Source organism: Lepidochelys kempii, chromosome 2 (assembly GCF_965140285.1).
Source record: "Lepidochelys kempii isolate rLepKem1 chromosome 2, rLepKem1.hap1, whole genome shotgun sequence".
NCBI lineage: Eukaryota > Metazoa > Chordata > Testudines > Cheloniidae > Lepidochelys > Lepidochelys kempii.
Genome location: NC_136381.1, coordinates 1,491,089 through 1,555,515, shown reverse-complemented (window position 1 = coordinate 1,555,515; position 64,427 = coordinate 1,491,089). Strand labels below are relative to the sequence as shown.

At 52.3% G+C, this 64,427-nt stretch overlaps 6 protein-coding genes across 6 annotated transcripts; 3 read left to right on the top strand and 3 right to left on the bottom strand.

The window, feature by feature from the left end:
- Positions 1 to 5,748: 5,748 nt before the first annotated feature.
- LOC144930187 (metallothionein-like) lies at positions 5,749 to 7,477 on the bottom strand. Its single transcript, XM_078851383.1, has 3 exons — positions 7,142 to 7,477; positions 6,769 to 6,834; positions 5,749 to 5,991 (listed from the first exon to the last, which is right to left on the bottom strand). Exons 1-3 carry the CDS (start codon positions 7,170 to 7,172, stop codon positions 5,897 to 5,899), a joined length of 192 nt encoding a protein of 63 aa, XP_078707509.1. The 5' UTR covers positions 7,173 to 7,477; the 3' UTR covers positions 5,749 to 5,896.
- Positions 7,478 to 20,349: 12,872 nt separating this feature from the next.
- Positions 20,350 to 24,614, bottom strand: LOC140906239 (uncharacterized). The gene is made up of 2 exons (XM_073329813.2): positions 21,964 to 24,614; positions 20,350 to 21,375 (listed from the first exon to the last, which is right to left on the bottom strand). Exons 1-2 carry the CDS (start codon positions 22,544 to 22,546, stop codon positions 20,924 to 20,926), a joined length of 1,035 nt encoding a protein of 344 aa, XP_073185914.1. The 5' UTR covers positions 22,547 to 24,614; the 3' UTR covers positions 20,350 to 20,923.
- Positions 24,615 to 24,713: 99 nt separating this feature from the next.
- On the bottom strand, positions 24,714 to 26,439 carry LOC144930186 (metallothionein-like). The gene is made up of 3 exons (XM_078851382.1): positions 26,106 to 26,439; positions 25,734 to 25,799; positions 24,714 to 24,956 (listed from the first exon to the last, which is right to left on the bottom strand). The coding sequence occupies exons 1-3, from the start codon at positions 26,134 to 26,136 to the stop codon at positions 24,862 to 24,864; spliced, it is 192 nt and encodes a 63-aa protein (XP_078707508.1). The 5' UTR covers positions 26,137 to 26,439; the 3' UTR covers positions 24,714 to 24,861.
- A 1,298-nt stretch (positions 26,440 to 27,737) lies between these two features.
- Positions 27,738 to 29,465, top strand: LOC140907955 (metallothionein). The gene is made up of 3 exons (XM_078851381.1): positions 27,738 to 28,070; positions 28,377 to 28,442; positions 29,219 to 29,465. Exons 1-3 carry the CDS (start codon positions 28,040 to 28,042, stop codon positions 29,311 to 29,313), a joined length of 192 nt encoding a protein of 63 aa, XP_078707507.1. The 5' UTR covers positions 27,738 to 28,039; the 3' UTR covers positions 29,314 to 29,465.
- A 13,770-nt stretch (positions 29,466 to 43,235) lies between these two features.
- Positions 43,236 to 44,961, top strand: LOC144930185 (metallothionein-like). Its single transcript, XM_078851380.1, has 3 exons — positions 43,236 to 43,566; positions 43,873 to 43,938; positions 44,715 to 44,961. The coding sequence occupies exons 1-3, from the start codon at positions 43,536 to 43,538 to the stop codon at positions 44,807 to 44,809; spliced, it is 192 nt and encodes a 63-aa protein (XP_078707506.1). The 5' UTR covers positions 43,236 to 43,535; the 3' UTR covers positions 44,810 to 44,961.
- Positions 44,962 to 58,339: 13,378 nt separating this feature from the next.
- LOC140905825 (metallothionein) lies at positions 58,340 to 60,065 on the top strand. Its single transcript, XM_073329321.2, has 3 exons — positions 58,340 to 58,669; positions 58,976 to 59,041; positions 59,819 to 60,065. The coding sequence occupies exons 1-3, from the start codon at positions 58,639 to 58,641 to the stop codon at positions 59,911 to 59,913; spliced, it is 192 nt and encodes a 63-aa protein (XP_073185422.1). The 5' UTR covers positions 58,340 to 58,638; the 3' UTR covers positions 59,914 to 60,065.
- Positions 60,066 to 64,427: the final 4,362 nt, after the last annotated feature.

Sequence of the window (64,427 nt, the reverse complement as noted above, 5' to 3'; positions counted from 1 at the left end):
ACTGCTTGAGACCTTTTTAAACCCTCCCCTGTTAGGAGGGGAGGGGGGAAAGAAAAGAAAACAAGCAAGCTCGTTCGTTCGTTCGTTCTTTCTGTGGATGAAGGGAAAGCAGTGGATGTATTGTATCTTGACTTCAGCAAAGATTTTGACACGATCTCCCACAGTATTCTTGTCAGCAAGTTAAAGAAGTATGGGCTGGATGAATGCACTATAAGGTGGGTAGAAAGTTGCCTAGATTGTCGGGCTCAATGGGTAGTGATCAATGGCTCCATGTCTAGTTGGCAGCTGGTGTCAAGTGGAGTGCCCCAGGGGTCGGTCCTGGGGCCGGTTTTGTTCAATATCTTCATAAATGATCTGGAGGATGGTGTGGATTGCACTCTCAGCAAATATGCGGATGATACTAAACTGGGAGGAGTGGTAGATACGCTGGAGGGCAGGGATAGGATACAGAGGGACCTAGACAAATTGGAGGATTGGGCCAAAAGAAATCTGATGAGGTTCAATAAGGATAAGTGCAGGGTCCTGCACTTAGGACGGAAGAACCCAATGCACAGCTACAGACTAGGGACCAAATGGCTCCGCAGCAGTTCTGCGGAAAAGGACCTAGGGGTGACAGTGGACGAGAAGCTGGATAGGAGTCAGCAGTGTGCCCTTGTTGCCAAGAAGGCCAATGGCATTTTGGGATGTATAAGTAGGGGCATAGCGAGCAGATCGAGGGATGTGATCGTCCCCCTCTATTCGACATTGGTGAGGCCTCATCTGGAGTACTGTGTCCAGTTTTGGGCCCCACACTACAAGAAGGATGTGGATAAATTGGAGAGAGTCCAGCGAAGGGCAACAAAAATGATTAGGGGACTGGAACAGATGACTTATGAGGAGAGGCTGAGGGAACTGGGGTTGTTTAGTGTGCAGAAGAAAAGAATGAGGGGGGATTTGATAGCTGCTTTCAACTACCTGAGAGGTGGTTCCAGAGAGGATGGTTCTAGACTATTCTCAGTGGTGGAAGAGGACAGGACAAGGAGTAATGGTGTCAAGTTGCAGTGGGGGAGGTTTAGATTGGATATTAAGAAAAACTTTTTCACTAGGAGGGTGGTGAAACACTGGAATGCGTTGCCTAGGGAGGTGGTGGAATCTCCTTTCTTAGAAGTTTTTAAGGTCAGGCTTGACGAAGCCCTGGCTGGGATGATTTAACTGGGAATTGGTCCTGCTTCGAGCAGGGGGTTGGACTAGATGACCTTCTGGGGTCCCTTCCAACCCTGATATTCTATGATTCTATGATCACAGAGCCTTACACCAGTGCCCCGTTCCCATTCTCCCCTTAGCAAAACATGATTCCAATTTCCTCACCCCCATTCCCTGTTCCAATTCCCCCCACACACACACTTCCTGATTGACTGCAGACTATACAGTAAAACTTGAGTTCTGCTTAGCTATACCTTAACCAATAATTTGACTGAAATTTAACTAACCAATCCTAACGTATTGTAACATGATTATTAGCAATTATATCCCACCACCTTAATTAGTTTACACCCAGCAAAATTAATTATACAGCAGACAGAAACAATCACAGAACCAGACAGAGATTATATAGACAAACAATAGCAATGGCCCATCACTCTCACAGATCTTGGCAGACAGGCCAGTCCTTGCTTACAGACAGCCCCGCAATCTGAAGCAAATACTCACCAGCAACCACATACCACACAACAGAACCACTAACCCAGGAACCTATCCTTGCAACAAAGCCTGTTGCCAACTGTGCCCACATATCTATTCAGGGGACACCATCATAGGGCCTAATCACATCAGCCACACTATCAGAGGCTTGTTCACCTGCACATCCACCAATGTGATCTATGCCATCATGTGCCAGCAATGCCCCTCTGCCATGTACATTGGTCAAACTGGACAGTCTCTACGTAAAAGAGTAAATGGACACAAATCAGATGTCAAGAATTATAACATTCATAAACCAGTCGGAGAACACTTCAATCTCTCTGGTCACGCGATTACAGACATGAAGGTCGCTATCTTACAACAAAAAAACTTCAAATCCAGACTCCAGCAAGAAACTGCTGAATTGGAATTCATTTGCAAATTGGATACTATTAATTTAGGCTTAAATAGAGACTGGGAGTGGCTAAGTCATTATGCAAGGTAGCCTATTTCCCCTTGTTTTTTCCTACTACCCCCCCCCCCCGGACATTCTGGTTAAACTTGGATTTATGCTGGAAATGGCCCACCTTGATTATCATACACATTGTAAGGAGAGTAGTCAGTTTGGATGAGCTATTACCAGCAGGAGAGTGAGTTTGTGTGTGGGGGGGGGTTGGGTGAGAACATGGATTTGTGCTGGAAATGCCCCACCTTGATTTTCATACACATTGTAAGGAGATACACTTTGGATAAGCTATTACCACGTATCACTTTGGATAAGCTATTACCAGCAGGAGAGTGAGTTTGTGTGTGTGGTTTTTGGAAAAAGGGGGGGGGGTGAGAAAACCTGGATTTGTGCTGGAAATGGCCCAACTTGATTATCAGACACATTGTAAGGAGAGTGATCACTTTAGATAAGCTATTACCAGCAGGACAGTGGGGTGGGAGGAGGTATTGTTTCCTGGTCTATGTGTATATAATGTCTTCTGCAGTTTCCACAGTATGCATCCGATGAAGTGAGCTGTAGCTCACGAAAGCTTATGCTCAAATAAATTGGTTAGTCTCTAAGGTGCCACAAGTCCTCCTTTTCTAATAGCAAAGGGGAACTATAATGACAAAACAATAGAGAAGTGAGGATTTCACATCCCAGTATTGATAAGTGAGTTCTTGCCAGACAGGATGGTCTCAAACTAAGTTTCCTTTTACATTTTCTAGGCACTTCCCTTTCTCTGGAGGCGATAGGACAGGATTGTATCCCTAACAGCCCAATAGCACCTTATTTCAATGTGAGTAGTTTGCAATGTGAGGAGGTGACCGGTCGCTTCCCAGCTCATGGCTGCCTTTGCTGCTTAGCCAAAGATCTTAGCCTAAGCGCTGGGCCTCAGACTGTCACAGTAGGAGAAGGACCTTACACCGGCAGACAGTGACTTGGATTCTTTCTTTTATACCTCTATGACTAGCCAAGTGATAAGAACACATCTACATTCTTAGAGTATGGGCCTTTACGGACAGGCCTGAATATCTCTATCCTAACATCTTTCCAGTAATGAGGGGCTCTGGCCTGAACACAATATTCCACATACTGTGAGGTCGGGAGCTATCTTCTCCCTGTCCGGTGACACACAGCCCAGTATTGCATTCGTGCCTTCCTGCACTGCCAGCTCATGTCTAGCATACTCACCCGGAGGGAGCACCTGGGAGGCTGGAATCTTGAAAGAGCCCGAGGGCTGATAATGTTAGCTAGAAGCTAGCAGCATGTTAGCCAGAAGCTCGCCTTTGAGAGGAAGGATGGTGCAGTGGTTAAGGGGGCCACTTGGGAGATCTAGGTCTAGTTTTCTGCTCTTCCCACAGATTTCCTTGGGCTTGGTCTGAACTACAGTTAGGTGGACGTAAGGCATCTTGCATCAACCTAACTCTATCCGTGTCTCCACTACAGCGTTGTTCCCGCTGATGTCCGTCGCCCACTACACTGACCTAATAACGCCCCTCCGCGAGAGGCGTAGTGCTTAGGTCGATGTCATTAGGGTGACGCAACGTCTGTGTGGACACTGCCTTACTTACATCGCCTCTTGGCTGTCAGCCCTGCACGGGGCTCTCAGTGGGAGCCCAGCCCAGCCCCCCAGGGCTCACAGCCTGACCCACACATCCCTGGGCCGGGGGCTCCAGTGTCCCACAATGCCCCACACAGCTAAGTTGGTGGAAGTGCTCCTGGGGAGGACATGTACCACTGACAGGGGGACATAGTGTGGACATAAATCTGGCTGTACATGGGCCTAACTTAGGTTGACTTAATTTCTTTACTGTGGACAAGGCCTTAGTCACTTTGTCTCTCTGGGCCCCAAGTTCCCATCTATACAGTGGGGATAATAGCACAGCCCTGCCCTCACAGGGATGTTGTGAAGATAAACAGACTAGCAATGCCAGAGTTGAGTGTTAGACCTCACTTTGCTTGGCCAGCCAGGCTTTGGAATTGCTGAGCAGCAAGAATTAGGAGATGGATTCTGGCCAGGTGCAATGGGAGGATGTATTAAAATCTAACAGTTTAGAAGGGAGCGTGCAAGCAACAATCAACAATGTGGCTTCCCAAGAGACTCCTAGTGCCCCAGAGGGGGCAAGGAGGCCCCGGCCTCCCTCCACATCTGGAATCCAAAATGACATAGGCCTTCTTTGCTGCAGCATCAAGGCTCAAGCTCTATTTATCTTACGTACTTTTATGGCCCCCATTATTGGAGCATCTGAGCACTGCACACTCTTTAGCTGGCCATTTTCTAAAGTGGTAGATTTTTATCCTTCCTCCCAGTGCACACTCCTCACTAGATTTCTTAATTCCCCAGTCCGCCATCCTGAAATCTCATATCCTTGTGCTGCCCTGCTCCCTCCTCCAATTCCTTGCCGTTGCACATGGTCACTCGTTCTCAGCTAGCTCCCCTCTCATTCTCAAAGTCATTTCTCCCATGTCGGTAAAAAACCAGCCCTTGGGAACGGCTTTTCCTCTGGCTACGGTAACTACTTGCTGTGTCATTTTATCTTGTGAGTCCCACTGCTGACAAACGGGTACCCGTGCGACCCCCACGGAGCCTGCAAGCCCCAGACAAGCGACCAGGAAGCCAACAAGCCCTGATATGATGATCTAGGGGCCATTAAGCCCTGTTCCTTCCAGCACAGTTAAAGGTGTACAATCTCTAATGAGCCTCGGGTTTTTAATTAGGGAGACTGTAGCTAAGTCAGCTATTTTCCCTTAACCTTTGTATGTCCCTGTCTACCCTTGTGGCTGGTTGTATTTGTGTTGTTGCCTTCTGGGCAGCTTGCCCACGGGGCCTCATGTGAATCGAGTGCCTACAGGACATGCATACAGAGCTACACCTACAGCAACCTCCTCTGGGACATCCTGGCCTAGGGCAGCGAGCTGGAAGGCTAGCCAGACCAGTTACCCCTGCAGAGCTGGGGAGCTTATCTAGACTGTAAAGCATTGCGGCCTGGTTACAGGAAGACAGCCACGGTCCCAGCCTGGGGGGACAGAGGAAGCTGCTGCAGCTACTACCCATGTTATGTAGACACAAGAGATGTTCTGAGCCAGCCCTGTCACTAGCTGGTTATAAATGCATTTGGAAGTGGCAGTGTAGACAGGCCCCAAGTTGATGCAATATATGGGTTAAGAAATCAGGATGAAGGTATGTTACGGCAGTTTAGACTTCACTCCTCCCCTCCATAAACTCTCTGCATTGGACTCACATCTGAATTTGGCACAATGGATTGAGGGTCAGCAGCTTGCAGCACTAGGCCCTGGGTTCTAGACACAGTGATTCCCGGGCTGCTTCCCCTTGCTACCAAGAGGCAAAAACAACGCTGAGCCACCACTAAAGAAATATTGTGTTTGAAAACTTCTCCTTTTGCCTGAAGCTCTGCTGGCAAAAGCAAAGCCAAGCCAGTGCTGCGGCTTGTGCCTGAAGCTTTAGTCTCCGGGCTCTTGTTGATGCTCCCATGAGATGTGCTGCTAACACCCTGTGCAAGAACTAAACTCGGAAGAGGGGATTAGTCGTGCAAGCGGGAAATCACTGAATGGAATGAACAGGCTGAGTCAATCGGGCATTACATGTCTCCAGTCCTGGCCTTTATTTTCATTCAACCCCAAATCGACATTTCCGTGAAAGGTACAAAACAGTCATTGCGACATTACAAACAAAATTAGTTTTGCCTTTCGTACAGAATCTTTACAGGAGACCAGAAAATCGCCATTTTAGGAACAGCAGCTGCATTTCCTGGATGCTGGAGCTTTGCAGACACAGCTCTTGGCACAATTCTTGCATCCGGCTGGGCAACAGGAGCAACAACCTGAAAAGATAAAAATCAAGACACGATTATTGGAGATGCCAGACAACAAAAAATAAAAACAACCCTCCCCCGTCAGAACTGAAGGAAGTTCAACATGGATGAGACAAGGAGCAAAACCATGCCGTGAACTGTACTTTATAAAATATTACAACATCTCAGTTGTACTGTTAATACATATTCCTCACAGAGGCCACATAAAAGTCAAGACTGGACAGTCCTGAGTCCTTTCCCACCTTAATATAGGTCAGAATCCTTCATCTGACCCAAGGGTTTTCTTAAGAACACTCAGCGTAGGAAAAAGAAACAACTGGCTGGCGTTGGAAAGAACAGAAGAAGTTTTTAGGAATTATTCTTAGGGAAAGGACACCGATTCCACCTTTCAGGCCCACACTTGGAAAGTAAGGATACAGTTTAACAACAGAGGCCCTGCTTCAGCAAAGCACCTGCTTATTGTCCAGCATAGGCTTAAATCCATCCCCAGTCAGCAAAGCACTTGCGGCCTGATCCCAAGATCCCCCCGAAAGGAGAGGCAAGACTCACCTTCCCTTTGAGGGGCTTTGCAGCAGGCCCACAAAGCACAGCCCTAACTCCCCCAGACCACAACTTGAGCAGACGCTTAATGGTTCTGCTACATCGGGGCCAGAAATTCCAGCTTCTGGTCTCCAGTCTCCAGGCTGCTGCAGGGAGCCAGTGACAAACCCTCCTTCGTCGCAGGCTCAGCCAGGCGGGCAACTCGCTTGTGGAGGAAACATTTTGTGGGGGGGGGGGGATACTCACTCTTTTTGCAAGAGGTGCACCTGCAATTTGTGCATTGGCAGGAGTCAGCGCAGGAACACGAGCCACCTGGTGGGCAAAGGGGGGGGGGATGAGCATCACGGCTGGACTAAAACCGAGAGGACGATCAGCGGCGAGGGGAGAACTTTGTCCCCAGCATGGCAAAAGAAGCCAGGGCCATCTGAGCCGGGGAGCTCGGTTTGCAGGCTCCCGCCGCAGAGATTTCACAGGGCCGGAGCCGTCCCGGGCGCAGGGATCGTTCCCCTTCCCCGGCAAGGGGGGGGCTGTTTCCCAGCGAGGGGGGAGCAGCCCCCGAAGGCCCCGCAGCAGCTCGGAGCAGGGTCCGGGCGGCTCCGCCGCGGGAGGAGTCACTCACCGGCAGCGCAAGGGCAGTCCTGGGGATCCATCGCTCTCCGGGTCGCTGCGGTCGCTGCTCAGCCAGGCGGAGGGGAGGAGACGAGGCTTGGAGCGGAGCTGCCCGACGCCTCCCATTTATCCCGGCGGAGGCGGGGAAGCGAGCGCAAAACCCCCGCCCCGCCGCCCTGCACACGGGCCCCGAAGCAGCGAGCAGAGCCGGGGGCTGCGGGCGGCTCCTATCGCCGCCCAGAGCCGCGCTGCGTGACTGCACAAGGCCCGGGGCGCCCCGCACAGCGCCGCGCGCAGAGCCCCCCGGAGCGCATTGCGTGGGGCGAGCCCCGCACACAGCAGGGCGCCGTGTGCAAACGTCCCTCCCCCGTCCCCCCCCCACCCACACACACACTCACTGCGTTGCCTGGTGCTGTCCCCGCACAGACCCGGGCGCGGAGTGCAAACGCCCGAGTCCCGAGTGCAATACACAGCCCCGGGCGCCGAGTGCAGCCCGCTCTCCCCGAGCGCATTGCAGGGCGCTGTCCCCTGCCGGGCCCCGGCGCGGAGCGCAAAAGCCGCCGCAGTGCGGGACACGGTGCGTTTCCCGCACAGACCCACCCCAGGGCGCTGAGAGCAACCCCCGGCCCCCTCCGTCCCGAGTGCGGGACAGGGTGCGTTTCCCGCACAGACCCACCCCAGGGCGCTGAGAGCAACCCCCGGAACCCCCCCGCCCCGAGTGCGGGACACGGTGCGATTCCCGCACAGACCCACCCCAGGGCGCTGAGAGCAACCCCCGGCCCCCTCCGTCCCGAGTGCGGGACACGGTGCGTTTCCTGCACAGACCCACCCCAGGGCGCTGAGAGCAACCCCCGGACCCTCCCCCCGCCCCGAGTGCTGGACACAGTGCGTTTCCTGCACAGACCCACCCCAGGGCGCTGAGAGCAACCCCCGGTCCCCTCCGTCCCGAGTGCGGGACACGGTGCGATTCCCGCACAGACCCACCCCAGGGCGCTGAGAGGAACCCCTCGACCCCCCCCCCGCTCCGAGTGCGGGGCACGGTGCGATTCCCGCACAGACCCCAGAGCGGTGAGTGCAACGCGTATCCTTAATGTGATGGTTATTTTATTTCCCTCATCGGGACCATGGCACTAGAGGGCCTGGGGGGCAGGCTCTGATCAGGGCCAGCTCTAGGGTTCCCACAGGTGCTGGGAATAGGGGTGCTTGGGGGGCTGCCACACCCCCTGGCTTGAAGTGGTTTCAATCCTATACAGGGTTTATAGGGCATTCGATGGCTCTCAGCCCCCCTGATTTCGTGCTGGCCGAAGCTGTGTCTGCGGTAGGAAATGGGCCCCTTTGGGATCCCCTCACCTGGCCTGCCTACGGGCTGTAACACAGCCCAGAATCTCCACAGGACTGTGCTCTGTGGGCCGGTGTCACCCTGGCCCGAGCCCTGCACCCTGCAAGCTGGGGGTGCCAGGAGGAGAATAGCGTGGCCACACACATTTAGGGCCCCTGTACGCCACATGGTGGTAACGATGGGAAAATGCCAGTGGCAGCAGGGATCAGGGGTTTTCACCATCGTGTCGTCTCTCGCTCCAGCAGGGTGACGTGGAGGGTGGTGAAAACACCAGGGTCCCGTTTGCAGTACAACTCCCAGTGGTGCCTCTCTGGCGGTGAATTATGGCTACCAGGCCTGCTCGTGTGCAATCAAGTGCCCTCCCCCTTCACTGTGGCACTATGAGGAAAAGGCCGCAAAACCACAGATGCTTCTTTGGCCACCGACCCAATTGGTTGAAACCCATCAGCCATTAACTCAGAAGCAAATCCACACATTTCCTGTCACGCATTTACCCCAGTTCTCAGAAATTGCAAAAAGAACTATCCAAGGTGCTATCCACTGCTTTCCCTTCATCCACAGAGCCAGTTATCTTGTCATAGAAGGCAATTAGATTAGTCAGGCATGACTTGCCCTTGGTGAATCCATGCTGACTGTTCCTGATCACTTTCCTCTCCTCTAAGTGCTTTAGAATTGATTCCTTGAGGACCTGCTCCATGATTTTTCCGGGGACTGAGGTGAGGCTGACTGGCCTGTAGTTCCCAGGATCCTCCTTCTTCCCTTTTTTAAAGATTGGCACTACATTAGCCTTTTTCCAGTCATCCGGGACTTCCCCCATTCGCTACGAGTTTTCAGAGATAATGGCCAATGGCTCTGCAATCACAGCCGCCAATTCCTTTAGCATTCTTGGATGCAACTCATCCGGCCCCATGGACTTGTGCACGTCCAGCTTTTCTAAATAGTCCCTAACCACCTCTTTCTCCACAGAGGGCTGGCCACCTACTCCCAATGCTGTGTTGCCCAGGCAGCAGTCCGAGAGCTGACCTTGTTCATGAAGACAGAGGCGAAGAAAGCATTGAGTACATTAGCTTTTTCCACATCCTCTGTCACTAGGTTGCCTCCCTCATTCAGTAAGGGGCCCACACTTTCCTTGACTTTCTTCTTGTTGCCAACATACTTGAAGAAACCCTTCTTGTTACTCTTAACATCTCTCGCTAGCTGCAACTCTAGGTGTGATTTAGCCTTCCTGATTTCATTCCTACATGCCCGAGCAATATTTTTATACTCATCCCTGGTCATTTGTCCAGTCTTCCACTTCTTGTAAGCCTCTTTTTTGTGTTTAAGATCAGCAAGGATTTCACTGTTAAGCCAAGCTGGTTGCCTGCCATATTTACTATTCTTTCTACACATCGGGATGGTTTGTCCCTGTAACCAAAGTAAGAATTCTTTAAAATGCAGCCAGCTCTCCTGGACTCCTTTCCCCCTCATGTTATTCTCCCAGGGGATCCTGCCCATCAGTTCCCGGAGGGAGTCAAAATCTGGTTTTCTGAAGTCCAGGGTCTGTATTCTGCTGCTCTCCTTTCTTCCCTGTGTCAGGATCCTGAACTCGACCATCTCATGGTCACTGCCTCCCACCTTCCCATCCGCTTTTGCTTCCCCCACTAATTCTTCCCGGTTTGTGAGCAGCAGGCCAAGAAGAGCTCTGCCCCTAGTTGGTTCCTCCAGCACTTGCACCAGGAAATTGTCCCCTACACTTTCCAAAAACTTCCTGGATTGTCTGTGCACCGCTGTATTGCTCTCCCAGCAGATATCAGGGTGACTGAAGTCTCCCATGAGAACCAGGGCGTGCGACCTAGTAGCTTCCGCAAGCTGCCGGAAGAAAGCCTCGTCCACCTCATCCCCCTGGTCCAGTGGTCTATAGCAGACTCCCACCACGACATCACCCATGTCGCTCACGCTTCTAAACTTAATCCAGAGACACTCAGGTTTTTCTGCAGTTTCATAGCGGAGCTCTGAGCAGTCATACTGCTCCCTTACATACAGGGCTACTCCCCCACCTTTTCTGCCCTGCCTGTCCTTCCTGAACAGTTTATACCCATCCATGACAGTACTCCAGTCATGTGAGTTATCCCACCAAGTCTCTGTCATTCCAATCACATCATAATTCCCTGACTTTGCCAGGACCTCCAGTTCTCCCTGCTTGTTTCCCAGGCTTTGTGCATTTGTATATAGGCACTTGAGATAACCTACTGATTGCCCCTCATTCTCAGTATGAGGTAGGAGCCCTCCCCTCACAGACGTTCCTGCCTGTGCTTCCTCCCAGTATCCCACTTCCCCACCTACCTCAGAGCTTTGGTCTCCCTCCCCCGGCGAACCTAGTTTAAAGCCCTCCTCACTAGGTTAGCCAGCCTGCTCGCGAAGATGCTCTTCCCTCTCTTCGTTAGGTGGAGCCCGTCTCTGCCTAGCACTCCTCCTTCATGGAACACCATCCCATGGACCATCCCATGGTCAAAGAATCCAAAGCCTTCTCTCCGACACCACCTGCGTAGCCATTCGTTGACTTCCACGATTCGACGGTCCCTGCCCCGGCCTTTTCCTTCCATGGGGAGGATGAACGAGAACACCACTTGTGCCTCAAACTCCTTTATCCTTCTTCCCAGAGCCACGTAGTCCGCAGTGATCCGCTCAAGGTCATTCTTGGCAGTATCACTGGTGCCCACGTGGAGAAGCAGGAAGGGGTAGCGATCCGAGGGCTTGATGAGTCTCGGCAGTCTCTCCGTCACATCGTGAATCTTAGCCCCTGGCAAGCAGCAGACTTCTCGGTTTTCCCGGTCGGGGCGGCAGATAGATGACTCAGTCCCTCTGAGGAGAGAGTTCCCGACCACCACCACCCGCCTCCTTCTCTTGGGAGTGGCAGTCGTGGAACCCCCAACCTTAGGCAAGGGCATCTCATGCCTTCCAATCGGTGGAGTCTCCTTCTGCTCCCTTCCCCCAGACGTATCATCTGGGCCACTCCCGGCAATGGTACCTGTTGAGAGAACATCTGAAGCTGGAGGTTCAGCTGACTCCAACTGCTTGAGACCTTTTTAAACCCTCCCCTGTTAGGAGGGGAGGGGGGTGAGTGAGAGAGAGAGAGAGGAAAAAAAAAGAAAGAAGCAAGCTGGGAAGCTGCCAGCAGGCTGGGTGCAGCAAGACTCTGAACCTTTCCAGGAAGGGAGGCTGCATCCCCTCCCCGAGGGGAGAGGAAAACAGGCCCAAGGGACTGACTGTGGAAAGGTATAGCCAGACCGTGTGCCACCTGGACGGACTGCCTTTCCCAAACCTGTGTCTCCAAGGCTAAAAAGAACTGGGCCTGCTGAGGAGAACCAGATACTTGGCCACAAAGATTATGAGCAAACCAGGGGATCTTTTACATGCCAGCAGCCGGGGTATTTATGTTCACTCTGTTTGCATCCTTCAGGACTTTCTCTGCATTCAGAAACATTGGGTGGCGAGCAGCACTCGTTTCCTCCCAATCTGTCATTCCAAGACTGTCTCCACATCCACAGGTATACAGTTTTCCTACAGGGAAATGAATCCGACATTTTAGCCAGGAACAGAGTGTAAGAGTGGGCATAGGGCAGGGAGGGGAGGATTGGACGTAGAGTCCGCGTTACATTCCCCCTGTTGTAAATGAGCTTGGGATTGATCTCAGTGGAATAAGACTGGACTGTGGTATCTTTACCCACATGGAGTTGTGCCCTACTCCACAAACACTTACAGAGTAAGATGCTGTTTGACTCTCTGAGAGCACGTGTGAAGCACTTGTTATGGACCCCTACCCAGAAAAACACTGAAGCACATTTAACTTTGAGAACAAGAGTAATCCCATTGATTTTAAGAGTTGATCGTTCATAATACAGTAGGATCAGGACCCTGTGGCGCTAGGCGCTGTACATCCACATATAAGAGACAATCCCTGTCTGTTAGAGACCAGACAGAGAAAGGGTGGGAGGGAAAACAGGCCCAGAGGGGTGAAGTGACTTATCCAAGGATGTACAGTAGGTTATGGCAGAGCGAGGAATAGCACCTGTTTTTCCTGACCTTTAGTCCACAGGGGGGGGCCCCCCATCACTGAGGCCACGCCTACAAGGTATGTGCTCAGCACACGTCTCAGAGCTTTGCTGGACCAGTTCACTGGTCTCACGTGGCCTTGTTTGGAAGTTGTAATTAATATACCCCACGATTCCTTTTTGCAAATTCCTGTGCTGAGCAAAAGAAGAACTGATCCACATAATACGCTTGTATCCGGAAATATGATTCACCCTAGGTCATGCATCCAAAGGATCTGTACTACGCCCCAGCATTTAAATAATCCTTTAGAGGAACCCCTTCTGTGTGCCAGCCCCCTAAGGGGCCTCGCTCTCCCTTAAGGGGAGGCTGTGTGGTCTCAATGCCTCCGAGATCGAGCGGGCTCCCACACTCCTGTTTCACACCGTGAGCTCTGCCCAGTGAGCCCAACTGAGAGAGACTCCCGGACAGAGACTTTGACTCTCTTCGGGGACCAATGCACCTCGGCAAGTATTGGGAGAGCCCTGCATAGATATGAAATGGGTGTCCACATCCGATCCGCAAACATGGTCCACGGATATAGAGCATATCGCCACAGATCTGCAGGGCTCTAAGTATCGGCAGTGACACCCGGCAGCTTTTTCAAAACAGAGCAAGGTTTATTAGGCAACTGGAACATAGTCCATGCTCGCCAAGCCAGCATAATCAGCCAGCCAAGATGCTATGGAATCCATTTCTGGCCCTGCCTCTCTGTGTCAGTCCCAGGTGAGAGTCCATCGTCGAAGTCCTGCAGACCCACGCTGAGCTCTCCTGTTCTGCTTGCCGGAGATTCCTGGGGATAGGTGTCAGTGGCTCAGTCCTTGGGGCTTCCATTGTCTTTGTGGACTCTCCATTGACGAGGGTTGGGTGCAGCCAGCCCTTTAATCACCCATTCGTTCAACCCCAGTGACCCAACACTTCATCTCTCCTGCCGTGCCCCAAGAGCAGATTTAACATTTCGGCAATGGGTAACAATGCAAAGTACAGAGGGAAACTGAGGCACCCATAGGAAGCAGAAAAATATTACAGAAAGTTTCTATTTCATCACAGCTTGTCTACAAAGCTCTCTGCAGCTGCATGAGGAGCTTGCGTGTTACAGCAAAGTGAGTGTGACATCATTAAATAACCACATGGGTCATCATCCCAAAGGTGTTTAACAGCCGCATACAGTAGCTTTAAGCAAGGTCAGGTAGTAAGAGTGTCTACAGCAGTGCTCACGGAGTGCATATTTGCTGATGATCATCACTTCGTTCTGCTTGGACTGGAGAGAGGGAAAAAATCCAAGTGTTGGGTTAGTTACCCAAGCAGTGATTGCGATTCACAACACAGAGGACATGAAAAAAGAGACCCAGTACCAGGGATTAATTACATCACTCCCAAACCGTTTCAAGGAGATTAACAGGAAATCAGACCCTTTCTCCCAAAGTCAGAGTATTGAGCCACCCCATAATGGGAAAGACTAACGGAGAAAACTCGCTCTGTGGGAATTGCCATCAGAAGTCCAAAGGGCTTAGCCTAAATGCCAGACGTCAGACAAGAAGGGAACGAAGAGAAAGGGTTGAAAAGAATCTTAACTCCTGGAGGTGGAAGTTCCAATTTTCCAGGAGCAAATCACCATAACTCCCAAACATGCTCGTGTAACACAATGGGTGTAGGTTCCACCAGTTAGGACACACATGTATTAGGGATATCGACCGTTGGGCTTCAGGGAGTAAGGCAGACACGGCCTGCCTGGGATTATTCAGAGTTAGTGTTTAATGGTTCCAGTCAGGACCCTGTGTGTCCTGTGTGGTGCAAGGTGTCACGAACTACATCTGTATTCCTCACTCGTGGTCCAGCAAGGGCACCGTCTCCTCAGCTTTCACCTCCTTGTGTCTCTCTCCCTTCTGATCAGGGTTTTTCCAGGCACAGTCCACTGCCTATCCTGTGAATGCCCGAGCAAGTCAGATGGCCGACACAGGCTACTCTGCTTTGCCTCCAGAGGCTATGCACCGTGTAATTGCCTATAGTTATAAGTTACCACACAGCTCTTTCTAAGCAAGCACATTTATTCTTAAGGTGAAAGCATGACAGAGAAAAGACTTTAAAACAATAAAAGAACCTCCATGCATGCCAATAAGCTGACCAGAAATCACCCCCAACTTCAGCTCGGGCTCTGGGAAGAGTCAGTGCTTCAAACTCCACCATAGGGGGAGGAGGGGGGGGTTATGGTTACAAGTTCATAACAGCTGTTAGCTCAGAACAAGAGCCCCCATGAATAGGTCAAGTCCTTCGAATCCATCTCAGGAAGGATTGGGGCCTCCCTTGGTCAGACGGTCCTGTCCAGTTGCTGGATCAGAAAGAAGGCCCCAAGTCAGTTTAAATGCAGATTATTTGTCCAAAAACCCTTTGTTTGTCTGTTGGTCTCCAGGGACTCCAGTGTGAACCAGTATACGTAAGCCTGTCCAGGTGGGGGTACCTCTTGGGAGGTGAATTTGCCCCATCAGTCCCCACTGTTCTGAGCTCCTGGGGGGCTGTGGTCCCTCTCCCCCAGGGAATTAAACACAGACCCTGGCACACAATGAAACATAAACTCAGGGGTGAAAGTAAGTTGAGTGACTTACTGGTACGCTGGGGCCAGCTCTGGCCCCTGGAAGGGGTGGGGCCTAGGGCAGAAGGGGCGGGGCTGAGGGGAGTCAGAGCCAGCCCACCCTGTAAGGTAAGTGCCCCTCCCTCCTTCTTCCCCTCCCCCATCCTCTACTGGGGTAGAGGGCTCCCCTGCTTTTATTGCCCTGGTCCTTTAATTAGCTGCCAGAGCCACCCGGGAGAAGCGGTGGGCTCCAGCGGCTATTTAAAGGACCGGGGTGGCAGAGGCAGCTGGAGCCCCCGCTTGGAAGCTAGAGAGAACGACAGTATCTGATTGTGTCCAGGAACCTCACAAAGAATCCCTTTTATAGTCATCACGACTGAATCCTGCTCCTTCCCTACTGTGAGAAACACTCAAAGGAAGATGCCACTTCACTCGGCTGGACTACAGGAGCCTGTTGGCTTGTTGGCTGGATACCAACTAAGGGCGGAGCAACTGAGCTCTCAGGTGTATCTAATGAGAACGACCTGGGGCTGGAAGACATCCCTGCAAATACCAAAACTCAGGAGCCACCGAGGCTGGAACAGGAAAGCTTGGCGTGGCCGGGGATAAATAAGACGAATCAGAGAAAGGTTCTCCGGAGACTGAATGAGACTGAGTATGGTGGAGGAGTGGCACATGGTACGGACTGAGTGCTTTTCGCGCTGACCTACAAAGAGGTGTTCACGGAGTCCCGCACAGGACACTGCTGACATGGGCACAGGACGACCAGGCATCATGCGATGAGGGGGGGAGATGAGCACTGGGTTACAGCTCTGCAATTACAGAGTAAATGGCTCCTGCTCAGTTGCACAACTCCATCCCACTTCCCAGTTGTGAGTCGGGTGGGAGGGGGTAAGGTCACATGTACGGGGTGTGCTGGAGTTCTCCTTCTTCCATCCGTGGGTGGAGCTGCGTCCGCCCATGAAAAGCATTCACATACGGCAGAACAGCACAAGAAGTAGGAAGTTTTGACTGGGGAATGTGGGAGAAATACAACTTAAGAACATCAGAACGGCCAGACTGGGTCAGACCAAAGGTCCATCTAGCCCAGGATCCTGTCTGCCAACGGTGGCCAGTGCCAGGTGCCCCAGAGGGAGTGAACAGAACAGGGAATCATCAAGTGATCCATCCCCTGTCACCCAATCCCAGCTTCTGCCAAACAGAGGCCAGGGACACCATCCCTGCCCATCCTGCCTAATAGCCATTGATGGACCTCTCCCTCGTGAACTTACCTAGTTCTTTTTTGAACCCTGTTATAGTCTGGGTCTCCACAACATCCTCTGGCAAGGAGTTCCACAGGTTGACTGCGTGTCGTATGAAGAAATACTTCCTTTGGTTCGTTTTAAACCTGCTGCCTATACAAGATCATTGGGACCCCATTATGGCTCAAATAGCTCAGCTCTATATCACTGCTTGTGGTAGATGACCGTGGTGAGGGAGCATGGTAGCAGGTACTCAGAATGGATGGAGGTATACACACTTGCCTCTGCCCGGTAGATATTATACTCGGAACATAATCCCACTTTATCACAATTACTGCTTTGCATAGGGCCTGATCCTTCCAGTGCTTTCAGCTCGCCACTGATGCAAGCCGGACTTCAGAATGCCGAGCAGCCTCCAGATTGTCTCTGGGCTGGTGTGGCGAAGTCCCACTGGGACTAGTCTACCTGGAAAGTAAAGCAAGCAAGAGGGAAAAGATAATACAGTGATTCTTTCGGCCTCTCCGGGTGGGGCCCACCCGGTCAATAGGTCAAGTCCTTCGAATCCGTCTCAGGAAGGATTGGGGCCTCCCTTGGTCAGACGGTCCTGGCCAGTTGGTGGATCAGAAAGAAGGCCCCAAGTCAGTTTAAATTCAGATTATTTGTCCAAAAGCCCTTTGTTTGTCTGTTGGTCTCTAGGGACTCCAGTGTGGGCCTAGGGCGGAAGGGGCGGGGCTGAAGAGGGTCAGAGCCACCCCCAGCCCACCCTGTAAGGTAAGTGCCCCCCCTCCTTCTCCTCCTACCCCTCTCCCCCCAGGGTAGCAGCAGCAGCACCAGGCTCCGGGGGCTATTTAAAGGCCCGGGGCTCCCCTGCTTCTACTGCCCTGGTCCTTTAATTAGCTGTCGGAGCCCAGGAGAAGCGGTGGGCTCCAGCGGCTATTTAAAGGACCGGGGCGGCAGAGGCAGCTGGAGCCCCCGCTAGCCCAGGGCTCCGGCGGCTATTTAAAGGGCCTGGGTGGTAGAAGCAGGGGAGCCCTGGGCCCTTTAAACAGCCGCTGGAGCCCTGCAGCCGCTCCCCAGGGCTCCAGCACCAGGGCTCTGGAGGCAATTTAAAGGGCCTGGGGCTCCAGACACTGTCAAAGTGCCCGGATGGGGGGTGTTGCCATTTTGGGGCACCAATCCTGCAACACCTCGGGCTAACGTTCGAGGGTGCTGAGTATCCCCAGCTCCCACTGACTGATATTCAGCCCCAACGTTCCTCTTCTGAATTTCCTCCTCTCGCCCTCTGGGTGTTCCCTGTTTACTGTGCTCAATAATCCCTTTCCTTCCTTGGGGTTTACACCCTTCAGATACCAGCAGCATTTCCTCATGCCCACCCACCCCACTTTAGACTTCCCTTAGCCCAGTTCTATGTATTGAACCACATTTCCAGTCTTTCCTCAGAGACCAGACCCCCTCCAGCCTCTGGATTAATTTTGTTCCTCTTCTCAGAGCTCCCTCCAATTCTTTACTATCTTTTGTTCCGGGGGCTTATGCCTTCACCCACTTACTTCCCTGGTCCTTCTCGCATGAACAGAGAGCAACAATACCCAAAGTCCAAAGGTGCAAACAATTCAATGTTTATTGGGGTGAACTTCCAGCAAGCATGATTCCAGTTTCCTTCCTTTGTGTCCCCCTTCCCAGCTCTGACACCACAGAGCCTTACGCCTGTGCCCCTGTTCCCATTTCCCCCTTCGCAAAACATGATTCCAATTTCCCCACCCCCATTCCCTGTTCCCATTTCTCCCCCACACAGCCACCCACTTCCTGATTAACTGCAGACTATATAGTAAAACTTGAGTTCTGCTTAGCTATACCTTAACCAATCATTTGACTGAAATTTAATTAACCAATCCAAACATATTGTAACATGATTATTTAACCAATTTTCTCCCACATCTTAATTAGTTTACACCCAGCAAAATTAATTATACAGCAGACAGAAACAATCACAGAACCAGACAGAGATGATACAGACAAACAATGGCAAAGTGGGAACTATAATGACAAAACAATAGAGAAGTGAGGATTTCACATTCCAGCTATTGATAAGTGAGTTCTTGCCAGACAGGATGCTATCAAACTAAGTTTCCTTTTACATTTTCTAGGCACTTCCCTTTCTCTGGAGGCGACAGGCACTATCAGGACAGGTTTGTCAGCCCTAACAGCCCAATGGCACCTTATTTCAATGTGACTAGTTTGCAATGTGAGGAGGTGACCGGTCGCTTCCCAGCTCATGGCTGCCTTTGCTGCTTAGCCAAAGATATTAGCCTAAGCACTGGGCCTCAGACTGTCACAGTAGGAGAAGGACCTTACACTGACTGACAGTGATTTTGATTCTTTCTTTTATACCTCTAACTAACCAAGTGATAAGAACACACCTACATTCTTAGAGTATGGGCCTTTACAGACAGGCCTGAATATCTCTATCCTAACATCTTTCCAGTAATGAGGGGCTCTGGCCTGAACACAATATTCCACATACTGTGAGGTCGGGAGCTATCTTCTCCCTGTCCGGTGACACACAGCCCAGTATTGCATTCGTGCCTTCCTGCACTGCCAGCTCATGTCTAGCATACTCACCCGGAGGGAGCACCTGGGAGGCTGGAATCTTGAAAGAGCCCGAGGGCTGATAATGTTAGCTAGAAGCTAGCAGCATGTTAGCCAGAAGCTCGCCTTTGAGAGGAAGGATGGTGCAGTGGTTAAGGGGGCCACTTGGGAGATCTAGGTCTAGTTTTCTGCTCTTCCCACAGATTTCCTTGGGCTTGGTCTGAACTACAGTTAGGTGGACGTAAGGCATCTTGCGTCAACCTAACTCTATCCGTGTCTCCACTACAGCGTTGTTCCCGCTGATGTCCGTCGCCCACTACACTGACCTAATAACGCCCCTCCGCGAGAGGCGTAGTGCTTAGGTCGCTGTCATTAGGGTGACGCAACGTCTGTGTGGACGCTGCCTTACTTACATCGCCTCTTGGCTGTCAGCCCTGCACGGGGCTCTCAGTGGGAGCCCAGCCCAGCGCCCCAGGGCTCACAGCCTGACCCACACATCCCTGGGCCGGGGGCTCCAGTGTCCCACAATGCCCCACACAGCTAAGTTGGTGGAAGTGCTCCTGGGGAGGACATGTACCACTGACAGGGGGACATAGTGTGGACATGAATCACCACAGTAATTACTGTGGTGGCTGTACATGGGCCTAACTTAGGGTATGTCTACACTACGGAATAAGGTTGAATTTATAGAAGTCGGTTTTTTAGAAATCGGTTTTATATATTCGAGTGTGTGTGTCCCCACAGAAAATGCTCTAAGTGCATTAAGTGCATTAACTCGGCGGAGCGCTTCCACAGTACCGAGGCTAGAGTCGACTTCCGGAGCGTTGCACTGTGGGTAGCTATCCCACAGTTCCCGCAGTCTCCGCTGCCCATTGGAATTCTGGGTTGAGATCCCAATGCCTGATGGGGCTAAAACATTGTCGCGGTTGGTTCTGGGTACATATCGTCAGGCCCCCGTTCCCTCCCTCCCTCCATGAAAGCAAGGGCAGACAATCGTTTCGCGCCTTTTTTCCTGAGTTACCTGTGCAGACGCCATACCACGGCAAGCATGGAGCCCGCTCAGGTAACCATCACCCTATGTCTCCTGGGTGCTGGCAGACGCGGTATGGCTTTGCTGCACAGTAGCAGCAACCCATTGCCTTCTGGCAGCAGACGGTGCAATACGATTGGTAGTCGTCCTCGTCGTGTCCGAGGTGCTCCTGGCCACGTCGGCTGGGAGCGCCTGGGCAGACATGGGCGCAGGGACTAAATTTGGAGTGACTTGACCAGGTCATTCTCTTTAGTCCTGCAGTCAGTCCTATTGAACCGTCTTATGGTGAGCGGGCAGGCGATACGGACTGCTAGCAGTCGTACTGTACCATCTTCTGCCAGGCAGGCAAGAGATGAGGATTGCTAGTAGTCGTATTGTACCATCTTCTGCCAGGCAGGCAAGAGATGAGGATGGCTAGCAGTCGTACTGTACCATCTTCTGCCGAGCAGCCATGAGATGTGGATGGCATGCAGTCCTTCTGCACCGTCTGCTGCCAGCCAAAGATGTAAAAGATAGATGGAGTGGGTCAAAACAAGAAATAGACCAGATTTGTTTTGTACTCATTTGCCTCCTCCCCTGTCTAAGGGACTCATTCCTCTAGGTCACACTGCAGTCACTCACAGAGAAGGTGCAGCGAGGTAAATCTAGCCATGTATCAATCAGAGGCCAGGCTAACCTCCTTGTTCCAATAAGAACGATAACTTAGGTGCACCATTTCTTATTGGAACCCTCCGTGAAGTCCTGCCTGAAATACTCCTTGATGTAAAGACACCCACTTTGTTGATTTTAGCTCCCTGAAGCCAACCCTGTAAGCCGTGTCGTCAGTCGCCCCCCCCTCCGTCAGAGCAACGGCAGACAATCGTTCTGCGCCTTTTTTCTGTGCGGACGCCATACCAAGGCAAGCATGGAGGCCGCTCAGCTCACTTTGGCAATTAGGAGCACATTAAACACCACACGCATTATCCAGCAGTATATGCAGCACCAGAAACTGGAATCCAGGCTATGGAACTTGGGGAGGAGGGCGGTTGGTTACAGAGGGGCTGCAGTGGCAGTCTGTGCTCCAGCTGCCTTTGCTGCAGCTCAACCATACACTGGAGCATACTGGTTTGGTCCTCCAGCAGCCTCAGCATTGAATCCTGCCTCCTCTCATCACGCTGCCACCACATTTGAGCTTCAGCCCTGTCTTCAGCCCGCCACTTACTCTCTTCAGCCCGCCACCTCTCCTCCCGGTCATTTTGTGCTTTCCTGCACTCTGACATTATTTGCCTCCACGCATTCGTCTGTGCTCTGTCAGTGTGGGAGGACAGCATGAGCTCGGAGAACATTTCATCGCGAGTGCGTTTTTTTTTCTTTCTAAGCTTCACTAGCCTCTGGGAAGGAGAAGATCCTGTGATCATTGGAACACATGCAGCTGGTGGAGAAAAAAAAAGGGACAGCGGTATTTAAAAAGACACATTTTATAAAACAGTCGCTACACTCTTTCAGGGTAAACCTTGCAGTTAACATTACATACATAGCACATGTGCTTTCGTTACAAGGTCGCATTTTGCCTCCTCCCACCGCGTGACTACCCCCTCAACCTTCCCCCCTCCCTGTGGCTAACAGCGGGGAACATTTCTGTTCAGCCACAGGCAAACAGCCCAGCAGGAATGGGCTCCTCTGAGTGTCCCCTGAAGAAAAGCACTCTATTTCAACCAGGTGACCATGAATTATATCTCACTCTCCTGAGGATAACACAGAGAGACAAAGAACGGATGTTGTTTGAATGCCAGCAAACATACACTGCAATGCTTTGTTCTACAATGATTCCCGAGTACGTGTTACTGGCCTGGAGTGGTAAAGTGTCCTACCATGAAGGACGAAATAAGGCTGCCCTCCCCAGAAACCTTTTGCAAAGGCTTTAGGACTACATCTAGGAGAACCGCAAATGCCAGGGCAAAGTAATCCTTTCACATGCTTGCTTTTAAACCATGTATAGTATTTTAAAAGGTATACTCACCAGAGGTCCCTTCTCCGCCTGCTGGGTCCAGGAGGCAGCCTTGGGTGGGTTCGGGGGGTACTGGCTCCAGGTCTAGGGTGAGAAACAGTTCCTGGCTGTCGGGAAAACCGGTTTCTCCGCTTGCTTGCTGTGAGCTATCTACAACCTCCTCCTCATCATCATCTTCTTCGTCCCCAAAACCTGCTTCCGTATTGCCTCCATCTCCATTGAAGGAGTCAAACAACACGGCTGGGGTAGTGGTGGCTGAACCCCCTAAAATGGCATGCAGCTCATCATAGAAGCGGCATGTTTGGGGCTCTGACCCAGAGCGGCTGTTCGCCTCTCTGGTTTTCTGGTAGACTTGCCTCAGCTCCTTCAGTTTCACGCGGCACTGCTTCGGGTCCCTGTTATGGCCTCTGTCCTTCATGCCCTGGGAGATTTTGACAAAGGTTTTGGCATTTCGAAAACTGGAACGGAGTTCTGATAGCACGGATTCCTCTCCCCAAACAGCGATCAGATCTCGTACCTCCGGTTCAGTCCATGCTGGAGCTCTTTTGTGATTCTGGGACTCCATCATGGTCACCTGTGCTGATGAGCTCTGCATGGTCACCTGCAGCTTGCCACGCTGGCCAAACAGGAAATGAGATTCAAAAGTTCGCGGTTCTTTTCCTGTCTACCTGGCCAGTGCATCTGAGTTGAGAGTGCTGTCCAGAGCGGTCATAATGGAGCACTCTGGGATAGCTCCCAGAGGCCAATACCATCGAATTGTGTCCACAGTACCCCAAATTCGAGCCGGCAACGTCGATTTAAGCGCTAATCCACTTGTCAGGGGTGGAGTAAGGAAATCGATTTTAAGAGCCCATTAAGTCGAAATAAAGGGCTTCATTGTGTGGACGGGTGCAGGTTTACATCGATTTAACGCTGCTAAATTCGACCTAAAGTCCTAGTGTAGACCAGGGCTTAGGTTGACTTAATTTCTTTACTGTGGACAAGGCCTTAGTCACTTTTTCTCTCTGGGCCCCAGGTTCCCATCTATACAGTGGGGATAATAGCACAGCCCTGCCCTCACAGGGATGTTGTGAAGATAAACAGACTAGCAATGCCAGAGTTGAGTGTTAGACCTCACTTTGCTTGGCCAGCCAGGCTTTGGAATTGCTGAGCAGCAAGAATTAGGAGATGGATTCTGGCCAGGTGCAATGGGAGGATGTATTAAAATCTAACAGTTTAGAAGGGAGCGTGCAAGCAACAATCAACAATGTGGCTTCCCAAGAGACTCCTAGTGCCCCAGAGGGGGCAAGGAGGCCCCGGCCTCCCTCCACATGTGGAATCCAAAATGACATAGGCCTTCTTTGCTGCAGCATCAAGGCTCAAGCTCTATTTATCTTACGTACTTTTATGGCCCCCATTATTGGAGCATCTGAGCACTGCACACTCTTTAGCTAGCCATTTTCTAAAGTGGTAGATTTTTATCCTTCCTCCTAGTGCACACTCCTCACTAGATTTCTTAATTCCCCAGTCCGCCATCCTGAAATCTCATATCCTTGTGCTGCCCTGCTCCCTCCTCCAATTCCTTGCCGTTGCACATGGTCACTCTTTCTCAGCTAGCTCCCCTCTCGTTCTCAAAGTCATTTCTCCCATGTCGGTAAAAAACCAGCCCTTGGGAACGGCTTTTCCTCTGGCTACGGTAACTACTTGCTGTGTCATTTTATCTTGTGAGTCCCACTGCTGACAAACGGGTACCCGTGCGACCCCCACGGAGCCTGCAAGCCCCAGACAAGCGACCAGGAAGCCAACAAGCCCTGATATGATGATCTAGGGGCCATTAAGCCCTGTTCCTTCCAGCACAGTTAAAGGTGTACAATCTCTAATGAGCCTCGGGTTTTTAATTAGGGAGACTGTAGCTAAGTCAGCTATTTTCCCTTAACCTTTGTATGTCCCTGTCTACCCTTGTGGCTGGTTGTATTTGTGTTGTTGCCTTCTGGGCAGCTTGCCCACGGGGCCTCATGTGAATCGAGTGCCTACAGGACATGCATACAGAGCTACACCTACAGCAACCTCCTCTGGGACATCCTGGCCTAGGGCAGCGAGCTGGAAGGCTAGCCAGACCAGTTACCCCTGCAGAGCTGGGGAGCTTATCTAGACTGTAAAGCATTGCGGCCTGGTTACAGGAAGACAGCCACGGTCCCAGCCTGGGGGGACAGAGGAAGCTGCTGCAGCTACTACCCATGTTATGTAGACACAAGAGATGTTCTGAGCCAGCCCTGTCACTAGCTGGTTATAAATGCATTTGGAAGTGGCAGTGTAGACAGGCCCCAAGTTGATGCAATATATGGGTTAAGAAATCAGGATGAAGGTATGTTACGGCAGTTTAGACTTCACTCCTCCCCTCCATAAACTCTCTGCATTGGACTCACATCTGAATTTGGCACAATGGATTGAGGGTCAGCAGCTTGCAGCACTAGGCCCTGGGTTCTAGACACAGTGATTCCCGGGCTGCTTCCCCTTGCTACCAAGAGGCAAAAACAACGCTGAGCCACCACTAAAGAAATATTGTGTTTGAAAACTTCTCCTTTTGCCTGAAGCTCTGCTGGCAAAAGCAAAGCCAAGCCAGTGCTGCGGCTCGTGCCTGAAGCTTTAGTCTCCGGGCTCTTGTTGATGCTCCCATGAGATGTGCTGCTAACACCCTGTGCAAGAACTAAACTCGGAAGAGGGGATTAGTCGTGCAAGCGGGAAATCACTGAATGGAATGAACAGGCTGAGTCAATCGGGCATTACATGTCTCCAGTCCTGGCCTTTATTTTCATTCAACCCCAAATCGACATTTCCGTGAAAGGTACAAAACAGTCATTGCGACATTACAAACAAAATTAGTTTTGCCTTTCGTACAGAATCTTTACAGGAGACCAGAAAATCGCCATTTTAGGAACAGCAGCTGCATTTCCTGGATGCTGGAGCTTTGCAGACACAGCTCTTGGCACAATTCTTGCATCCGGCTGGGCAACAGGAGCAACAACCTGAAAAGATAAAAATCAAGACACGATTATTGGAGATGCCAGACAACAAAAAATAAAAACAACCCTCCCCCGTCAGAACTGAAGGAAGTTCAACATGGATGAGACAAGGAGCAAAACCATGCCGTGAACTGTACTTTATAAAATATTACAACATCTCAGTTGTACTGTTAATACATATTCCTCACAGAGGCCACATAAAAGTCAAGACTGGACAGTCCTGAGTCCTTTCCCACCTTAATATAGGTCAGAATCCTTCATCTGACCCAAGGGTTTTCTTAAGAACACTCAGCGTAGGAAAAAGAAACAACTGGCTGGCGTTGGAAAGAACAGAAGAAGTTTTTAGGAATTATTCTTAGGGAAAGGACACCGATTCCACCTTTCAGGCCCACACTTGGAAAGTAAGGATACAGTTTAACAACAGAGGCCCTGCTTCAGCAAAGCACCTGCTTATTGTCCAGCACAGGCTTAAATCCATCCCCAGTCAGCAAAGCACTTGCGGCCTGATCCCAAGATCCCCCCGAAAGGAGAGGCAAGACTCACCTTCCCTTTGAGGGGCTTTGCAGCAGGCCCACAAAGCACAGCCCTAACTCCCCCAGACCACAACTTGAGCAGACGCTTAATGGTTCTGCTACATCGGGGCCAGAAATTCCAGCTTCTGGTCTCCAGTCTCCAGGCTGCTGCAGGGAGCCAGTGACAAACCCTCCTTTGTCGCAGGCTCAGCCAGGCGGGCAACTCGCTTGTGGAGGAAACATTTTGTGGGGGGGGGGGGATACTCACTCTTTTTGCAAGAGGTGCACCTGCAATTTGTGCATTGGCAGGAGTCAGCGCAGGAACACGAGCCACCTGGTGGGCAAAGGGGGGGGGATGAGCATCACGGCTGGACTAAAACCGAGAGGACGATCAGCGGCGAGGGGAGAACTTTGTCCCCAGCATGGCAAAAGAAGCCAGGGCCATCTGAGCCGGGGAGCTCGGTTTGCAGGCTCCCGCCGCAGAGATTTCACAGGGCCGGAGCCGTCCCGGGCGCAGGGATCGTTCCCCTTCCCCGGCAAGGGGGGGGCTGTTTCCCAGCGAGGGGGGAGCAGCCCCCGAAGGCCCCGCAGCAGCTCGGAGCAGGGTCCGGGCGGCTCCGCCGCGGGAGGAGTCACTCACCGGCAGCGCAAGGGCAGTCCTGGGGATCCATCGCTCTCCGGGTCGCTGCGGTCGCTGCTCAGCCAGGCGGAGGGGAGGAGACGAGGCTTGGAGCGGAGCTGCCCGACGCCTCCCATTTATCCCGGCGGAGGCGGGGAAGCGAGCGCAAAACCCCCGCCCCGCCGCCCTGCACACGGGCCCCGAAGCAGCGAGCAGAGCCGGGGGCTGCGGGCGGCTCCTATCGCCGCCCAGAGCCGCGCTGCGTGACTGCACAAGGCCCGGGGCGCCCCGCACAGCGCCGCGCGCAGAGCCCCCCGGAGCGCATTGCGTGGGGCGAGCCCCGCACACAGCAGGGCGCCGTGTGCAAACGTCTCCCCCCCGTCCCCCCCCACCCACACACACACTCACTGCGTTGCCTGGTGCTGTCCCCGCACAGACCCGGGCGCGGAGTGCAAACGCCCGAGTCCCGAGTGCAATACACAGCCCCGGGCGCCGAGTGCAGCCCGCTCTCCCCGAGCGCATTGCAGGGCGCTGTCCCCTGCCGGGCCCCGGCGCGGAGCGCAAAAGCCGCCGCAGTGCGGGACACGGTGCGTTTCCCGCACAGACCCCAGGGCGGTGAGTGCAAGGCCTATGCTTCATATGATGGTTATTTTATTTCCCTCATCGGGACCACAGACCCTCCCCGAGGCGCTGAGAGCAACCCCCGCCCCCCCCGCCCCGAGTGCGGGACACGGTACGATTCCCGCACAGACCCATCCCAGGGCGCTGAGAGCAACCCCCGACCCTCCCCCCGCCCCCAGTGCGGTGCATGGTGCGATTCCCGCACAGACCCACCCCAGGGCGCTCAGAGGAACCCCCGCCCCCGCCCCGAGTGCGGGGCACGGTGCGATTCCCGCATAGACCCCAGGGCGGTGAGTGCAAGGCGTATCCTTAATGTGATGGTTATTTTATTTCCCTCATCGGGACCATGGCACTAGAGGGCCTGGGGGGCAGGCTCTGATCAGGGCCAGCTCTAGGGTTCCCACAGGTGCTGGGAATAGGGGTGCTTGGGGGGCTGCCACACCCCCTGGCTTGAAGTGGTTTCAATCCTATGCAGGGTTTAAAGGGCATTCAGTGTGCAGGGCGGCGGGGCGGGGGTTGCTCTCAGCGTCCTGGGGTGGGTCTGTGCGGGAATCGCACCGTGCCCCGCACTCGGGGCGGGGGGGGGGGCTTCGGGGGGTTGCTCTCACCGCCCTGGGGTGGGTCTGTGCGGGAATCGCACCGTGCCCCGCTCTCGGGGCGGGGGGGGGTCCGGGGGTTGCTCTCAGCGCCCTGGGGTGGGTCTGTGCGGGAATCGCACCCTGTCCCGCACTCGGGGCGGGGGGGGGTTCGGGGGGTTGCTCTCACCGCCCTGGGGTGGGTCTGTGCGGGAAACGCACCGTGTCCCGCACTGCGGCGGCTTTTGCGCTCCGCGCCGGGGCCCGGCAGGGGACAGCGCCCTGCAATGCGCTCGGGGAGAGCGGGCTGCACTGGGCGCCCGGGGCTGTGTATTGCACTCGGGACTCGGGCGTTTGCACTCCGCGCCCGGGTCTGTGCGGGGACAGCACCAGGCAACGCAGTGAGTGTGTGTGTGGGTGGGGGGGGGGACGGGGGAGGGACGTTTGCACACGGCGCCCTGCTGTGTGCGGGGCTCGCCCCACGCAATGCGCTCCGGGGGGCTCTGCGCGCGGCGCTGTGCGGGGCGCCCCGGGCCTTGTGCAGTCACGCAGCGCGGCTCTGGGCGGCGATAGGAGCCGCCCGCAGCCCCCGGCTCTGCTCGCTGCTTCGGGGCCCGTGTGCAGGGCGGCGGGGCGGGGGTTTTGCGCTCGCTCCCCCGCCTCCGCCGGGATAAATGGGAGGCGTCGGGCAGCTCCGCTCCAAGCCTCGTCTCCTCCCCTCCGCCTGGCTGAGCAGCGACCGCAGCGACCCGGAGAGCGATGGATCCCCAGGACTGCCCTTGCGCTGCCGGTGAGTGACTCCTCCCGCGGCGGAGCCGCCCGGACCCTGCTCCGAGCTGCTGCGGGGCCTTCGGGGGCTGCTCCCCCCTCGCTGGGAAACAGCCCCCCCCTTGCCGGGGAAGGGGAACGATCCCTGCGCCCGGGACGGCTCCGGCCCTGTGAAATCTCTGCGGCGGGAGCCTGCAAACCGAGCTCCCCGGCTCAGATGGCCCTGGCTTCTTTTGCCATGCTGGGGACAAAGTTCTCCCCTCGCCGCTGATCGTCCTCTCGGTTTTAGTCCAGCCGTGATGCTCATCCCCCCCCCTTTGCCCACCAGGTGGCTCGTGTTCCTGCGCTGACTCCTGCCAATGCACAAATTGCAGGTGCACCTCTTGCAAAAAGAGTGAGTATCCCCCCCCCCCACAAAATGTTTCCTCCACAAGCGAGTTGCCCGCCTGGCTGAGCCTGCGACGAAGGAGGGTTTGTCACTGGCTCCCTGCAGCAGCCTGGAGACTGGAGACCAGAAGCTGGAATTTCTGGCCCCGATGTAGCAGAACCATTAAGCGTCTGCTCAAGTTGTGGTCTGGGGGAGTTAGGGCTGTGCTTTGTGGGCCTGCTGCAAAGCCCCTCAAAGGGAAGGTGAGTCTTGCCTCTCCTTTCGGGGGGATCTTGGGATCAGGCCGCAAGTGCTTTGCTGACTGGGGATGGATTTAAGCCTATGCTGGACAATAAGCAGGTGCTTTGCTGAAGCAGGGCCTCTGTTGTTAAACTGTATCCTTACTTTCCAAGTGTGGGCCTGAAAGGTGGAATCGGTGTCCTTTCCCTAAGAATAATTCCTAAAAACTTCTTCTGTTCTTTCCAACGCCAGCCAGTTGTTTCTTTTTCCTACGCTGAGTGTTCTTAAGAAAACCCTTGGGTCAGATGAAGGATTCTGACCTATATTAAGGTGGGAAAGGACTCAGGACTGTCCAGTCTTGACTTTTATGTGGCCTCTGTGAGGAATATGTATTAACAGTACAACTGAGATGTTGTAATATTTTATAAAGTACAGTTCACGGCATGGTTTTGCTCCTTGTCTCATCCATGTTGAACTTCCTTCAGTTCTGACGGGGGAGGGTTGTTTTTATTTTTTGTTGTCTGGCATCTCCAATAATCGTGTCTTGATTTTTATCTTTTCAGGTTGTTGCTCCTGTTGCCCAGCCGGATGCAAGAATTGTGCCAAGAGCTGTGTCTGCAAAGCTCCAGCATCCAGGAAATGCAGCTGCTGTTCCTAAAATGGCGATTTTCTGGTCTCCTGTAAAGATTCTGTACGAAAGGCAAAACTAATTTTGTTTGTAATGTCGCAATGACTGTTTTGTACCTTTCACGGAAATGTCGATTTGGGGTTGAATGAAAATAAAGGCCAGGACTGGAGACATGTAATGCCCGATTGACTCAGCCTGTTCATTCCATTCAGTGATTTCCCGCTTGCACGACTAATCCCCTCTTCCGAGTTTAGTTCTTGCACAGGGTGTTAGCAGCACATCTCATGGGAGCATCAACAAGAGCCCGGAGACTAAAGCTTCAGGCACAAGCCGCAGCACTGGCTTGGCTTTGCTTTTGCCAGCAGAGCTTCAGGCAAAAGGAGAAGTTTTCAAACACAATATTTCTTTAGTGGTGGCTCAGCGTTGTTTTTGCCTCTTGGTAGCAAGGGGAAGCAGCCCGGGAATCACTGTGTCTAGAACCCAGGGCCTAGTGCTGCAAGCTGCTGACCCTCAATCCATTGTGCCAAATTCAGATGTGAGTCCAATGCAGAGAGTTTATGGAGGGGAGGAGTGAAGTCTAAACTGCCGTAACATACCTTCATCCTGATTTCTTAACCCATATATTGCATCAACTTGGGGCCTGTCTACACTGCCACTTCCAAATGCATTTATAACCAGCTAGTGACAGGGCTGGCTCAGAACATCTCTTGTGTCTACATAACATGGGTAGTAGCTGCAGCAGCTTCCTCTGTCCCCCCAGGCTGGGACCGTGGCTGTCTTCCTGTAACCAGGCCGCAATGCTTTACAGTCTAGATAAGCTCCCCAGCTCTGCAGGGGTAACTGGTCTGGCTAGCCTTCCAGCTCGCTGCCCTAGGCCAGGATGTCCCAGAGGAGGTTGCTGTAGGTGTAGCTCTGTATGCATGTCCTGTAGGCACTCGATTCACATGAGGCCCCGTGGGCAAGCTGTCTCGGAGTGTGGGGGAGTCCAGGCCCTGCACCCCTCTTCCTGGGATCCACTGAGACTCTCAGCCAGCCAGTAAAACAGAAGGTTTATTGGACAACAGGAACACAGTCCACAACAGAGCTTGTGGGTACAACCAGGACCCCTCAATCACGTCCTTCTGGGGGAGCAGGGAGCTTAGACCCCAGCCCTGGGGTTCCCTGTGTTCCTCCACCCAGCCCCAAACTGAAACTAAACCCCCCCAGCAGGTTCCCTGCTGCAGCCTCTGTTCACATTCCTGGGCAGAGGTGTTACCTCCCCCTCCCCCTCCTGGCTCAGGTGACAGGTTCTCAGGTCTCCCATCCCCAGGGCACATTCCCAGGTCAACACTCCCCCCTCCCTGCTGAGTCACATCCTCACACAAGCTGCCCAGAAGGCAACAACACAAATACAACCAGCCACAAGGGTAGACAGGGACATACAAAGGTTAAGGGAAAATAGCTGACTTAGCTACAGTCTCCCTAATTAAAAACCCGGGGCTCATTAGAGATTGTACACCTTTAACTGTGCTGGAAGGAACAGGGCTTAATGGCCCCTAGATCATCATATCAGGGCTTGTTGGCTTCCTGGTCGCTTGTCTGGGGCTTGCAGGCTCCGTGGGGGTCGCACGGGTACCCGTTTGTCAGCAGTGGGACTCATAAAATAAAATGACACAGCAAGTAGTTACCGTAGCCAGAGGAAAAGCCGTTCCCAAGGGCTGGTTTTTTACCGACATGGGAGAAATGACTTTGAGAACGAGAGGGGAGCTAGCTGAGAAAGAGTGACCATGTGCAACGGCAAGGAATTGGAGGAGGGAGCAGGGCAGCACAAGGATATGAGATTTCACTGGGAGGAAGGATAAAAATCTACCACTTTAGAAAATGGCCAGCTAAAGAGTGTGCAGTGCTCAGATGCGCCAATAATGGGGGCCATAAAAGTACGTAAGATAAATAGAGCTTGAGCCTTGATGCTGCAGCAAAGAAGGCCTATGTCATTTTGGATTCCACATGTGGAGGGAGGCCGGGGCCTCCTTGCCCCCTCTGGGGCACTAGGAGTCTCTTGGGAAGCCACATTGTTGATTGTTGCTTGCACGCTCCCTTCTAAACTTAGATTTTAATACGTCCTCCCATTGCACCTGGCCAGAATCCATCTCCTAATTCTTGCTGCTCAGCAATTCCAAAGCCTGGCTGGCCAAGCAAAGTGAGGTCTAACACTCAACTCTGGCATTGCTAGTCTGTTTATCTTCACAACATCCCTGTGAGGGCAGGGCTGTGCTATTATCCCCACTGTATAGATGGGAACCTGGGGCCCAGAGAGACAAAGTGACTAAGGCCTTGTCCACAGTAAAGAAATTAAGTCAACCTAAGTTAGGCCCATGTACAGCCAGATTCATGTCCACACTATGTCCCCCTGTCAGTGGTACATGTCCTCCCCAGGAGCACTTCCACCAACTTAGCTGTGTGGGGCATTGTGGGACACTGGAGCCCCCGGCCCAGGGATGTGTGGGTCAGGCTGTGAGCCCTGGGGCGCTGGGCTGGGCTCCCACTGAGAGCCCCGTGCAGGGCTGACAGCCAAGAGGCGATGTAAGTAAGGCAGCGTCCACACAGACGTTGCGTCACCCTAATGACAGCGACCTAAGCACTACGCCTCTCGCGGAGGGGCGTTATTAGGTCAGTGTAGTGGGCGACGGACATCAGCGGGAACAACGCTGTAGTGGAGACACGGATAGAGTTAGGTTGACGCAAGATGCCTTACGTCCACCTAACTGTAGTTCAGACCAAGCCCAAGGAAATCTGTGGGAAGAGCAGAAAACTAGACCTAGATCTCCCAAGTGGCCCCCTGTCATAAATATAAAGGGAAGGGTAAACCCCTTTGAAATCCCTGCTGGCCAGGGGAAAGCTCCTCTCACCTGTAAAGGGTTAAGAAGCTAAAGGTAACCTCGCTGGCACCTGACCAAAATGACCAATGAGGAGACAAGATACTTTCAAAAGCTGGGAGGAGGGAGAGAAACAAAGGGTCTGTGTGTCTGTCTATATGCTGGTCTTTACAGGGGATAGACCAGGAATGGAGTCTTAGAACTTTTAGTAAGTAATCTAGCTAGGTATGTGTTAGATTATGATTTCTTTAAATGGCTGAGAAAAGAATTGTGCTGAATAGAATAACTATTTCGGTCTGTGTATCTTTTTTGTAACTTAAGGTTTTGCCTAGAGGGGTTCTCTATGTTTTTGAATCTAATTACTCTGTAAGATATCTACCATCCTGATTTTACAGGGGGGATTTCTTTATTTCTATTTACTTCTATTTTTTATTAAAAGTCTTCTTGTAAAAAACTGAATGCTTTTTCATTGTTCTCAGATCCAAGGGTTTGGGTCTGTGGTCACCTATGCAAATTGGTGAGGCTTTTTATCCAACATTTCCCAGGAAAGGGGAGGTGCAAGTGTTGGGAGGATTGTTCATTGTTCTTAAGATCCAAGGGTCTGGGTCTGTAGTCACCTAGGCAAATTGGTGAGGCTTTTTACCAAACCTTGTCCAGGAAGTGGGGTGCAAGGTTTTGGGAAGTATTTTGGGGGGAAGGACGCGTCCAAACAGCTCTTCCCCAGTAACCAGTATTAGTTTGGTGGTGGTAGCGGCCAGTCCAAGGACAACGGGTGGAATATTTTGTACCTTGGGGAAGTTTTGACCTAAGCTGGTAAAGATAAGCTTAGGGGGTTTTTCATGCAGGTCCCCACATCTGTACCCTAGAGTTCAGAGTGGGGGAGGAACCTTGACATGGTGGCATAGTGGTGGGATTAACCTGAAATCATTTTGAGATCCAGTTGAGGTTTTTTGAACTAGAAATACAGATTTTAAAAAGGAATTTTTTTTTCCTGTGGAAAGGAAGTCCAGAAAGCAGCTTTGAAACTGAAAGCAGCTTTGTTTTCTCTGCTTTGTGGCCAAGCAGAGACAAAAGGGGATTATCTTGTGAATTGCAGGTTTTCTTTGCCTGGAGGCAGGGTACTTAACTCCTGCAGGGAAATTCACAGTCTTCCAACCCAGAGGTTTGTTTTTTTTTCTTTTCTTCCTAAAAGTAAATAGGGGGTGTGTGTTCTACCCATTTGCTTTTTCTTTGGGCTGGGTAAGCAGGTTTCCAAGTAGTTGGAGGTTTTTTGCTTTAATTTGGGCCCAGAGCAGAGACAAGGGAATTGTCTTTTTCTGTAGGCTGACAGTCACTATCAGAGAATAGGTATCCTATTCCAGCACAGCAAAATTTTACAGCCACGTTTTGTTTGTTTATTTCTAAACCTCGGGTGTAAAGTTAGTTAAAAACAGAGAGGTTAGAATGACCAAATCCTCAGCTCGACTACAGCTGGAATTAGCCAAATTTCAGGCTGAGGAAAAACAAAGGGAACATGAAAGACAGATAGAACTCATGCGGCTGGAGAAGGAGGTACAGGAGGCTGCCCACAAGAGGGAAATGGAGGCAAGGAAGCATGTGGAGGAGGAGAAGGAAAAAGAGAGGAAGCATGTGGAGGAGATGGAGAGGATAAAGGCCCAGCAGAATATACCAACAAGCCCTAGCAATCCTTCTCCAGGTACCACTTCCCATCCCAGAAAGTTCCCCACCTACAAGGCAGGTGATGATACTGAGGCCTTCTTAGAAAACTTCGAAAGGGCCTGCCTTGGGTACAACATCTCTACTGACCAATACATGGTAGAGCTGAGGCCGCAGCTCAGTGGATCCTTAGCTGAGGTGGCAGCTGAAATGCCTAAAGAACACATGAACAAGTATGAACTGTTTAAATCCAAGGCAAGAGTCAGAATGGGGATTACACCCGAGCAGTCTCGTCGGAGGTTCAGAGCCCTAAGGTGGAAACCAGACATGTCATTTACCCGACATGCCTACCACATTGGGATGCCTGGATATCAGGAGCAAGTGTTGACTCTCCAGTAAATTTGCCCTTCCTAATGCAAATGGAACAATTCTTAGAGGGTGTTCCTGAGGAAATAGAAAGATACATCCTAGATGGGAAACCCAAAACTGTAATTGAGGCAGGAGAGATTGGAGCCAGATGGGTGGAGGTGGCAGAGAAGAAGAAAACTGGTCGCAGTTGGAGCGGAGACCAGAAGGGACCACCCCAGACCACACCCTATTACCGGGGGCCGCCCAAAGCCCCACCTATCTCCCAAAGAACCCTCCAGACCCCTTATCGTCCCACCACCCCGTTCTCCAGCAACCCACCTCGCCCCAGTGACCCGTCAGCTGGACGATGTTTTAAATGTAACGAGCTGGGGCATGTAAAGGCCAACTGCCCCAAGAACCCCAACAGATTACAGTTCATTGCACCGGAACAACACCAGAGGTCCACAGGCCCAGATACCTCCCAGATACTCTTGGAGCGGAGGGAAACTGTGAGTGTGGGCGGGAAGAAGGTCACCACGTGGAGGGACACCGGAGCACAAGTGTCAGCTATCCATGCTTCCTTAGTGGACCCCAATTTAATCAACCCAGAGATCCAAGTGACGATTCAACCCTTCAAGTCCAACTCTTTCAATTTGCCTACAGCCAAGTTGCCTGTCCAGTACAAGGGCTGGTCAGGAATGTGGACTTTCGCAGTCTATGATGATTATCCCATCCCCATGCTGTTGGGGGAAGACTTGGCCAATCATGTGAAGCAGGCCAAGAGGGTGGGAATGGTCACCCGCAGCCAGGCTAAACAAGCCGTGAGGCCTAGCTCTGTTCCGGAAACTTCTATCAGGACCTGGTCAGAGGTGATGGACCTGGACCCCAGGCCAATGTCTGCAACAGCAGTAGTGGATCCAGTCCCAGAGACCCAGACGGAACCAGTCCCAGAACCGGAACCAGCCGAACAACCAACACCAGACCCCGTGTCAGCACTGAATCCAGTACTTGCAACCTCAACACCAGAGGGCCCCACCGAACCTGAACTGGCAGCAGCCGATAACCCTACACAAGAGGCTCAGCCGGAGCCTGAATCCCAACATAGTGCACCAGCGGAGAGCGGTTCACAGTCAACAGAAACAGCTCCATCCCCTATATCGCTTCCAGAGGGACCAAGCCTAGGTCCACAATCCCATGAGGAACTGATGTCTCCAGCATCAAGGGAACAGTTCCAGACCGAACAGGAAGCGGATGAAAGCCTCCAGAGAGCTTGGACGGCGACATGGAGCAACCCACCGCCTCTCAGCTCTTCTAATCGATCCAGGTTTGTTGTAGAAAGAGGACTTTTATACAAGGAAACTCTTTCTGGTGGACACCAGGAAGACTGGCATCCTCAGAGACAGTTGGTAGTTCCAACTAAATACCAGGCCAAGCTCTTGAGCTTAGCCCATGATCACCTTAGTGGCCATGCTGGGGTGAACAGGACCAAAGACCGTTTGGGGGGGTCATTCCACTGGGAGGGAATGGGCAAGGATGTTTCTACCTATGTCCAGTCTTGTGAGGTGTGCCAAAGAGTGGGAAAACCCCAAGACCAGGTCAAAGCCCCTCTACAACCACTCCCCATCATTGAAGTTCCATTTCAGCGAGTAGCTGTGGATATTCTGGGTCCTTTTCCGAAAAAGACACCCAGAGGAAAGCAGTACATACTGACTTTCATGGATTTTGCCACCCGATGGCCGGAAGCAGTAGCTCTAAGCAACACCAGGGCTAAAAGTGTGTGCCAGGCACTAGCAGACATTTTTGCCAGGGTAGGTTGGCCCTCCGACATCCTCACAGATGCAGGGACTAATTTCCTGGCAGGAACTATGAAAAACCTTTGGGAAGCTCATGGGGTAAATCACTTGGTTGCCACTCCTTACCATCATCAAACAAATGGCATGGTGGAGAAGTTTAATGGAACTTTGGGGGCCATGATACGTAAATTCGTAAATGAGCACTCCAATGATTGGGACCTAGTGTTGCAGCAGTTGGTCTTTGCCTACAGAGCTGTACCACATCCCAGTTTAGGGTTTTCCCCATTTGAACTTGTATATGGCCGTGAGGTTAAGGGGCCATTGCAGTTGGTGAAGCAGCAATGGGAGGGATTTACACCTTCTCCAGGAACTAACATTCTGGACTTTGTAACCAACCTACAAAACACCCTCCGAACCTCTTTAGCCCTTGCTAGAGAAAACTTACAGGATGCTCAAAAAGAGCAAAAAGCCTGGTATGATAAACATGCCAGAGAGCGTTCCTTCAAAGTAGGGGACCAGGTCATGGTCTTAAAGGCGCTCCAGGCCCATAAAATGGAAGCATCGTGGGAAGGGCCATTCATGGTCCAGGAGCGCCTGGGAGCTGTTAATTATCTCATAGCATTCCCCACCTCCAACCGAAAGCCTAAGGTGTACCATATTAATTCTCTAAAGCCCTTTTATTCCAGAGAATTAAAGGTTTGTCAGTTTACAGCCCAGGGAGGAGACGACGCTGAGTGGCCTGAAGGTGTTTACTTCGAAGGGAAATGTGCTGGTGGTGTGGAAGAGGTGAACCTCTCCATGACCCTTGGGCGTATGCAGCGACAGCAGATCCAGGAGCTGTGCACTAGCTACGCGCCAACGTTCTCAGCCACCCCAGGACTGACTGAACGGGCATACCACTCCATTGACACAGGTAATGCTCACCCAATTAGGGTCCACCCTTACCGGGTGTCTCCTCAAGCTAAAACTGCTATAGAACGGGAGATCCAGGATATGTTACAGATGGGTGTAATCCGCCCCTCTGAAAGTGCATGGGCATCTCCAGTGGTTCTAGTTCCCAAACCAGATGGGGAAATACGTTTTTGCGTGGACTACCGTGAGCTAAATGCTGTAACTCGCCCAGACAACTATCCAATGCCACGCACAGATGAACTATTAGAGAAACTGGGACGGGCCCAGTTCATCTCTACCTTGGACTTAACCAAGGGGTACTGGCAGGTACCGCTAGATGAATCTGCCAAGGAAAGGTCAGCCTTCATCACGCATCTCGGGCTGTATGAATTTAATGTACTCCCTTTCGGGCTGCGAAATGCACCCGCCACTTTCCAAAGACTTGTAGATGGTCTCCTAGCGGGATTAGGAGAATATGCAGTCGCCTACCTTGACGACGTGGCCATATTTTCGGATTCCTGGGCAGACCACCTGGAACATCTACAAAAAGTCCTTGAGCGCATAAGGGAGGCAGGACTAACTGTTAAGGCTAAGAAGTGTCAAATAGGCCTAAACAGAGTGACTTACCTTGAACACCAGGTGGGTCAAGGAACTATCAGCCCCCTACAGGCCAAAGTGGATGCTATCCAAGAGTGGCCTGTCCCAAAGTCAAAGAAACAGGTTCAATCCTTCTTAGGCTTGGCCGGTTATTACAGACGATTTGTACCGCACTACAGCCAAATCGCTGCCCCACTGACAGACCTAACCAAAAAGAAACAGCCAAATGCTGTTCAGTGGACCGGAAAGTGTCAGAAGGCCTTTAACAAGCTTAAAGCGACACTCATGTGAAGGGTTAATGTCTAGCTATTCCACCTGGAAGCAGGCGGGGCACACCCTGACTGTTTTCTAGAAGCAATGCACACATTGCTCTATCCAAGGACAAGGGCTAGATATGAACCCTGAGAACTTGATTGTTTGGACAGCAACTGTGGGAGGTTTCTTTAGCCTGGGCTCAAGGCCTAAGAACCAGGATTGTAGTAGATAGAGGATGGTAACTAAGCATATGAATCAACGTCATACATTCCTTTGTGTAGCAGTGTGTAATGCTTAGGGGGAGAAATATAATAAAAGGAGAAGGTGGAAGGCAGGGGGGGCAAAACAGCCCATCTCCGCTGACCAGCCTGTTTGCTTGCATAAAGCTGTGTTCTGTCTCATCACTGAACCGCAACACTCATGTCTGACCCTGTACTAAGGGCCCCAGACTTTGACAAACCGTTCCTAGTAACCACAGATGCGTCCGAGCGTGGTGTGGGAGCAGTTTTAATGCAGAAAGGACCTGATCAAGAATTGCACCCTGTAGTGTTTCTCAGCAAAAAACTGTCTGAGAGGGAAAGCAACTGGTCAGTCACTGAAAAAGAATGTTACGCCATTGTCTACGCTCTGGAAAAGCTACGCCCATATGTTTGGGGACGGCGTTTCCACCTGCAAACCGACCATGCTGCACTGAAGTGGCTTCACACCGTCAAGGAAACTAACAAAAAACTTCTTCGGTGGAGTTTAGCTCTCCAAGATTTTGATTTCGACATCCAACACATCTCAGGAGCTTCTAACAAAGTGGCTGATGCACTCTCCTGTGAAAGTTTCCCAGAATCAACTGGTTAAAATCGTCCTTGAGATGTGGAAAATATTGTTAGTCTTTATGTACTTGGTAGTATATTTAGAGATGCATGTGTCTTATTAACTCTGTTTTTCCTAGAGCTCCAGGAAGAAATCCCAGCCAGTGTTTCACCCTAGCTGAGATTTGGGGGGCGTGTCATAAATATAAAGGGAAGGGTAAACCCCTTTGAAATCCCTCCTAGCCAGGGGAAAGCTCCTCTCACCTGTAAAGGGTTAAGAAGCTAAAGGTAACCTCGCTGGCACCTGACCAAAATGACCAATGAGGAGACAAGATACTTTCAAAAGCTGGGAGGAGGGAGAGAAACAAAGGGTCTGTGTCTGTCTGTATGCTGGTTTCTGCCAGGGATAGACCAGGAATGGAGCCTTAGAACTTTTAGTAAGTAATCTAGCTAGGTATGTGTTAGATTATGATTTCTTTAAATGGCTGAGAAAAGAATTGTGCTGAATAGAATAACTATTTCGGTCTGTGTATCTTTTTTGTAACTTAAGGTTTTGCTTAGAGGGGTTCTCTATGTTTTTGAATCTAATTACTCTGTAAGATATCTACCATCCTGATTTTACAGGGGGGATTTCTTTATTTCTATTTACTTCTATTTTTTATTAAAAGTCTTCTTGTAAAAAACTGAATGCTTTTTCATTGTTCTCAGATCCAAGGGTTTGGGTCTGTGGTCACCTATGCAAATTGGTGAGGCTTTTTATCCAACAGTTCCCAGGAAAGGGGGGGTGTAAGTGTTGGGAGGATTGTTCATTGTTCTTAAGATCCAAGGGTCTGGGTCTGTAGTCACCTAGGCAAATTGGTGAGGCTTTTTACCAAACCTTGTCCAGGAAGTGGGGTGCAGGGTTTTGGGAAGTATTTTGGGGGGAAAGATGTGTCCAAACAGCTCTTCCCCAGTAACCAGTATTAGTTTGGTGGTGGTAGCGGCCAGTCCAAGGACAACGGGTGGAATATTTTGTACCTTGGGGAAGTTTTGACCTAAGCTGGTAAAGATAAGCTTAGGGGGTTTTTCATGCAGGTCCCCACATCTGTACCCTAGAGTTCAGAGTGGGGGAGGAACCTTGACAGGGGCGATCAGCAGGTTATCTCAAGTGCCTATATACAAATGCACAAAGTCTGGGAATCAAGCAGGGAGAACTGCAGGTCCTGGCAAAGTCAGGGAATTATGATGTGATTGGAATGACAGAGAATTGGTGGGATAACTCACATGACTGAAGTACTGTCATGGATGGGTATAAACTGTTCAGGAAGGACAGGCAGGGCAGAAAAGGTGGGGGAGTAGCCCTGTATGTAAGGGAGCAGTATGACTGCTCAGAGCTCCGCTATGAAACTGCAGAAAAACCTGAGTGTCTCTGGATTAAGTTTAGAAGCGTGAGCGACACGGGTGATGTCGTGGTGGGAGTCTGCTATAGACCACCGGACCAGGGGGATGAGGTGGACAAGGCTTTCTTCCGGCAGCTTGCGGAAGCTACTAGATCGCACGCCCTGGTTCTCATGGGTGACTTCAGTCATCCTGATATCTGCTGGGAGAGCAATACAGCGGTGCACAGACAATCCAGGAAGTTTTTGGAAAGTGTAGGGGACAATTTCCTGGTGCAAGTGCTGGAGGAACCAACTAGGGGCAGAGCTCTTCTTGACCTGCTGCTCACAAACCGGGAAGAATTAGTAGGGGAAGCTAAAGTGGATGGGAACCTGGGAGGCAGTGACCATGAGATGGTCGAGTTCAGGATCCTAACACAAGGAAGAAAGGAGAGCAGCAGAATACAGACCCTGGACTTCAGAAAACCAGATTTTGACTCCCTCCGGGAACTGATGGGCAGGATCCCCTGGGAGAATAACATGAAGGGGAAAGGAGTCCAGGAGAGCTGGCTGCATTTTAAAGAATTCTTACTTTGGTTACAGGGACAAACCATCCCGATGTGTAGAAAGAATAGTAACTATGGCAGGCGACCAGCTTGGCTTAACAGTGAAATCCTTGCTGATCTTAAACACAAAAAAGAGGCTTACAAGAAGTGGAAGACTGGACAAATGACCAGGGATGAGTATAAAAATATTGCTCGGGCATGTAGGAATGAAATCAGGAAGGCTAAATCACACCTAGAGTTGCAGCTAGTGAGAGATGTTAAGAGTAACAAGAAGGGTTTCTTCAAGTATGTTGGCAACAAGAAGAAAGTCAAGGAAAGTGTGGGCCCCTTACTGAATGAGGGAGGCAACCTAGTGACAGAGGATGTGGAAAAAGCTAATGTACTCAATGCTTTTTTTCCCTCTGTTTTCACGAACAAGGTCAGCTCCCAGACTGCTGCACTGGGCAGCACAGCATGGGGAGGAGGTGACCAGCCCTCTGTGGAGAAAGAAGTGGTTCGGGACTATTTAGAAAAACTGGACGTGCACAAGTCCCTGGGGCCGGAAGCGTTGCATCTCAGGGTGCTAAAGGAGTTGGCGGATGTGATTGCAGAGCCATTGGCCATTATCTTTGAAAACTCATGGCGATCCGGGGAAGTCCCGGATGACTGGAAAAAGGCTACTGTAGTGCCAATCTTTAAAAAAGGGAAGAAGGAGGATCCTGGGAACTACAGGCCAGTCAGCCTCACCTCAGTCCCCAGAAAAATCATGGAGCAGGTCCTCAAGGAATCAATTCTGAAGCACTTAGAGGAGAGGAAAGTGATCAGGAACAGTCAGCATGGATTCACCAAGGGCAAGTCATGCCTGACTAATCTAATTGCCTTCTATGACGACATAACTGGCTCTGTGGATGAAGGGAAAGCAGTGGATAGCACCTTGGATAGTTCTTTTTGCAATTTCTGAGAACTGGGGTAAATGCGTGACAGGAAATGTGTGGATTTGCTTCTGAGTTAATGGCTGATGGGTTTCAACCAATTGGGTCGGTGGCCAAAGAAGCATCTGTGGTTTTGCGGCCTTTTCCTCATAGTGCCGCAGTGAAGGGGGAGGGCACTTGATTGCACACGAGCAGGCCTGGTAGCCATAATTCACCGCCAGAGAGGCACCACTGGGAGTTGTACTGCAAACGGGACCCTGGTGTTTTCACCACCCTCCACGTCACCCTGCTGGAGCGAGAGACGACACGATGGTGAAAACCCCTGATCCCTGCTGCCACTGGCATTTTCCCATCGTTACCACCATGTGGCGTACAGGGGCCCTAAATGTGTGTGGCCACGCTATTCTCCTCCTGGCACCCCCAGCTTGCAGGGTGCAGGGCTCGGGCCAGGGTGACACCGGCCCACAGAGCACAGTCCTGTGGAGATTCTGAGCTGTGTTACAGCCCGTAGGCAGGCCAGGTGAGGGGATCCCAAAGGGGCCCATTTCCTATCGCAGACACAGCTTCGGCCAGCACGAAATCAGGGGGGCTGAGAGCCATCGAATGCCCTGTAAACCCTGCATAGGATTGAAACCACTTCAAGCCAGGGGGTGTGGCAGCCCCCCAAGCACCCCTATTCCCAGCACCTGTGGGAACCCTAGAGCTGGCCCTGATCAGAGCCTGCCCCCCAGGCCCTCTAGTGCCATGGTCCCGATGAGGGAAATAAAATAACCATCACATTAAGGATAGGCCTTGCACTCACCGCCCTGGGGTCTATGCGGGAATCGCACCGTGCCCCGCACTCGGGACGGAGGGGGCCGGGGGTTGCTCTCAGCGCCCTGGGGTGGGTCTGTGCGGGAATCGCACCGTGTCCCGCACTCGGGGCGGGGGGGTTCCGGGGGTTGCTCTCAGCGCCCTGGGGTGGGTCTGTGCGGGAAACGCACCCTGTCCCGCACTCGGGACGGAGGGGGCCGGGGGTTGCTCTCAGCGCCCTGGGGTGGGTCTGTGCGGGAATCGCACCGTGTCCCGCACTCGGGACGGAGGGGACCGGGGGTTGCTCTCAGCGCCCTGGGGTGGGTCTGTGCAGGAAACGCACCGTGTCCCGCACTCGGGGCGGGGGGAGGGTCCGGGGGTTGCTCTCAGCGCCCTGGGGTGGGTCTGTGCAGGAAACGCACCGTGTCCCGCACTCGGGACGGAGGGGGCCGGGGGTTGCTCTCAGCGCCCTGGGGTGGGTCTGTGCGGGAATCGCACCGTGTCCCGCACTCGGGGCGGGGGGGTTCCGGGGGTTGCTCTCAGCGCCCTGGGGTGGGTCTGTGCGGGAATCGCACCGTGTCCCGCACTCGGGGCGGGGGGGTTCCGGGGGTTGCTCTCAGCGCCCTGGGGTGGGTCTGTGCGGGAATCGCACCCTGTCCCGCACTCGGGGCGGGGGGGGGGGGCTTCGGGGGGTTGCTCTCACCGCCCTGGGGTGGGTCTGTGCGGGAATCGCACCGTGCCCCGCTCTCGGGGCGGGGGGGGGGGGTCCGGGGGTTGCTCTCAGCGCCCTGGGGTGGGTCTGTGCGGGAATCGCACCCTGTCCCGCACTCGGGGCGGGGGGGGGTTCGGGGGGTTGCTCTCACCGCCCTGGGGTGGGTCTGTGCGGGAAACGCACCGTGTCCCGCACTGCGGCGGCTTTTGCGCTCCGCGCCGGGGCCCGGCAGGGGACAGCGCCCTGCAATGCGCTCGGGGAGAGCGGGCTGCACTCGGCGCCCGGGGCTGTGTATTGCACTCGGGACTCGGGCGTTTGCACTCCGCGCCCGGGTCTGTGCGGGGACAGCACCAGGCAACGCAGTGAGTGTGTGTGTGGGTGGGGGGGGACGGGGGGGAGACGTTTGCACACGGCGCCCTGCTGTGTGCGGGGCTCGCCCCACGCAATGCGCTCCGGGGGGCTCTGCGCGCGGCGCTGTGCGGGGCGCCCCGGGCCTTGTGCAGTCACGCAGCGCGGCTCTGGGCGGCGATAGGAGCCGCCCGCAGCCCCCGGCTCTGCTCGCTGCTTCGGGGCCCGTGTGCAGGGCGGCGGGGCGGGGGTTTTGCGCTCGCTCCCCCGCCTCCGCCGGGATAAATGGGAGGCGTCGGGCAGCTCCGCTCCAAGCCTCGTCTCCTCCCCTCCGCCTGGCTGAGCAGCGACCGCAGCGACCCGGAGAGCGATGGATCCCCAGGACTGCCCTTGCGCTGCCGGTGAGTGACTCCTCCCGCGGCGGAGCCGCCCGGACCCTGCTCCGAGCTGCTGCGGGGCCTTCGGGGGCTGCTCCCCCCTCGCTGGGAAACAGCCCCCCCCTTGCCGGGGAAGGGGAACGATCCCTGCGCCCGGGACGGCTCCGGCCCTGTGAAATCTCTGCGGCGGGAGCCTGCAAACCGAGCTCCCCGGCTCAGATGGCCCTGGCTTCTTTTGCCATGCTGGGGACAAAGTTCTCCCCTCGCCGCTGATCGTCCTCTCGGTTTTAGTCCAGCCGTGATGCTCATCCCCCCCCCTTTGCCCACCAGGTGGCTCGTGTTCCTGCGCTGACTCCTGCCAATGCACAAATTGCAGGTGCACCTCTTGCAAAAAGAGTGAGTATCCCCCCCCCCCACAAAATGTTTCCTCCACAAGCGAGTTGCCCGCCTGGCTGAGCCTGCGACGAAGGAGGGTTTGTCACTGGCTCCCTGCAGCAGCCTGGAGACTGGAGACCAGAAGCTGGAATTTCTGGCCCCGATGTAGCAGAACCATTAAGCGTCTGCTCAAGTTGTGGTCTGGGGGAGTTAGGGCTGTGCTTTGTGGGCCTGCTGCAAAGCCCGTCAAAGGGAAGGTGAGTCTTGCCTCTCCTTTCGGGGGGATCTTGGGATCAGGCCGCAAGTGCTTTGCTGACTGGGGATGGATTTAAGCCTATGCTGGACAATAAGCAGGTGCTTTGCTGAAGCAGGGCCTCTGTTGTTAAACTGTATCCTTACTTTCCAAGTGTGGGCCTGAAAGGTGGAATCGGTGTCCTTTCCCTAAGAATAATTCCTAAAAACTTCTTCTGTTCTTTCCAACGCCAGCCAGTTGTTTCTTTTTCCTACGCTGAGTGTTCTTAAGAAAACCCTTGGGTCAGATGAAGGATTCTGACCTATATTAAGGTGGGAAAGGACTCAGGACTGTCCAGTCTTGACTTTTATGTGGCCTCTGTGAGGAATATGTATTAACAGTACAACTGAGATGTTGTAATATTTTATAAAGTACAGTTCACGGCATGGTTTTGCTCCTTGTCTCATCCATGTTGAACTTCCTTCAGTTCTGACGGGGGAGGGTTGTTTTTATTTTTTGTTGTCTGGCATCTCCAATAATCGTGTCTTGATTTTTATCTTTTCAGGTTGTTGCTCCTGTTGCCCAGCCGGATGCAAGAATTGTGCCAAGAGCTGTGTCTGCAAAGCTCCAGCATCCAGGAAATGCAGCTGCTGTTCCTAAAATGGCGATTTTCTGGTCTCCTGTAAAGATTCTGTACGAAAGGCAAAACTAATTTTGTTTGTAATGTCGCAATGACTGTTTTGTACCTTTCACGGAAATGTCGATTTGGGGTTGAATGAAAATAAAGGCCAGGACTGGAGACATGTAATGCCCGATTGACTCAGCCTGTTCATTCCATTCAGTGATTTCCCGCTTGCACGACTAATCCCCTCTTCCGAGTTTAGTTCTTGCACAGGGTGTTAGCAGCACATCTCATGGGAGCATCAACAAGAGCCCGGAGACTAAAGCTTCAGGCACGAGCCGCAGCACTGGCTTGGCTTTGCTTTTGCCAGCAGAGCTTCAGGCAAAAGGAGAAGTTTTCAAACACAATATTTCTTTAGTGGTGGCTCAGCGTTGTTTTTGCCTCTTGGTAGCAAGGGGAAGCAGCCCGGGAATCACTGTGTCTAGAACCCAGGGCCTAGTGCTGCAAGCTGCTGACCCTCAATCCATTGTGCCAAATTCAGATGTGAGTCCAATGCAGAGAGTTTATGGAGGGGAGGAGTGAAGTCTAAACTGCCGTAACATACCTTCATCCTGATTTCTTAACCCATATATTGCATCAACTTGGGGCCTGTCTACACTGCCACTTCCAAATGCATTTATAACCAGCTAGTGACAGGGCTGGCTCAGAACATCTCTTGTGTCTACATAACATGGGTAGTAGCTGCAGCAGCTTCCTCTGTCCCCCCAGGCTGGGACCGTGGCTGTCTTCCTGTAACCAGGCCGCAATGCTTTACAGTCTAGATAAGCTCCCCAGCTCTGCAGGGGTAACTGGTCTGGCTAGCCTTCCAGCTCGCTGCCCTAGGCCAGGATGTCCCAGAGGAGGTTGCTGTAGGTGTAGCTCTGTATGCATGTCCTGTAGGCACTCGATTCACATGAGGCCCCGTGGGCAAGCTGTCTCGGAGTGTGGGGGAGTCCAGGCCCTGCACCCCTCTTCCTGGGATCCACTGAGACTCTCAGCCAGCCAGTAAAACAGAAGGTTTATTGGACAACAGGAACACAGTCCACAACAGAGCTTGTGGGTACAACCAGGACCCCTCAATCACGTCCTTCTGGGGGAGCAGGGAGCTTAGACCCCAGCCCTGGGGTTCCCTGTGTTCCTCCACCCAGCCCCAAACTGAAACTAAACCCACCCAGCAGGTTCCCTGCTGCAGCCTCTGTTCACATTCCTGGGCAGAGGTGTTACCTCCCCCTCCCCCTCCTGGCTCAGGTGACAGGTTCTCAGGTCTCCCATCCCCAGGGCACATTCCCAGGTCAACACTCCCCCCTCCCTGCTGAGTCACATCCTCACACAAGCTGCCCAGAAGGCAACAACACAAATACAACCAGCCACAAGGGTAGACAGGGACATACAAAGGTTAAGGGAAAATAGCTGACTTAGCTACAGTCTCCCTAATTAAAAACCCGGGGCTCATTAGAGATTGTACACCTTTAACTGTGCTGGAAGGAACAGGGCTTAATGGCCCCTAGATCATCATATCAGGGCTTGTTGGCTTCCTGGTCGCTTGTCTGGGGCTTGCAGGCTCCGTGGGGGTCGCACGGGTACCCGTTTGTCAGCAGTGGGACTCATAAAATAAAATGACACAGCAAGTAGTTACCGTAGCCAGAGGAAAAGCCGTTCCCAAGGGCTGGTTTTTTACCGACATGGGAGAAATGACTTTGAGAACGAGAGGGGAGCTAGCTGAGAACGAGTGACCATGTGCAACGGCAAGGAATTGGAGGAGGGAGCAGGGCAGCACAAGGATATGAGATTTCACTGGGAGGAAGGATAAAAATCTACCACTTTAGAAAATGGCCAGCTAAAGAGTGTGCAGTGCTCAGATGCGCCAATAATGGGGGCCATAAAAGTACGTAAGATAAATAGAGCTTGAGCCTTGATGCTGCAGCAAAGAAGGCCTATGTCATTTTGGATTCCACATGTGGAGGGAGGCCGGGGCCTCCTTGCCCCCTCTGGGGCACTAGGAGTCTCTTGGGAAGCCACATTGTTGATTGTTGCTTGCACGCTCCCTTCTAAACTTAGATTTTAATACGTCCTCCCATTGCACCTGGCCAGAATCCATCTCCTAATTCTTGCTGCTCAGCAATTCCAAAGCCTGGCTGGCCAAGCAAAGTGAGGTCTAACACTCAACTCTGGCATTGCTAGTCTGTTTATCTTCACAACATCCCTGTGAGGGCAGGGCTGTGCTATTATCCCCACTGTATAGATGGGAACCTGGGGCCCAGAGAGACAAAGTGACTAAGGCCTTGTCCACAGTAAAGAAATTAAGTCAACCTAAGTTAGGCCCATGTACAGCCAGATTCATGTCCACACTATGTCCCCCTGTCAGTGGTACATGTCCTCCCCAGGAGCACTTCCACCAACTTAGCTGTGTGGGGCATTGTGGGACACTGGAGCCCCCGGCCCAGGGATGTGTGGGTCAGGCTGTGAGCCCTGGGGCGCTGGGCTGGGCTCCCACTGAGAGCCCCGTGCAGGGCTGACAGCCAAGAGGCGATGTAAGTAAGGCAGCGTCCACACAGACGTTGCGTCACCCTAATGACAGCGACCTAAGCACTACGCCTCTCGCGGAGGGGCGTTATTAGGTCAGTGTAGTGGGCGACGGACATCAGCGGGAACAACGCTGTAGTGGAGACACGGATAGAGTTAGGTTGACGCAAGATGCCTTACGTCCACCTAACTGTAGTTCAGACCAAGCCCAAGGAAATCTGTGGGAAGAGCAGAAAACTAGACCTAGATCTCCCAAGTGGCCCCCTGTCATAAATATAAAGGGAAGGGTAAACCCCTTTGAAATCCCTGCTGGCCAGGGGAAAGCTCCTCTCACCTGTAAAGGGTTAAGAAGCTAAAGGTAACCTCGCTGGCACCTGACCAAAATGACCAATGAGGAGACAAGATACTTTCAAAAGCTGGGAGGAGGGAGAGAAACAAAGGGTCTGTGTGTCTGTCTATATGCTGGTCTTTACAGGGGATAGACCAGGAATGGAGTCTTAGAACTTTTAGTAAGTAATCTAGCTAGGTATGTGTTAGATTATGATTTCTTTAAATGGCTGAGAAAAGAATTGTGCTGAATAGAATAACTATTTCGGTCTGTGTATCTTTTTTGTAACTTAAGGTTTTGCCTAGAGGGGTTCTCTATGTTTTTGAATCTAATTACTCTGTAAGATATCTACCATCCTGATTTTACAGGGGGGATTTCTTTATTTCTATTTACTTCTATTTTTTATTAAAAGTCTTCTTGTAAAAAACTGAATGCTTTTTCATTGTTCTCAGATCCAAGGGTTTGGGTCTGTGGTCACCTATGCAAATTGGTGAGGCTTTTTATCCAACATTTCCCAGGAAAGGGGAGGTGCAAGTGTTGGGAGGATTGTTCATTGTTCTTAAGATCCAAGGGTCTGGGTCTGTAGTCACCTAGGCAAATTGGTGAGGCTTTTTACCAAACCTTGTCCAGGAAGTGGGGTGCAAGGTTTTGGGAAGTATTTTGGGGGGAAGGACGCGTCCAAACAGCTCTTCCCCAGTAACCAGTATTAGTTTGGTGGTGGTAGCGGCCAGTCCAAGGACAACGGGTGGAATATTTTGTACCTTGGGGAAGTTTTGACCTAAGCTGGTAAAGATAAGCTTAGGGGGTTTTTCATGCAGGTCCCCACATCTGTACCCTAGAGTTCAGAGTGGGGGAGGAACCTTGACATGGTGGCATAGTGGTGGGATTAACCTGAAATCATTTTGAGATCCAGTTGAGGTTTTTTGAACTAGAAATACAGATTTTAAAAAGGAATTTTTTTTTCCTGTGGAAAGGAAGTCCAGAAAGCAGCTTTGAAACTGAAAGCAGCTTTGTTTTCTCTGCTTTGTGGCCAAGCAGAGACAAAAGGGGATTATCTTGTGAATTGCAGGTTTTCTTTGCCTGGAGGCAGGGTACTTAACTCCTGCAGGGAAATTCACAGTCTTCCAACCCAGAGGTTTGTTTTTTTTTCTTTTCTTCCTAAAAGTAAATAGGGGGTGTGTGTTCTACCCATTTGCTTTTTCTTTGGGCTGGGTAAGCAGGTTTCCAAGTAGTTGGAGGTTTTTTGCTTTAATTTGGGCCCAGAGCAGAGACAAGGGAATTGTCTTTTTCTGTAGGCTGACAGTCACTATCAGAGAATAGGTATCCTATTCCAGCACAGCAAAATTTTACAGCCACGTTTTGTTTGTTTATTTCTAAACCTCGGGTGTAAAGTTAGTTAAAAACAGAGAGGTTAGAATGACCAAATCCTCAGCTCGACTACAGCTGGAATTAGCCAAATTTCAGGCTGAGGAAAAACAAAGGGAACATGAAAGACAGATAGAACTCATGCGGCTGGAGAAGGAGGTACAGGAGGCTGCCCACAAGAGGGAAATGGAGGCAAGGAAGCATGTGGAGGAGGAGAAGGAAAAAGAGAGGAAGCATGTGGAGGAGATGGAGAGGATAAAGGCCCAGCAGAATATACCAACAAGCCCTAGCAATCCTTCTCCAGGTACCACTTCCCATCCCAGAAAGTTCCCCACCTACAAGGCAGGTGATGATACTGAGGCCTTCTTAGAAAACTTCGAAAGGGCCTGCCTTGGGTACAACATCTCTACTGACCAATACATGGTAGAGCTGAGGCCGCAGCTCAGTGGATCCTTAGCTGAGGTGGCAGCTGAAATGCCTAAAGAACACATGAACAAGTATGAACTGTTTAAATCCAAGGCAAGAGTCAGAATGGGGATTACACCCGAGCAGTCTCGTCGGAGGTTCAGAGCCCTAAGGTGGAAACCAGACATGTCATTTACCCGACATGCCTACCACATTGGGATGCCTGGATATCAGGAGCAAGTGTTGACTCTCCAGTAAATTTGCCCTTCCTAATGCAAATGGAACAATTCTTAGAGGGTGTTCCTGAGGAAATAGAAAGATACATCCTAGATGGGAAACCCAAAACTGTAATTGAGGCAGGAGAGATTGGAGCCAGATGGGTGGAGGTGGCAGAGAAGAAGAAAACTGGTCGCAGTTGGAGCGGAGACCAGAAGGGACCACCCCAGACCACACCCTATTACCGGGGGCCGCCCAAAGCCCCACCTATCTCCCAAAGAACCCTCCAGACCCCTTATCGTCCCACCACCCCGTTCTCCAGCAACCCACCTCGCCCCAGTGACCCGTCAGCTGGACGATGTTTTAAATGTAACGAGCTGGGGCATGTAAAGGCCAACTGCCCCAAGAACCCCAACAGATTACAGTTCATTGCACCGGAACAACACCAGAGGTCCACAGGCCCAGATACCTCCCAGATACTCTTGGAGCGGAGGGAAACTGTGAGTGTGGGCGGGAAGAAGGTCACCACGTGGAGGGACACCGGAGCACAAGTGTCAGCTATCCATGCTTCCTTAGTGGACCCCAATTTAATCAACCCAGAGATCCAAGTGACGATTCAACCCTTCAAGTCCAACTCTTTCAATTTGCCTACAGCCAAGTTGCCTGTCCAGTACAAGGGCTGGTCAGGAATGTGGACTTTCGCAGTCTATGATGATTATCCCATCCCCATGCTGTTGGGGGAAGACTTGGCCAATCATGTGAAGCAGGCCAAGAGGGTGGGAATGGTCACCCGCAGCCAGGCTAAACAAGCCGTGAGGCCTAGCTCTGTTCCGGAAACTTCTATCAGGACCTGGTCAGAGGTGATGGACCTGGACCCCAGGCCAATGTCTGCAACAGCAGTAGTGGATCCAGTCCCAGAGACCCAGACGGAACCAGTCCCAGAACCGGAACCAGCCGAACAACCAACACCAGACCCCGTGTCAGCACTGAATCCAGTACTTGCAACCTCAACACCAGAGGGCCCCACCGAACCTGAACTGGCAGCAGCCGATAACCCTACACAAGAGGCTCAGCCGGAGCCTGAATCCCAACATAGTGCACCAGCGGAGAGCGGTTCACAGTCAACAGAAACAGCTCCATCCCCTATATCGCTTCCAGAGGGACCAAGCCTAGGTCCACAATCCCATGAGGAACTGATGTCTCCAGCATCAAGGGAACAGTTCCAGACCGAACAGGAAGCGGATGAAAGCCTCCAGAGAGCTTGGACGGCGACATGGAGCAACCCACCGCCTCTCAGCTCTTCTAATCGATCCAGGTTTGTTGTAGAAAGAGGACTTTTATACAAGGAAACTCTTTCTGGTGGACACCAGGAAGACTGGCATCCTCAGAGACAGTTGGTAGTTCCAACTAAATACCAGGCCAAGCTCTTGAGCTTAGCCCATGATCACCTTAGTGGCCATGCTGGGGTGAACAGGACCAAAGACCGTTTGGGGGGGTCATTCCACTGGGAGGGAATGGGCAAGGATGTTTCTACCTATGTCCAGTCTTGTGAGGTGTGCCAAAGAGTGGGAAAACCCCAAGACCAGGTCAAAGCCCCTCTACAACCACTCCCCATCATTGAAGTTCCATTTCAGCGAGTAGCTGTGGATATTCTGGGTCCTTTTCCGAAAAAGACACCCAGAGGAAAGCAGTACATACTGACTTTCATGGATTTTGCCACCCGATGGCCGGAAGCAGTAGCTCTAAGCAACACCAGGGCTAAAAGTGTGTGCCAGGCACTAGCAGACATTTTTGCCAGGGTAGGTTGGCCCTCCGACATCCTCACAGATGCAGGGACTAATTTCCTGGCAGGAACTATGAAAAACCTTTGGGAAGCTCATGGGGTAAATCACTTGGTTGCCACTCCTTACCATCATCAAACAAATGGCATGGTGGAGAAGTTTAATGGAACTTTGGGGGCCATGATACGTAAATTCGTAAATGAGCACTCCAATGATTGGGACCTAGTGTTGCAGCAGTTGGTCTTTGCCTACAGAGCTGTACCACATCCCAGTTTAGGGTTTTCCCCATTTGAACTTGTATATGGCCGTGAGGTTAAGGGGCCATTGCAGTTGGTGAAGCAGCAATGGGAGGGATTTACACCTTCTCCAGGAACTAACATTCTGGACTTTGTAACCAACCTACAAAACACCCTCCGAACCTCTTTAGCCCTTGCTAGAGAAAACTTACAGGATGCTCAAAAAGAGCAAAAAGCCTGGTATGATAAACATGCCAGAGAGCGTTCCTTCAAAGTAGGGGACCAGGTCATGGTCTTAAAGGCGCTCCAGGCCCATAAAATGGAAGCATCGTGGGAAGGGCCATTCATGGTCCAGGAGCGCCTGGGAGCTGTTAATTATCTCATAGCATTCCCCACCTCCAACCGAAAGCCTAAGGTGTACCATATTAATTCTCTAAAGCCCTTTTATTCCAGAGAATTAAAGGTTTGTCAGTTTACAGCCCAGGGAGGAGACGACGCTGAGTGGCCTGAAGGTGTCTATTACGAAGGGAAATGTGCTGGTGGTGTGGAAGAGGTGAACCTCTCCATGACCCTTGGGCGTATGCAGCGACAGCAGATCCAGGAGCTGTGCACTAGCTACGCGCCAACGTTCTCAGCCACCCCAGGACTGACTGAACGGGCATACCACTCCATTGACACAGGTAATGCTCACCCAATTAGGGTCCACCCTTACCGGGTGTCTCCTCAAGCTAAAACTGCTATAGAACGGGAGATCCAGGATATGTTACAGATGGGTGTAATCCGCCCCTCTGAAAGTGCATGGGCATCTCCAGTGGTTCTAGTTCCCAAACCAGATGGGGAAATACGTTTTTGCGTGGACTACCGTGAGCTAAATGCTGTAACTCGCCCAGACAACTATCCAATGCCACGCACAGATGAACTATTAGAGAAACTGGGACGGGCCCAGTTCATCTCTACCTTGGACTTAACCAAGGGGTACTGGCAGGTACCGCTAGATGAATCTGCCAAGGAAAGGTCAGCCTTCATCACGCATCTCGGGCTGTATGAATTTAATGTACTCCCTTTCGGGCTGCGAAATGCACCCGCCACTTTCCAAAGACTTGTAGATGGTCTCCTAGCGGGATTAGGAGAATATGCAGTCGCCTACCTTGACGACGTGGCCATATTTTCGGATTCCTGGGCAGACCACCTGGAACATCTACAAAAAGTCCTTGAGCGCATAAGGGAGGCAGGACTAACTGTTAAGGCTAAGAAGTGTCAAATAGGCCTAAACAGAGTGACTTACCTTGAACACCAGGTGGGTCAAGGAACTATCAGCCCCCTACAGGCCAAAGTGGATGCTATTCAAGAGTGGCCTGTCCCAAAGTCAAAGAAACAGGTTCAATCCTTCTTAGGCTTGGCCGGTTATTACAGACGATTTGTACCGCACTACAGCCAAATCGCTGCCCCACTGACAGACCTAACCAAAAAGAAACAGCCAAATGCTGTTCAGTGGACCGGAAAGTGTCAGAAGGCCTTTAACAAGCTTAAAGCGACACTCATGTGAAGGGTTAATGTCTAGCTATTCCACCTGGAAGCAGGCGGGGCACACCCTGACTGTTTTCTAGAAGCAATGCACACATTGCTCTATCCAAGGACAAGGGCTAGATATGAACCCTGAGAACTTGATTGTTTGGACAGCAACTGTGGGAGGTTTCTTTAGCCTGGGCTCAAGGCCTAAGAACCAGGATTGTAGTAGATAGAGGATGGTAACTAAGCATATGAATCAACGTCATACATTCCTTTGTGTAGCAGTGTGTAATGCTTAGGGGGAGAAATATAATAAAAGGAGAAGGTGGAAGGCAGGGGGGGCAAAACAGCCCATCTCCGCTGACCAGCCTGTTTGCTTGCATAAAGCTGTGTTCTGTCTCATCACTGAACCGCAACACTCATGTCTGACCCTGTACTAAGGGCCCCAGACTTTGACAAACCGTTCCTAGTAACCACAGATGCGTCCGAGCGTGGTGTGGGAGCAGTTTTAATGCAGAAAGGACCTGATCAAGAATTGCACCCTGTAGTGTTTCTCAGCAAAAAACTGTCTGAGAGGGAAAGCAACTGGTCAGTCACTGAAAAAGAATGTTACGCCATTGTCTACGCTCTGGAAAAGCTACGCCCATATGTTTGGGGACGGCGTTTCCACCTGCAAACCGACCATGCTGCACTGAAGTGGCTTCACACCGTCAAGGAAACTAACAAAAAACTTCTTCGGTGGAGTTTAGCTCTCCAAGATTTTGATTTCGACATCCAACACATCTCAGGAGCTTCTAACAAAGTGGCTGATGCACTCTCCTGTGAAAGTTTCCCAGAATCAACTGGTTAAAATCGTCCTTGAGATGTGGAAAATATTGTTAGTCTTTATGTACTTGGTAGTATATTTAGAGATGCATGTGTCTTATTAACTCTGTTTTTCCTAGAGCTCCAGGAAGAAATCCCAGCCAGTGTTTCACCCTAGCTGAGATTTGGGGGGCGTGTCATAAATATAAAGGGAAGGGTAAACCCCTTTGAAATCCCTCCTAGCCAGGGGAAAGCTCCTCTCACCTGTAAAGGGTTAAGAAGCTAAAGGTAACCTCGCTGGCACCTGACCAAAATGACCAATGAGGAGACAAGATACTTTCAAAAGCTGGGAGGAGGGAGAGAAACAAAGGGTCTGTGTCTGTCTGTATGCTGGTTTCTGCCAGGGATAGACCAGGAATGGAGCCTTAGAACTTTTAGTAAGTAATCTAGCTAGGTATGTGTTAGATTATGATTTCTTTAAATGGCTGAGAAAAGAATTGTGCTGAATAGAATAACTATTTCGGTCTGTGTATCTTTTTTGTAACTTAAGGTTTTGCTTAGAGGGGTTCTCTATGTTTTTGAATCTAATTACTCTGTAAGATATCTACCATCCTGATTTTACAGGGGGGATTTCTTTATTTCTATTTACTTCTATTTTTTATTAAAAGTCTTCTTGTAAAAAACTGAATGCTTTTTCATTGTTCTCAGATCCAAGGGTTTGGGTCTGTGGTCACCTATGCAAATTGGTGAGGCTTTTTATCCAACAGTTCCCAGGAAAGGGGGGGTGTAAGTGTTGGGAGGATTGTTCATTGTTCTTAAGATCCAAGGGTCTGGGTCTGTAGTCACCTAGGCAAATTGGTGAGGCTTTTTACCAAACCTTGTCCAGGAAGTGGGGTGCAGGGTTTTGGGAAGTATTTTGGGGGGAAAGATGTGTCCAAACAGCTCTTCCCCAGTAACCAGTATTAGTTTGGTGGTGGTAGCGGCCAGTCCAAGGACAACGGGTGGAATATTTTGTACCTTGGGGAAGTTTTGACCTAAGCTGGTAAAGATAAGCTTAGGGGGTTTTTCATGCAGGTCCCCACATCTGTACCCTAGAGTTCAGAGTGGGGGAGGAACCTTGACAGGGGCGATCAGCAGGTTATCTCAAGTGCCTATATACAAATGCACAAAGTCTGGGAATCAAGCAGGGAGAACTGCAGGTCCTGGCAAAGTCAGGGAATTATGATGTGATTGGAATGACAGAGAATTGGTGGGATAACTCACATGACTGAAGTACTGTCATGGATGGGTATAAACTGTTCAGGAAGGACAGGCAGGGCAGAAAAGGTGGGGGAGTAGCCCTGTATGTAAGGGAGCAGTATGACTGCTCAGAGCTCCGCTATGAAACTGCAGAAAAACCTGAGTGTCTCTGGATTAAGTTTAGAAGCGTGAGCGACACGGGTGATGTCGTGGTGGGAGTCTGCTATAGACCACCGGACCAGGGGGATGAGGTGGACAAGGCTTTCTTCCGGCAGCTTGCGGAAGCTACTAGATCGCACGCCCTGGTTCTCATGGGTGACTTCAGTCATCCTGATATCTGCTGGGAGAGCAATACAGCGGTGCACAGACAATCCAGGAAGTTTTTGGAAAGTGTAGGGGACAATTTCCTGGTGCAAGTGCTGGAGGAACCAACTAGGGGCAGAGCTCTTCTTGACCTGCTGCTCACAAACCGGGAAGAATTAGTAGGGGAAGCTAAAGTGGATGGGAACCTGGGAGGCAGTGACCATGAGATGGTCGAGTTCAGGATCCTAACACAAGGAAGAAAGGAGAGCAGCAGAATACAGACCCTGGACTTCAGAAAACCAGATTTTGACTCCCTCCGGGAACTGATGGGCAGGATCCCCTGGGAGAATAACATGAAGGGGAAAGGAGTCCAGGAGAGCTGGCTGCATTTTAAAGAATTCTTACTTTGGTTACAGGGACAAACCATCCCGATGTGTAGAAAGAATAGTAACTATGGCAGGCGACCAGCTTGGCTTAACAGTGAAATCCTTGCTGATCTTAAACACAAAAAAGAGGCTTACAAGAAGTGGAAGACTGGACAAATGACCAGGGATGAGTATAAAAATATTGCTCGGGCATGTAGGAATGAAATCAGGAAGGCTAAATCACACCTAGAGTTGCAGCTAGTGAGAGATGTTAAGAGTAACAAGAAGGGTTTCTTCAAGTATGTTGGCAACAAGAAGAAAGTCAAGGAAAGTGTGGGCCCCTTACTGAATGAGGGAGGCAACCTAGTGACAGAGGATGTGGAAAAAGCTAATGTACTCAATGCTTTTTTTCCCTCTGTTTTCACGAACAAGGTCAGCTCCCAGACTGCTGCACTGGGCAGCACAGCATGGGGAGGAGGTGACCAGCCCTCTGTGGAGAAAGAAGTGGTTCGGGACTATTTAGAAAAACTGGACGTGCACAAGTCCCTGGGGCCGGAAGCGTTGCATCTCAGGGTGCTAAAGGAGTTGGCGGATGTGATTGCAGAGCCATTGGCCATTATCTTTGAAAACTCATGGCGATCCGGGGAAGTCCCGGATGACTGGAAAAAGGCTACTGTAGTGCCAATCTTTAAAAAAGGGAAGAAGGAGGATCCTGGGAACTACAGGCCAGTCAGCCTCACCTCAGTCCCCAGAAAAATCATGGAGCAGGTCCTCAAGGAATCAATTCTAAAGCACTTAGAGGAGAGGAAAGTGATCAGGAACAGTCAGCATGGATTCACCAAGGGCAAGTCATGCCTGACTAATCTAATTGCCTTCTATGACAAGATAACTGGCTCTGTGGATGAAGGGAAAGCAGTGGATAGCACCTTGGATAGTTCTTTTTGCAATTTCTGAGAACTGGGGTAAATGCGTGACAGGAAATGTGTGGATTTGCTTCTGAGTTAATGGCTGATGGGTTTCAACCAATTGGGTCGGTGGCCAAAGAAGCATCTGTGGTTTTGCGGCCTTTTCCTCATAGTGCCACAGTGAAGGGGGAGGGCACTTGATTGCACACGAGCAGGCCTGGTAGCCATAATTCACCGCCAGAGAGGCACCACTGGGAGTTGTACTGCAAACGGGACCCTGGTGTTTTCACCACCCTCCACGTCACCCTGCTGGAGCGAGAGACGACACGATGGTGAAAACCCCTGATCCCTGCTGCCACTGGCATTTTCCCATCGTTACCACCATGTGGCGTACAGGGGCCCTAAATGTGTGTGGCCACGCTATTCTCCTCCTGGCACCCCCAGCTTGCAGGGTGCAGGGCTCGGGCCAGGGTGACACCGGCCCACAGAGCACAGTCCTGTGGAGATTCTGGGCTGTGTTACAGCCCGTAGGCAGGCCAGGTGAGGGGATCCCAAAGGGGCCCATTTCCTACCGCAGACACAGCTTCGGCCAGCACGAAATCAGGGGGGCTGAGAGCCATCGAATGCCCTATAAACCCTGTATAGGATTGAAACCACTTCAAGCCAGGGGGTGTGGCAGCCCCCCAAGCACCCCTATTCCCAGCACCTGTGGGAACCCTAGAGCTGGCCCTGATCAGAGCCTGCCCCCCAGGCCCTCTAGTGCCATGGTCCCGATGAGGGAAATAAAATAACCATCACATTAAGGATACGCGTTGCACTCACCGCTCTGGGGTCTGTGCGGGAATCGCACCGTGCCCCGCACTCGGAGCGGGGGGGGGGTCGAGGGGTTCCTCTCAGCGCCCTGGGGTGGGTCTGTGCGGGAATCGCACCGTGTCCCGCACTCGGGACGGAGGGGACCGGGGGTTGCTCTCAGCGCCCTGGGGTGGGTCTGTGCAGGAAACGCACTGTGTCCAGCACTCGGGGCGGGGGGAGGGTCCGGGGGTTGCTCTCAGCGCCCTGGGGTGGGTCTGTGCAGGAAACGCACCGTGTCCCGCACTCGGGACGGAGGGGGCCGGGGGTTGCTCTCAGCGCCCTGGGGTGGGTCTGTGCGGGAATCGCACCGTGTCCCGCACTCGGGGCGGGGGGGTTCCGGGGGTTGCTCTCAGCGCCCTGGGGTGGGTCTGTGCGGGAAACGCACCCTGTCCCGCACTCGGGACGGAGGGGGCCGGGGGTTGCTCTCAGCGCCCTGGGGTGGGTCTGTGCGGGAAACGCACCGTGTCCCGCACTGCGGCGGCTTTTGCGCTCCGCGCCGGGGCCCGGCAGGGGACAGCGCCCTGCAATGCGCTCGGGGAGAGCGGGCTGCACTCGGCGCCCGGGGCTGTGTATTGCACTCGGGACTCGGGCGTTTGCACTCCGCGCCCGGGTCTGTGCGGGGACAGCACCAGGCAACGCAGTGAGTGTGTGTGTGGGTGGGGGGGGGACGGGGGGGAGACGTTTGCACACGGCGCCCTGCTGTGTGCGGGGCTCGCCCCACGCAATGCGCTCCGGGGGGCTCTGCGCGCGGCGCTGTGCGGGGCGCCCCGGGCCTTGTGCAGTCACGCAGCGCGGCTCTGGGCGGCGATAGGAGCCGCCCGCAGCCCCCGGCTCTGCTCGCTGCTTCGGGGCCCGTGTGCAGGGCGGCGGGGCGGGGGTTTTGCGCTCGCTCCCCCGCCTCCGCCGGGATAAATGGGAGGCGTCGGGCAGCTCCGCTCCAAGCCTCGTCTCCTCCCCTCCGCCTGGCTGAGCAGCGACCGCAGCGACCCGGAGAGCGATGGATCCCCAGGACTGCCCTTGCGCTGCCGGTGAGTGACTCCTCCCGCGGCGGAGCCGCCCGGACCCTGCTCCGAGCTGCTGCGGGGCCTTCGGGGGCTGCTCCCCCCTCGCTGGGAAACAGCCCCCCCCTTGCCGGGGAAGGGGAACGATCCCTGCGCCCGGGACGGCTCCGGCCCTGTGAAATCTCTGCGGCGGGAGCCTGCAAACCGAGCTCCCCGGCTCAGATGGCCCTGGCTTCTTTTGCCATGCTGGGGACAAAGTTCTCCCCTCGCCGCTGATCGTCCTCTCGGTTTTAGTCCAGCCGTGATGCTCATCCCCCCCCCTTTGCCCACCAGGTGGCTCGTGTTCCTGCGCTGACTCCTGCCAATGCACAAATTGCAGGTGCACCTCTTGCAAAAAGAGTGAGTATCCCCCCCCCCCCACAAAATGTTTCCTCCACAAGCGAGTTGCCCGCCTGGCTGAGCCTGCGACGAAGGAGGGTTTGTCACTGGCTCCCTGCAGCAGCCTGGAGACTGGAGACCAGAAGCTGGAATTTCTGGCCCCGATGTAGCAGAACCATTAAGCGTCTGCTCAAGTTGTGGTCTGGGGGAGTTAGGGCTGTGCTTTGTGGGCCTGCTGCAAAGCCCGTCAAAGGGAAGGTGAGTCTTGCCTCTCCTTTCGGGGGGATCTTGGGATCAGGCCGCAAGTGCTTTGCTGACTGGGGATGGATTTAAGCCTGTGCTGGACAATAAGCAGGTGCTTTGCTGAAGCAGGGCCTCTGTTGTTAAACTGTATCCTTACTTTCCAAGTGTGGGCCTGAAAGGTGGAATCGGTGTCCTTTCCCTAAGAATAATTCCTAAAAACTTCTTCTGTTCTTTCCAACGCCAGCCAGTTGTTTCTTTTTCCTACGCTGAGTGTTCTTAAGAAAACCCTTGGGTCAGATGAAGGATTCTGACCTATATTAAGGTGGGAAAGGACTCAGGACTGTCCAGTCTTGACTTTTATGTGGCCTCTGTGAGGAATATGTATTAACAGTACAACTGAGATGTTGTAATATTTTATAAAGTACAGTTCACGGCATGGTTTTGCTCCTTGTCTCATCCATGTTGAACTTCCTTCAGTTCTGACGGGGGAGGGTTGTTTTTATTTTTTGTTGTCTGGCATCTCCAATAATCGTGTCTTGATTTTTATCTTTTCAGGTTGTTGCTCCTGTTGCCCAGCCGGATGCAAGAATTGTGCCAAGAGCTGTGTCTGCAAAGCTCCAGCATCCAGGAAATGCAGCTGCTGTTCCTAAAATGGCGATTTTCTGGTCTCCTGTAAAGATTCTGTACGAAAGGCAAAACTAATTTTGTTTGTAATGTCGCAATGACTGTTTTGTACCTTTCACGGAAATGTCGATTTGGGGTTGAATGAAAATAAAGGCCAGGACTGGAGACATGTAATGCCCGATTGACTCAGCCTGTTCATTCCATTCAGTGATTTCCCGCTTGCACGACTAATCCCCTCTTCCGAGTTTAGTTCTTGCACAGGGTGTTAGCAGCACATCTCATGGGAGCATCAACAAGAGCCCGGAGACTAAAGCTTCAGACACGAGCCGCAGCACTGGCTTGGCTTTGCTTTTGCCAGCAGAGCTTCAGGCAAAAGGAGAAGTTTTCAAACACAATATTTCTTTAGTGGTGGCTCAGCGTTGTTTTTGCCTCTTGGTAGCAAGGGGAAGCAGCCCGGGAATCACTGTGTCTAGAACCCAGGGCCTAGTGCTGCAAGCTGCTGACCCTCAATCCATTGTGCCAAATTCAGATGTGAGTCCAATGCAGAGAGTTTATGGAGGGGAGGAGTGAAGTCTAAACTGCCGTAACATACCTTCATCCTGATTTCTTAACCCATATATTGCATCAACTTGGGGCCTGTCTACACTGCCACTTCCAAATGCATTTATAACCAGCTAGTGACAGGGCTGGCTCAGAACATCTCTTGTGTCTACATAACATGGGTAGTAGCTGCAGCAGCTTCCTCTGTCCCCCCAGGCTGGGACCGTGGCTGTCTTCCTGTAACCAGGCCGCAATGCTTTACAGTCTAGATAAGCTCCCCAGCTCTGCAGGGGTAACTGGTCTGGCTAGCCTTCCAGCTCGCTGCCCTAGGCCAGGATGTCCCAGAGGAGGTTGCTGTAGGTGTAGCTCTGTATGCATGTCCTGTAGGCACTCGATTCACATGAGGCCCCGTGGGCAAGCTGCCCAGAAGGCAACAACACAAATACAACCAGCCACAAGGGTAGACAGGGACATACAAAGGTTAAGGGAAAATAGCTGACTTAGCTACAGTCTCCCTAATTAAAAACCCGAGGCTCATTAGAGATTGTACACCTTTAACTGTGCTGGAAGGAACAGGGCTTAATGGCCCCTAGATCATCATATCAGGGCTTGTTGGCTTCCTGGTCGCTTGTCTGGGGCTTGCAGGCTCCGTGGGGGTCGCACGGGTACCCGTTTGTCAGCAGTGGGACTCATAAAATAAAATGACACAGCAAGTCGTTACCGTAGCCAGAGGAAAAGCCGTTCCCAAGGGCTGGTTTTTTACCGACATGGGAGAAATGACTTTGAGAACGAGAGGGGAGCTAGCTGAGAACGAGTGACCATGTGCAACGGCAAGGAATTGGAGGAGGGAGCAGGGCAGCACAAGGATATGAGATTTCACTGGGAGGAAGGATAAAAATCTACCACTTTAGAAAATGGCCAGCTAAAGAGTGTGCAGTGCTCAGATGCTCCAATAATGGGGGCCATAAAAGTATGTAAGATGAATAGAGCTTGAGCCTTGATGCTGCAGCAAAGAAGGCCTATGTCATTTTGGACTCCACATGTGGAGGGAGGCCAGGGCCTCCTTGCCTCCTCTGGGGCACTAGGAGTCTCTTGGGAAGCCACATTCATGATTGTTGCTTGCATGCTCCCTTCTAAACCGCAAAGACCCCAGGGTGCTGAGTGCAACCCCCGGTCCCCTCCCGCCCCGAGTGCAGGGCACGGTGCGATTCCCGCACAGACCCTCCCCAGGGCGCTGAGAGCAACCCCCGCACCCTCCCCCCCGCCCCGAGTGCGGGACACGGTGCGATTCCCGCACAGACCCACCCCAGGGCGCTGAGAGCAACCCCCGCCCCCCCCCGCCCCGAGTGCGGAACACGGTGCGATTCCCGCACAGACCCTCCCCAGGACGCTGAGAGCAACCCCCGGACCCTCCCCCCGCCCCGAGTGCGGGACACGGTGCGATTCCCGCACAGACCCACCCCAGGGCGCTGAGAGCAACCCCCGCACCCTCCGCCCCGAGTGCGGTGCACGGTGTGATTCCCGCACAGACCCCAGGGCGGTGAGTGCAAGGCCTATCCTTAATGTGATGGTTATTTTATTTCCCTCATCGGGACCATGGCACTAGAGGGCCTGGGGGGCAGGCTCTGATCAGGGCCAGCTCTAGGGTTCCCACAGGTGCTGGGAATAGGGGTGCTTGGGGGGCTGCCACACCCCCTGGCTTGAAGTGGTTTCAATCCTATACAGGGTTTACAGGGCATTCGATGGCTCTCAGCCCCCCTGATTTCGTGCTGGCCGAAGCTGTGTCTGCGGTAGGAAATGGGCCCCTTTGGGATCCCCTCACCTGGCCTGCCTACGGGCTGTAACACAGCTCAGAATCTCCACAGGACTGTGCTCTGTGGGCCGGTGTCACCCTGGCCCGAGCCCTGCACCCTGCAAGCTGGGGGTGCCAGGAGGAGAATAGCGTGGCCACACACATTTAGGGCCCCTGTACGCCACATGGTGGTAACGATGGGAAAATGCCAGTGGCAGCAGGGATCAGGGGTTTTCACCATCGTGTCGTCTCTCGCTCCAGCAGGGTGACGTGGAGGGTGGTGAAAACACCAGGGTCCCGTTTGCAGTACAACTCCCAGTGGTGCCTCTCTGGCGGTGAATTATGGCTACCAGGCCTGCTCGTGTGCAATCAAGTGCCCTCCCCCTTCACTGCGGCACTATGAGGAAAAGGCCGCAAAACCACAGATGCTTCTTTGGCCACCGACCCAATTGGTTGAAACCCATCAGCCATTAACTCAGAAGCAAATCCACACATTTCCTGTCACGCATTTACCCCAGTTCTCAGAAATTGCAAAAAGAACTATCCAAGGTGCTATCCACTGCTTTCCCTTCATCCACAGAGCCAGTTATGTCGTCATAGAAGGCAATTAGATTAGTCAGGCATGACTTGCCCTTGGTGAATCCATGCTGACTGTTCCTGATCACTTTCCTCTCCTCTAAGTGCTTCAGAATTGATTCCTTGAGGACCTGCTCCATGATTTTTCTGGGGACTGAGGTGAGGCTGACTGGCCTGTAGTTCCCAGGATCCTCCTTCTTCCCTTTTTTAAAGATTGGCACTACAGTAGCCTTTTTCCAGTCATCCGGGACTTCCCCGGATCGCCATGAGTTTTCAAAGATAATGGCCAATGGCTCTGCAATCACATCCGCCAACTCCTTTAGCACCCTGAGATGCAACGCTTCCGGCCCCAGGGACTTGTGCACGTCCAGTTTTTCTAAATAGTCCCGAACCACTTCTTTCTCCACAGAGGGCTGGCCACCTCCTCCCCATGCTGTGCTGCCCAGTGCAGCAGTCTGGGAGCTGACCTTGTTCGTGAAAACAGAGGGAAAAAAAGCATTGAGTACATTAGCTTTTTCCACATCCTCTGTCACTAGGTTGCCTCCCTCATTCAGTAAGGGGCCCACGCTTTCCTTGGCTTTCTTCTTATTGCCAACATACTTGAAGAAACCCTTCTTGTTACTCTTAACATCTCTCGCTAGCTGCAACTCTAGGTGTGATTTAGCCTTCCTGATTTCATTCCTACATGCCCGAGCAATATTTTTATACTCATCCCTGGTCATTTGTCCAGTCTTCCACTTCTTGTAAGCCTCTTTTTTGTGTTTAAGATCAGCAAGGATTTCACTGTTAAGCCAAGCTGGTCGCCTGCCATATTTACTATTCTTTCTACACATCGGGATGGTTTGTCCCTGTAACCAAACTAAGTATTCTTTAAAATGCAGCCAGCTCTCCTGGACTCCTTTCCCCTTCATGTTATTCTCCCAGGGATCCTGCCCATCAGTTCCCGGAGGGAGTCAAAATCTGGTTTTCTGAAATCCAGGGTCTGTATTCTGCTGCTCTCCTTTCTTCCTTGTGTTAGGATCCTGAACTCGACCATCTCATGGTCACTGCCTCCCAGGTTCCCATCCGCTTTTGCTTCCCCTACTAATTCTTCCCGGTTTGTGAGCAGCAGGCCAAGAAGAGCTCTGCCCCTAGTTGGTTCCTCCAGCACTTGCACCAGGAAATTGTCCCCTACACTTTCCAAAAACTTCCTGGATTGTCTGTGCACCGCTGTATTGCTCTCCCAGCAGATATCAGGATGACTGAAGTCACCCATGAGAACCAGGGCGTGTGATCTAGTAGCTTCCGCGAGCTGCCAGAAGAAAGCCTTGTCCACCTCATCCCCCTGGTCCGGTGGTCTATAGCAGACTCCCACCACGACATCACCCGTGTCGCTCACGCTTCTAAACTTAATCCAGAGACACTCAGGTTTTTCTGCAGTTTCATAGCGGAGCTCTGAGCAGTCATACTGCTCCCTTACATACAGGGCTACTCCCCCACCTTTTCTGCCCTGCCTGTCCTTCCTGAACAGTTTATACCCATCCATGACAGTACTCCAGTCATGTGAGTTATCCCACCAATTCTCTGTCATTCCAATCACATCATAATTCCCTGACTTTGCCAGGACCTCCAGTTCTCCCTGCTTGTTTCCCA

What these genes read in the sequence shown, in the direction of transcription:
- LOC144930186 (XM_078851382.1), bottom strand. Translation starts at nt 26,136, where the DNA reads ATGGATCCCCAGGACTGCCCTTGCGCTGCCG. An exon ending in GGACTGCCCTTGCGCTGCCG is followed by an intron (nt 25,800 to 26,105) that starts GTGAGTGACTCC and finishes TTTGCCCACCAG; the next exon opens with GTGGCTCGTGTTCCTGCGCT. An exon ending in GTGCACCTCTTGCAAAAAGA is followed by an intron (nt 24,957 to 25,733) that starts GTGAGTATCCCC and finishes TTATCTTTTCAG; the next exon opens with GTTGTTGCTCCTGTTGCCCA.
- LOC144930185 (XM_078851380.1), top strand. Translation starts at nt 43,536, where the DNA reads ATGGATCCCCAGGACTGCCCTTGCGCTGCCG. An exon ending in GGACTGCCCTTGCGCTGCCG is followed by an intron (nt 43,567 to 43,872) that starts GTGAGTGACTCC and finishes TTTGCCCACCAG; the next exon opens with GTGGCTCGTGTTCCTGCGCT. An exon ending in GTGCACCTCTTGCAAAAAGA is followed by an intron (nt 43,939 to 44,714) that starts GTGAGTATCCCC and finishes TTATCTTTTCAG; the next exon opens with GTTGTTGCTCCTGTTGCCCA.
- LOC144930187 (XM_078851383.1), bottom strand. Translation starts at nt 7,172, where the DNA reads ATGGATCCCCAGGACTGCCCTTGCGCTGCCG. An exon ending in GGACTGCCCTTGCGCTGCCG is followed by an intron (nt 6,835 to 7,141) that starts GTGAGTGACTCC and finishes TTTGCCCACCAG; the next exon opens with GTGGCTCGTGTTCCTGCGCT. An exon ending in GTGCACCTCTTGCAAAAAGA is followed by an intron (nt 5,992 to 6,768) that starts GTGAGTATCCCC and finishes TTATCTTTTCAG; the next exon opens with GTTGTTGCTCCTGTTGCCCA.
- LOC140907955 (XM_078851381.1), top strand. Translation starts at nt 28,040, where the DNA reads ATGGATCCCCAGGACTGCCCTTGCGCTGCCG. An exon ending in GGACTGCCCTTGCGCTGCCG is followed by an intron (nt 28,071 to 28,376) that starts GTGAGTGACTCC and finishes TTTGCCCACCAG; the next exon opens with GTGGCTCGTGTTCCTGCGCT. An exon ending in GTGCACCTCTTGCAAAAAGA is followed by an intron (nt 28,443 to 29,218) that starts GTGAGTATCCCC and finishes TTATCTTTTCAG; the next exon opens with GTTGTTGCTCCTGTTGCCCA.
- LOC140905825 (XM_073329321.2), top strand. Translation starts at nt 58,639, where the DNA reads ATGGATCCCCAGGACTGCCCTTGCGCTGCCG. An exon ending in GGACTGCCCTTGCGCTGCCG is followed by an intron (nt 58,670 to 58,975) that starts GTGAGTGACTCC and finishes TTTGCCCACCAG; the next exon opens with GTGGCTCGTGTTCCTGCGCT. An exon ending in GTGCACCTCTTGCAAAAAGA is followed by an intron (nt 59,042 to 59,818) that starts GTGAGTATCCCC and finishes TTATCTTTTCAG; the next exon opens with GTTGTTGCTCCTGTTGCCCA.
- LOC140906239 (XM_073329813.2), bottom strand. Translation starts at nt 22,546, where the DNA reads ATGCAGAGCTCATCAGCACAGGTGACCATGATGGAGTCCCAGAATCAC. An exon ending in AGGCGGAGAAGGGACCTCTG is followed by an intron (nt 21,376 to 21,963) that starts GTGAGTATACCT and finishes TTTCTCCACCAG; the next exon opens with CTGCATGTGTTCCAATGATC.